The sequence below is a fragment of the Simochromis diagramma genome, unplaced genomic scaffold (assembly GCF_900408965.1).
Source record: "Simochromis diagramma unplaced genomic scaffold, fSimDia1.1 OVJJ01000481.1, whole genome shotgun sequence".
In the NCBI taxonomy this organism is placed as follows: domain Eukaryota; kingdom Metazoa; phylum Chordata; class Actinopteri; order Cichliformes; family Cichlidae; genus Simochromis; species Simochromis diagramma.
In genome coordinates, this window is record NW_024386898.1 from 2315093 (window position 1) to 2387181 (window position 72089).

Below are 72089 nucleotides of genomic sequence, written 5' to 3' on the forward strand. Positions count from 1 at the left end.
GTAGTGGGAGGAAAGAGTCACAGAGAGGGAGAAACGGTGGGGGGTATTTTGTGCCACTTGAAAAATGAGTCAAACTTTCCTTCCTCACCTCTTGCTCCCTCTGTATTTCTAGCCAACCTGTCAGCTCCACTGTTATCTGAAGGTTTTACTGGTTTTCAGGCAGAGGTGGGAGAGGAGAGAGAAACAGACGAGAAACTCTGCATTCACAGGACAAACCTTTTGCTGAAGGAAAAAAAAGCCTTATTAGTGCAAATTGAATGAAAGCGTTTTCCCTCCCTTGTTTAAAAAAAAGGGGCTCCTGCAGTGAAAGCGAGACAAAAATAAAAAGTCTGCAGAGATTAGAGTCTTCCACCCTCGCCTGTGTCTCTTTCAGAGCACTTGAACGCCTGAACCAATGCAGGAGACAGCTTGAATCAGTGGGGGACAACTTTTGTTGGGCCGACCTTCAGTTTCTCTCCGGGTAGCTGCAGACAGAGCTGTTCATTTATAGGAAAGTTATAAACAGAAGTTTTTTTCTAAACTCCGCAGCCTTGCAGAATATCATAAACCTCCCCCTCTCTTAAACTGTGATTCACTTCTTATTGCTTTCATTTATTGTTCTGTTATCACGAGCTATGAAAAAGATCTCTTATTTAAAAATGTGCACAATAGTATGAAACAGTAAAGGTTCAGACGCAGAGAGAATGTTTTCAGTGATATATCAGTATTACTTGGACTGCTATATTAGTGATGTTTTCTTATCCCAACTCTAAAAAAGTTGGGTGGCAGCAACACCACTGTGTAGCATCCCCTCTACTGTCTGTAAACATCTGGGAACCAAAGAAATGAGTTGCTGGACATTTTGAAGGATTTTAAATGGTGCTGTTTCTGGATCATTTTCACATATCTTTCACTATTTGCATCATAGGGCTTTGCACTGCACGGTGAACTGTCGTCACAGACAATTTCTGGCAGTGTTCCTCAGGTCATACAGTGATTTCTATGCCTGTTTTTAATGCCGTGCTGTCTGAGGTACCAGAAATCACAGGCATCAAATATTGTCTTTTGCGCATGCTCTGAATCCTATTATGCCCTGCAGATGATGAGATATTCAAAGTCTTTGCAATTTTATATTGAGGAACGTTGTTCTAAAATTGTTCCACAATTTGTAGACATGGTTTTTGTAGTTTGGTGAACCTCTGCCGATCTTTCATTCTGACTTCAGTTTTCTTGCTCTAAATCACTGTACACTATTTCTACTTTGAGAAACTGATCTGAATATTCTAATACTGAGTCTGCAGGGATGCTTCACTACAGTCTACGTTGTGTCACGTCTTGGCCACTGAGCGGCGTTGCGGTCTGACAGCTCGGCAGAGGAGCAGTGGCTCTCGCATTCCCACTCTGTGTGAACGAGTCGAGCGCGGGGCAGGCAGTCAGGCAGCTCTGCAGTTTGATGGGCGGAGGAAGGCAGGGCCCGAAAGCAGTGCAGGCACAGGCTCGAATTACACTCGGGGTGCTCGGGACAGGAGGAGGGAGGGGGGGTGATGACACGCACTGGAGGGAAGGAGGAGGGCGGTGTGTGTGGAGACGTAAGGAGGAGAAAAAATCTAGTAAACCTGACAAAGCGTCTGAGTAACAGAGTGAAGACTGTCGGCGGAAGAAGTAGACGCGAGAGACGCTCGTTTCACCGAGAGGACGCACATTCACGGATTTTACGAGGTGTTTTTTTCTCCTTGCAGTGGACAACTATTCTCTTCTGCCCTTTAGAACTCGTCCCACGTACGTGGTAGCTGCAAACTTTCTGTTGAGTTGACAAGTGCGCTGTTCGGGGAACACTGGGCAGTGTTTTGCGCTTTGGAAGAAACTTGGTGACGAGAGGTGGAAAGTTTCGAGGGGGGGACAGCGATATGGTTTTACGAAGTGTTTTGGAAGGATAACGCGTGTAAACCCGGATTTCTGTGCATGGCATTGGACTACGCTGTCAGTCGGGTTTGGAATATATCTTCAGATCCGAGCTGATGCCGGCTGATTGTGGAATAGTAAGCTGAAGAAAAAAAAGCCAGCGCCTCGATTTTTTTCCCTTTTTTGCCGCTGCATTGTATTATTGGAGACATTCCTCCCTCTGGATTCAGCTCATGCTCTCTCCTCCCTTATCTGTGCATGCCAAAACAGAGATCTCCACGATTTTAGTCCTCCCTGGTAAGTGTTCTCTGCATGGGATAAAAAAAAATCTAATGCGTCTTCAGAGCCTCATCTGTCAGGGTTCCTGCTGCCATACGCGATAGTAGAAATGCGCTTCCACGGTTTGTGCAGTTATTATTATTTATTTTTTTTTACAGCTGCATGAAAAAACCCCTGAAAATTGTTTGTTTGTAGTTTTCTAACCAAAAGAGTTTCCAGAAGACGACGAAGTGCGTAAAGTTCTTAAATCTTAAAGTTTTTAAATTTTAGTTTCATATTTTCCTGGCATGCATTAAAAAAACCCAATTTGGTTTTTTTTTCTTTTTTTGCACGTAAAAACTTATTTCTGTGAACTTCATCTTTGTTTATTTAAGACGCGAGAGGAGCCACACAACACCTTGCATCATCACTTTAGGGCCCATTAACAAGTGTCCGGGTTATTTATTACTTTGGTAAATTTTCTACATTGCATTTATGGTGCCAATTACCCCGTGACCACTGTTGTTTTTTCACTGCTTGGTGCCGGAGCCCTAAATCACCGAGGAGCTCCAAATGAGCCCCCCTCATTGTGGAAAAAGCCAACTGATTTGAATTTCAATCGGGGATTCAATCAGTGCCAAGAAATTTCATTGAAAGCTCGAGTTTTTAAATGAAGGCTTGGTCATGTATGAGGCCGAGCTCTCAGTGGGTTCCGTTTTAGAGTGGATTATATCACGTATCACTATATACCGTTTACTTCTGAGTTTTGTGCATTAATTTTCTCTTTTTCCAAATCGTTTCTGTTGTAGGTTATTTATTTATTTGACGGCTGTAGAAAAATGTAGTATTTGTATTGCTCTCTTTAAGCAGCGTAGCACAAAAACACCCACACATGGAGGGTTTTTTGGTGGGGGCGTGTTATCTGGGCTCTTTTCGTCCTGCAGAAGTTTTTAGACAGCGGTGATGCCAGTAGTACTTGATTGGTGCACTGATTAGTTTACTTTTCATCAATAATTCATGAGTCTGGGCTGTCACTATGCGGAACTGGGTACTCTAATTGCAAAATTCACACCGGCGCATTTCTCTAATAAAGTTAAGACGTCTGGATGAACTCAAGCATGCACGCCGACATCAGGTGCGCGGTCACAGTCCGTGTCCCGCAGTCCCCCGACCCCGAGCGGTTGAATGAAAGATAACTCGGCATGTGCACGTCTTCTTTTTCGCCCTCTAAAAGTCAAATTACATTTGTCTTTGCGGGTGAAACCAATCGATACTTCCAGCTGGAGGAGAAGGAGCTCAGGGAAGCGTGACTTAACCAAACCTCCAGAGACACTTCGCCGCGGTTGAACCGCAGATGTCTGGCTAAACAGAACGATGTGTGTGTTTGTCCCCATGTTGCAATATCGCTTTTTTCAATTAAAACCGTACGGCTCTCATAATCAAGTCCTGGGCATGCAATAAAAGCTCTTACGAATGCGATTAACACAAACACAACAGCGCGGGCAACAGGTTTGGTGCATCTGTTGCGCATAAGCGGCGTCCAGCGGAGAAACTGGTGCCACACTGGCTGCTGCTGCTTTGCCTTTTCTGCACCAGTGACTTTTGAAAACATATAATGACTGATCTGTTACAAAAGAAAACGTAATATTAGTAATTTAGCGGGGAAAATGAGCAGCGTGGAACAGGTGATGCTCTTTTTTTTCCATTAGATTCATGTGAGATTAAATAAATGCTAGAAGTCTGGGGGACGTGAGTGAAACGGCTCCTTTGACACTAAAATTTAGAAGTGGGATGTTTGAGTTCGTGTTCTGAAATATATGTCAGTGCGTACAGATCAAAACTAAAGGTAGATGCGGGGCGGCTCTGTGTGGGCTGCCTCACCTTTCAGGTATGTCTGTGGTGTGGCTTGTTTGACAGCATTTTGAAGCACTTGGTGACTCTGTTGTTTCAGCTGTCTCTCACTTTTTAAAAAGAAGTAAGAGGGACGTGGCTCAAAGAGCATCTATGAATTAAGATGAACCATTTTGACTAAATCTGTCTTCTTGTTCTCTCCCCTTGCTGCCTTTCACACTTCTGCCTCTTCAACCTGTCTCCCAACTTCTTCCCCTTACCTCCCAGCCCAGGTGATTGGGTGAATTCCGGTGAGTGACAGGCCAACCCTGCAGCAGTTGATGGTTGGGCGGACCCCCTCAGATGGGATCAGTGTCCAGGGGGAGGTGGAGAAGGGGGGTATGGGGAGCGCTGTCCCCCAATAGCGGGATGGCCTCGTGGGCCTGGCTCCTGGCCGCTGTCCTGCTGTCCCTTTTGACTGTCAGCGTGGCCCGGCCGCCCCTTACTGCCACCAAGGGGGAGGCCACTCTGGAACCTGAAGGTAAGCAGTGAGGGGCTGTAACACGGGGTAGGAGAGGGGTGGGGGGGTACCCACATTTGTTTGCCTTGTTTTTCAAGAGCAGGCACCAGTTTGACAATAACTAAATAAATAAATCCACCCTTCATCCTATTGATCGTTTTTGTTTACTTTTGCATCCTTCCCTTCAAATTCTTGTCATTTACTCACATTGAGGTGGATAAGAATCCAGAACTGGCCCGTGACACAGTTTCTATATTTTATACTCTTATTTATTTATTTATTTATTTATTTATTTAGTAACTTTCGGAGTTTCATGCAGAAGCACAAGTTGTTGTTTTTTTTTCATTTAACTTCCAGTAAAAGTTGAAATATTGGAAAAGAGACAACATTTTAGAGGGAGAAATATAAATAAACTAAAGAGAAACAACTAACCTTGGCATGGCCGACCTCTTGTTTTCCTCACTGTGAGTTCTAATTCGCACTCTTTTTGTTTTATTGTTCTTCTCTGTGCGTAGCTTACTGAGCTATACTTGAGCTGTAAAGCCTGGTTTGTGTCTCTGTTTGGAGGGAAAGTTGTGAAGAAGGGTGGCACAATGTTTATCCCGGCATCTCTCTCATGACCTTCTCGCCTGGAAAGAGATTGAGATGGAGATTTAGAGTTCTGGTCTTTGCTTTCTTCCAGTCACGACTGCTGTTATTTCCTGTTCCTGCAAAGTTTGAATAATTGTTTTAAGCTATATAGTTTTGAGAAACATCTTAGTGAAAGACTTTTTTTTTTTTTTTTTTTTTAGTCTTTCTTTTAGGCTTCTCTATTTCTGTGTCTCTGGTCTCGGAGTCTGGTTAGAGACGAGTTAATTAGTTGTTTTGATGGATGGTAAGTCGCATTCCAAAGTCCTTTGTTCCCGGGCTTTAATCAGCATGCTAATTGTGAGTTAGGCCAAACAACAGAGCATCACTTTTAAGCCACCTCCCCCACCGTCCTTCTGTCTTTACACAAACACACACTGTACCTTTTCTCGGCCTTTGCCCTTGAGGTCAGGTATCAAACTTACCTACTTGGATGAGAGGCTGCCCGAGCTCTCCTCTCCTGTTGTTTTTGTTGTTCTGTCTCAGACTGTTTGGCTCCAAGCCGGTGAGTTCAGAGCCCCACATGGCCCGGACGCTACGCTACATGGCCACAGAGAGGACAGGGGGAGTTTTCCAGAGTTACAAAATCCCCCAGAAGAGCTCTAAGAGGATTTGTGCATATTTGACTTCTCCTTTAGATGGAGAGATTACAGAGTGCTGCTGAGCAGCGATGAAGTCATGTGACTGGAGATTAAGTGGCCTGGGTGAGGTCACCTGAAGAAGAACAGAGAGGGCACAAAGAACCTGGTCTGCTTATCTGATTGTGAACCAATTTATCTGTTGCATGTTGCAAACAAATATTTATTTATTTAAATTATCATCAACAGCACCTTTGTGTGATTTTACTCAATGTGTTGTCCTCTTCAGTCTGTTGCTTTCTTCCATTCACTAATACTGACAGGACACTATGGAGTCACCTGTGGGATGCAGATGTTAGAGAGAGATGGACTGACTTGTCTTACCTACCGTAACTGTCTTGAATACCCCCCCGCCTCCGTCCCCACACCCCACCCAGAAAGGTTAAGAATTCTCAAAATTTGAATTCTCGCTCCCCTCCCCTGTGCCCTGCAGCCGTGCTTGTGTCTGTGGGAGCAGTAATTACTTTAGATTCATCAGATTGCATATCAATGTTGTCTCTATACAGCCTGCCCCTGCACCCCTGGTGGCCCTGGTAGTTTGCCTACCTGTGGCTGTTACAATGGAAGAAGCGGACTGAACGTGCTGTTTAATGTCTTCACACAACAGGCTTATTGTTGCCGCTGTAGCCACTTCAATATGGGAACGTTTACCTTGTCCAGGCACGCTCTGTTTGCACATTGATTAAAATACTCTGAATGACAATGGCAGAAAATACACAGGCATTTTTCTGCTCTTTCAAGCCACTCTTCTTGCACATAATGCGGAATAAATGTGGCACCAGGCGCACTGGAACGCAGGCTGACAAAAGTCAGCTCATGGTTTGGCTTGACTTTCATGTCGTCCCCGCCTGACTGTGTTCTTCAAAAATGCTCTGATCAGCATGGAGGCAGCGCTTCAAAATAGTCGAGCGGTTAAATAAATATAGGCTCCATTATGCATCAAGGAAGATTCTTTGATGCCTAGACAGGCACACGAATGGGATGGATGCTTGTTAACAACACACTAGTTGCTTTTCCACAGTAGGAATGTAATTACTCTCTTGGCTTTCTTGCTGCATCGTTCCTGCTTTCACATGTACGCTGCGCCCTTTTAAACCAGTCACACAGTCGGCACATGTTAAACAAAATGGGATTACAGTTTTCTGTCTCAGCGTGTGCATCCGTGTGCGAGGTGTTGCTCATAACCGATCTGTAGCACTGTGCTATCTGCACAGTAGGAGTGCAGCTGTAAAAGTGTAAAACTGTCAGCTGGCCAGTTAATGACATGGATTGTGGGTTTAGATGTGTGGCGATGGCAATGGAACTGAACTCTAAACAAACACAGTGTGTCAGTCGGTGTGTGTGTGTTTGGGGGGGGGGGGGGGGACAGTTGGGTTTAATATACAGCTTTCACACAATGGCTTTTACTAGCCTGCCGTTAGCTGGTGTTAATCTTGTAGGTTGGAGTGCGTTATTTGCTTTGGCTTATGTGCCAGAAAATACCATGTCACTCCACCGCTCACTCTCACAGCTGTCTGATAAGAGGCTGGGAAGAGCCGCTACCTGTGCCAGCCTGTTTCGTCAGACCTCCATGCGCTGTCTGGTGTACTTCAGGTGGTAGACGGCAAAAAACCCCACCTTTCCTATTAAGGACATATATATAAGATCCGTGGCCTCATAAAAGTGTAAAAGGTCTAGATCACATTGTTATTTGTTTTTGTCCTTTCTCTCACAAGCTGAGGTCACATTTGTTGTTATCTGCGCATTATGAAGATTTTTGAAAAGGTTACTTAACCACTTAATTGGTAACCATAACGATATTATTGAGTTAAGGAACAATGCTGCGATACAGGCAAATTTAATGTGATTAGGGTGATGCAATACATTTATATTGTACTCTTTCTGCCATTAGCCCCACCCCTCCTCAGTAGCCCCCCCCGCCCCCCAGAATTACTATCCGCCACCTCAATTAAAAAAAAAAAAAAAATTAAAATCAACAATACAAAGGGATCAAAATTAAAAAGAAAACTAAAATAACTCAAACTTGTCCATGCCACTGCAGCAGCACATTGATTTGTTGTACAGCTTTAAGAATTAAGCACTCAATATGTTTTTCTTAACATAAAATAACTTGCATAAGACGAGTGTTTTTATAGTCTACTGATCTGACAGATTATCATTAGATCGTCGTTACTGTTGGCTTCAGCGTGTCCTTCATCTGACTTGTTATAATCTCAAGATTAATGCAATGTTTCTGAGGGTCACTACTGCTACGTTCAGCCTAAGAAGATTGTTGTACATAGTGTCCAAAGGGCTAAAGGGGTCGTGTGGGGTTCAGGGAAGGCCTTGATGAGGGGGTGAAGGGGTGAGCGAACTGGAGGGGCTGTTGCCATGGATGCTTGCAGGAGCCAGTTCACGGAGCTGCTTCTTTGTCATAAAAAAAAAAAGCAGAGGAGGGATTTGAATCTGAAAGGACACAGACATTAGAAAAGGGGTAGAGACAAAAAAGGGGGAGAAAAGTCCTGGGATTTAAGTACGTGAGGGGGTTACAGAGGAAGAAGAGAGGGGTAAAAAGAAAAGAGGAAGGATAAGAAGGGCAGTGGAGATGATGTGATTTGAGCACGTGTATGTGAGTGTCTGTGTTGGACTCCATGCATGCTTAGTGTGCGCCTTTGAGATGGCAGTCATTACATTTAGTCTTCGATCTCATTTTGCAGAATGAGGCAGGGAGGAGATGGGAAGATAGGCCTGGAGGCAAATGTGCCTCTCTGAAGAAGTCAATTCCTAAGATCAGAGAAAGGGAAAAAAAGGAAAAAAAGGAAAAAACGTTGCTCTTGCCTTTTACCAACATTTCTGTGGGGCTCATGCCAACTTGATAGACGGACAGATGGGCAAGCAGACATTAAAGGGACTTTGGTGAGAATCGCTTGCTGCATTTAGCCACACATACATACACACACACACATATGCACATATATTCGGATTGTGAGACTTAATTATTGCCAGCAAAAGATGGTGCGACTGAGGATGAGAAGAGGGAGCGGGGATAAGAGGGGCTGAATCTGTTCCACCTGATGGACACTTGTAATGGCTGTGCATGAGAGGGAGAGAGATGGAGTTTGAAATGTGCTCCAGGAGAAGAGAGGAAAGTGATAGGACTGTGAGAGGATGGGAAGAGGAGAAAGCTGCTTTAGAAAGAAATTGAGGAAAAACATGTGTGTGTGTGTGTCTATGTGTGAGAGAGAGAGGCTCCCGCCTCCTCCTGTTGTGCAGAAGGGGGATGAAACTTTGCAGAGATGAGAAAATCTGCAGTGAAGTGTTTCAGCTCTTACACACAAGAGGCTACAAGAGTCCATGTACACATGCTGAGAGTAAGTGTTTCACCGGAGCTGTGCATTTAGATAACATGTTTAAGATTCAGTTCTGTATCTTTATTTTCTTAGTTTGTCTACAAGTTAGTTTCTGCATTCTGTGTGTGTGTTTACATGGGGTTAGATGACACAGGTTCCCATGAAAAATCAGGTATGCTGGAGGTGTCAACAGGTTTGGGAAGGGTCGAGGTTAGGTCAGCAGGGTCGTGGTGGGTGTGGATGTGTGTAATCAGAGGAAGAAGAGGGCAAAGCGGAAGGAGAGGTGAAAGAGCAGCAGGAGGAGGAGGAGCTGATGGAGGGGCACAGATGGACACAGCAGAGAAAAGAAAATGATGAAGACAAATTCAATCACTCACACACCAAATGGATAAATTCCTGCCCTTCCCTTTCCTGTTTTTCCTTCCAAACTTGCGTACCCTTCTTCCATCGCTCCTTCATTTCCAGAACTATCCCTGTGATATAGAAAAAACCCCTCCAAGCAGTAATAACATCACACTGAATGCCTCCAGTGTGGAAAACCACATTGTAAAAGGTAGCGGAGACAGCTCCCATCAATCAGCACAGGAGCTCCACCTCTTATCAGACCACACACTCGGCCCTGGGTGCCAAAGGGGGGTTTAATCACTTCCGGTTTGAAGGAGTTAAGAGGGAAAAACAAGACAATGCAGGAACCGTACCTGTGTGCGTACGTGCCTAGGGGCAAGAGGTTTGCGCACATGCCTCAACTCCAGGCTTGTGGCGGAATGACTTTCCCTTCCTGTTGTACGTGTGTGTGTGCAGGTTTACGTTACATTTGACACAAACATAGGAAGCGCAGAGGTGTATAATGAGGGTGGGGTGTCGGTGAAAAGGTGCATTGAGGTACAGGAAAGGCAGGGAGTGCCGCTGCCTCTGTAATTACACATATCGGACTTCAGCTAAACGCTCTGCATATACCACCATCGCTGGCTTTTTTTGTACGCTTTTCCATTGTTGCGACTTTCCTCCCTCGAATCTTTTTAATCCCTCTCATTTTTCACCTTGTTCCCACTGAAGACGTAAACTTGTGAACATCTGCATTATAGAGAACAACACTGACTAAGATCAGTCTGCAATCGAGCTGAGTGAACACATACACGTGTGCATGAATGTGTGTGTGAAGTTTGCAACGTGCCCGGGGTGACTGGAATCGACTTGAGCATATACGGCAGAACACAGCTTAGGTTTTTTCCTAGTTTGCTCAGCGTTCCCAAACTGTCTCAATGTGTGTGGATATGTAATCCATGATGATCCTGATGTAGAAGTGCAGTCTCAGCTATGGAAATTCAGAATTCTCTCTTTTTTTTTTTTTTTTTTTAAACATGTCGGACGTTCATCTTGCTCCGTCAGTGCAGATGTACGAGTCTGAGAACACAGTGTGTGCACACGCACTCGCAGGCAGGCTTGATTTTTCTCCCAGAAATGAAGAGTTTTATGCACTTTGGAGTAGAGCGCTGAGTTTCTTGCTCTCTGCCTTGGCTGGCAGGAGCTGAGGCTGTAGATCTGGCAGAGCTGTAGATCCTCCATGGCCATGTTGTGAAAGAGAACGACGACAAGAGAGATGGAAAACAGAAGAGTCAGGCTGCCGCCAGCTCAAGGTTTTTCGTAGCTTAGGTGCACAGTCAGTACCAGAGAAATGCCAAGACAGGAAAAAAAAACAACCAAACCCCGTCCGATCCCATCCCCGCCTCCCCCCTCCCACTTCCCCTGCCTGTCAACTACTTCCGTCTTAGACTTTTCTGGCTGCTTTCCTTTCTGATGGGCAGACATTCTGGAGTTGTATTACCTTCCCTTTTTTCTTTTTTTCTTTTTTTTTTTAAACACTGCAGAAATGTTTCTGCACTGCTCCTACTCACCTACACACACTGCTTGGCATCTGCACTGAAACAGATGGATGGCTGGGGAGGGGTGTTTCACCACAAAGATGTCCATTTCACAACTGTTCGCAAAGCTTGGATTGTTTTCTTTGGTTTTGTTTTTATTCCTTTCTCCTTTACACACACAGCTATGGCCATAACTGCATGCACTGAATCTATAACAGCCAATCGTCTGCACACTTCAACGGATCTAGGTTTCCAAGGGTCTCATTTTAAATGACTGGGAGTTTGTAAAGATGTGTTGGTGTGGCGGTTTGAAACGTGGGCCTCCTCTTTTCTGTATTGCTCCTCCTGCATAAGTTGATTTAAATGCATCCGTTGGGTTTTTTTGGTGTTTTTTATTTCTTTCTTAAATTGCTTGTTTCTTCCTCTCCCACCTCTCTTTCCTCCTCCTCCTTGTGCACCCTCTTCCTTCCTCATCCTTTACCCCCACCCACCTTCCCCTGATCCCCTTCGACCTTACCCCACTCCTCCCCACATCTGCTCTGCAGAGGCGTCGAACAAATACCAAATTTCTAAGCCCACGGTGTGCTCAGTGCACCCGGGGGAAGTGCTGAAGCTCAGCTGCCCTCTGCCAGGGACGGGGACCATCACCTGGACCAAAGATGGCAGCTCTCTGGGCAACAACAACCGCACGCTGATAGAGCAGGAGGTGCTGCAGATCCGTGACACCACGCCCAAGGATTCGGGCCTGTACGCCTGCACCAGCGTGGGCAAAGACACGGTCTGCTTCATAGTCAATGTCACAGGTGAGTCAGGGATCAGGCAAGGTTAGGACAGGTCAGGATGTGAACTTTAGAGATAGAGGATTGGTCTGTGCTTGGTGTGGATCCAGGAAATGGCCATGGAGTAGATGTGGTCAAGGATGAGCAGCCTGAAGCTCAATATATACAGGGAGTGCAGAATTATTAGGCAAGTTGTATTTTTGAGGGATAATTTTATTATTGAACAACAACCATGTTCTCAATGAACCCAAAAAACTCATTAATATCAAAGCTGAATGTTTTTGGAAGTAGTTTTTAGTTTGTTTTTAGTTTTAGCTATTTTAGGGGGATATCTGTGTGTGCAGGTGACTATTACTGTGCATAATTATTAGGCAACTTAACAAAAAACAAATATATACCCATTTCAATTATTTATTTTTACCAGTGAAACCAATATAACATCTCCACATTCACAAATATACATTTCTGACATTCAAAAACAAAACAAAAACAAATCAGTGACCAATATAGCCACCTTTCTTTGCAAGGACACTCAAAAGCCTGCCATCCATGGATTCTGTCAGTGTTTTGATCTGTTCACCATCAACATTGCGTGCAGCAGCAACCACAGCCTCCCAGACACTGTTCAGAGAGGTGTACTGTTTTCCCTCCTTTTAAATCTCACATTTGATGATGGACCACAGGTTCTCAATGGGGTTCAGATCAGGTGAACAAGGAGGCCATGTCATTAGTTTTTCTTCTTTTATACCCTTTCTTGCCAGCCACGCTGTGGAGTACTTGGACGCGTGTGATGGAGCATTGTCCTGCATGAAAATCATGTTTTTCTTGAAGGATGCAGACTTCTTCCTGTACCACTGCTTGAAGGTGTCTTCCAGAAACTGGCAGTAGGACTGGGAGTTGAGCTTGACTCCATCCTCAACCCGAAAAGGCCCCACAAGCTCATCTTTGATGATACCAGCCCAAACCAGTACTCCACCTCCACCTTGCTGGCGTCTGAGTCGGACTGGAGCTCTCTGCCCTTTACCAATCCAGCCACGGGCCCATCCATCTGGCCCATCAAGACTCACTCTCATTTCATCAGTCCATAAAACCTTAGAAAAACCAGTCTTGAGATATTTCTTGGCCCAGTCGTGACGTTTCAGCTTGTGTGTCTTGTTCAGTGGTGGTCGTCTTTCAGCCTTTCTTACCTTGGCCATGTCTCTGAGTATTGCACACCTTGTGCTTTTGGGCACTCCAGTGATGTTGCAGCTCTGAAATATGGCCAAACTGGTGGCAAGTGGCATCTTGGCAGCTGCACGCTTGACTTTTCTCAGTTCATGGGCAGTTATTTTGCGCCTTGGTTTTTCCACACGCTTCTTGCGACCCTGTTGACTATTTTGAATGAAACGCTTGATTGTTCAATGATCGTGCTTCAGAAGCTTTGCAATTTTGAGACTGCTGCATCCCTCTGCAAGATATCTCACTATTTTTGACTTTTCTGAGCCTGTCAAGTCCTTTTTTTGACCCATTTTGCCAAAGGAAAGGACGTTGCCAAATAATTATGCACACCTGATATAGGGTGTTGATGTCATTAGACCACACCCCTTCTCATTACAGAGCTGCACATCACCTAATATGCTTAATTGGTAGTAGGCTTTCGAGCCTATACAGCTTGGAGTAAGACAACATGCATGAAGAGGATGATGTGGACAAAATACTCATTTGCCTAATAATTCTGCACTCCCTGTAGTGTGTGCGCTTGTATAACAACAGTAACTTACAATCATATTTAATATAAAAAAAAATGCCCTTACGCTATTGATTCCTTTAAAACTGTGTTGCAGTGTTGTAACATGGAAATTGCTACGTGTGTGTCTGTGTGTGGGGTGCAAAAAAGGATGGCAGTAACCGTGGTTACTCTGTGCAGATGCCATCTCGTCGGGGGATGATGAGGACGATACAGAGCGATCGGAGGACACTGGGGCGGATGGAGAGCAGTTAAGTGAGTATGGGAGGAAACCAAAGGGGGTATGAATGAGTTCGAGATGCTCTCCCTTTCCTCACCAGGTCCCGTAGATTAGGCACCCCTGAGCAAGATGCCTTAAAGAGACAGTAGTAACCCGTTTCTTCACCGATCTGACATCTTCCAACTTCTCCGTTCAATAACTTTCTCTGTTTCCTGACATTTGTTCCATCGTTAACTCAAGCTTCATTCTCCTACCAGTTACAGCTATGTCTCCATGACACTTTAAATGCACATTTTGGATGCAGAGAAGGCTAAAGCAATTAACTAATAGCATATTTGCCCATATCAAATAACAAAAAGTTCAGTTTAAGGGCTTTAAAATTAGCACATGCCATGGTTTGAGTGCTCTAGTCTGTTAAATAGCGAAGAGTCCCTAAGAGCATGTCAGAACTTAAGTGTGGGATGCTGATTGTGATAGCCAAATACTTAGAAAGGCTTAATCCCCAAGCGAAATAATCTACTTGGCTTTGTCAGAGTTTGTTAGCAGAAGTGAGATTCTGTGATTATGATTAAAGCAGCACAGACAGTGGATGGTCTTTATTTGTTCTGGGAGTGACACCAAACTCTTGTCAAACTGGACTTTTAGCCATATTGCTGCTATTCTATACATTAGTGTTCCTGAGATTAGAGCGTGTGTGTGTGTGTGTGTGTGTGTGTGTGTGTGTGTGTGTGTGTGTGTGTATTTCAGGCTGGACGCTCCAGGGGAGTACAGGGATTCCTTACATTCTTCTAGCTTGTGTCTCACAGGTAGTCAGGCCTCATGGAGCCATCCTGCCAGCCATTTAGTCAGCTGGGCTCATCCATTATGAAAGATGCCCATCTGGACTCAGTTACCCACCTGATGGGTTTGTGTGTGTGTGCATGTGTGTGAGAAAGAGAAAGTTCTTCACCCAACTTTGTGGCGAGTATCTGGGATGTTTCTGCACATGCGCATGTGCACGCTTGCGATCGCATACGCTCTCACGAAAAGGAGGCTGAAACAAAGTTGAGGGCTTCCACATCTTGTTAAACTTCTCCACAGGCGCTGCGTCTCGTCGTGAGTTCTCCTTCTCCACTTTTGGGCTGACTGTAATTGCCTGAAATCCATTAAATATGTGGTGGTGATGGTTGGGGGGGGGGAGCAGGACTCGAGCAAGAGTAAAAGAAAAAAATGGTGGAGGGGAAAAGATCCAGCCACTCTGGTGGTAATAAGCTGTTTGAAAACAAAGGCGAAGCTGTTCTGGCAGTACAGTTGCGTTTTCTCGCCGTGTGTGTTTCTGAAAATTCAAAACCAAGATTATTATTAAAAGAAAGAGGGGGGGAAAAAGAGGCAGGGGAGTGGGGGTGTGTTGGATCAGTACCAACTCTTTTCTGAGCATGGCGTGGAGCCTTGGCCTCGGGCCGAGAAGGAGGAGGGTGGGCGTGGGAGGGAAGGAGAGTGGAGAGTGTGGGGTGTAGCTTTATATTCGTGGCTTTATTTTCTGGATCGGGCATCGGGCCATTGCAACACAGAGCATTTTGTTTAAACTTTGTACAGAAGACTGACGAACATATGCTAGTGAAGAAAAGATGGAAATTTGTTTGTTTATCAGCGGGGGGTGGTGTAATTGGAGAAGATGCAGAGGAGCCTCTACAGGGATCTGTGAGGGGAGCCATGCTTAGGGTGGTGGATGGAGGGAAGGGGGGCAGGGGGGAGTGATGTCATGATTAAGTTGAAAAGCCACGAGGAGCTTCGCTCTAAGCTCGGGTCTAAATCATCAGATCTGTATCCTGTTTACGGTTGTGTTGTTTAGATGATTGCTCACTTTTATTGCGTGTTCCCTTTGGTAAAAGTTGTGCATCTTTCGAATTTTTATAAGGGAACTCCTCCCCGTCTCAGTTTTTAGTTTGCTTATGACATCATCTTCCTTGTTGGGTGGGACTCAGCTGAAGAAAAGTTGATGTCATAAATCTGAGCGAACCAACCAGGATTAAACAATGTCTGAATCAAAACTTGATGACGATTGATCTGCCACTATCTTTCAGATCGAATTAAACCTTCCTCACATGTGTTAAACATATGTAATAACTCTTTGAAGCTTCCTTCGTTTGTTGCATATTTCTTTTTTGGATTTAGGAAATCCTGCCATCATGAAAGGTTGTCAAAATAAATAAAAGAGTTTCGGCTTGATCAAGAAAAACATTACAAATTGAATGCTTTTATATCAAATTTGTCTTTGTGAAGAACCCATATGAACATGGTAAAAGTTGACATTTTAGAGGTACTTTGATTTGACAGATTTCTATTTTATTTTTCCAGCACTGGTACTAATTTACCATAAAGAAAAAATCACTTGTTCAGCTTGCACAGATGAACGGTAAACAGGAGGATATTGCAGCTTAACAAGAAATCATTTCAACAATGAAATACTTCTCTGGGACACTTGCAGATTTAGCTCTCTAGAGGAGCTTAGAGAGAAAAAAAATCTTGACTCTCAGTGCCTGAGTTAGATAACCTCAGCTCACCCCAGGCCAGCTAAGGATAAACAGCCGTGAGCGGGGAGCCGGATGTGCAGGGCTTTGGGGGCGGCAGGGATTCCTGGAGGCCAAAGCGTTTGGCCCGCAAGAGTTTGGCTTCATCTGAGGGCTTGTTGGGTTTGAAGTGCTATCCCTCCGGACAGAGAGCATGGGAAACTGCACTGCTCACCTTTTATGCCTCAACCTCATCTTCTGACCGGCTGCCAGTTTGAGGTCAGAGGTCGGTTTTGAGAGACGGGCTCACGATGGGTTAGTCTCCACCTAATCTGTCTCTGTCTGAATGGATGGAGTGATAACAGGGCGAGTGTGCGGAAGTGAAGCTGGAGGAAAAAGAAGAGCAGTGATAGTGAGAGTGAGGAGGAAGATGAAAGGGGTAGTGACTAATTATAGTGCGAGTACTTACTGTATGCATCCATTCAGGAAGGAAGAGCGATGTTTACTGACTGTACTTTCCAAATATGCTCGACTTGTCCGGTTGTTTAAGCCAGAGAAATGATTGGTGGCTTCTGCTGATAGTATGGGCGGGAAGGAAAGAGAGTGCAGGGAATAGTCTCCTTCAATTTAAGCTTGTGTTTGAACCAGTAGCAGTCTTATCTTTGGGTATTCCCTCTGTTACTTGCCATATGAGGGGGAAGTGATGGTGTGGAAGACCGTTTGGATTGTTGTTTGACTTGGAGTTTCTCTTCCCCTCCGAGTCCCATCTGCTTAGGCAATCACCCTCCCAGGTGCAGAGAAAAAAAAAAGGAGGGGCGGGGGAATCCAGCTGACTGAGTGACTGAAATTGTGAGGAAAAAAAGGAGCTGACAAATGGACGAAACACAAGCACGGTGACAGATTTCAGTAGGAGAAATAACGGTTGTCAGTTTGGTGTTGATATGAATCTGGACAAAAGTATGCAGCGAAAACTCTGATATCCTTCGTTAAATGTGACATTCATTTTCTCCCCTGACGGCACATAATGATTTTCAAAAGGTGATAAGCGTCCTGGGCCCTGCCGTCCATATCTAGCCAAGTGACAGACAGATAAACAGGGCAGCTATGGTAATTGGAGGAAGTGGAGGGAGGAAAAAAGCTGCTAAGTGGAATGAGATGAAATTGAATGTGATGGTCTAGTTACCCTCTTGGCAACGCCCAGGCACATTCTCCCCTTAGAGCCGATGTTTCCCCCCCCCCCTGCAACACCCCGTCGAGCCTGCAGGAAAAGTGTGTGTTTTTGTTTAGCTCTGTGAATGTTGAGCTCTGGTTTTTGTTCTGTTGGAGGGGGGTTTGGGGTTCCCAAAGCCCCGGGAGTTTTACAAATGCTTCAGGTTTGTCTCTTCTTGCAGTAATGCTTCTAATGTACATGCCTTAGCCAGTCTGCAGTCCCACTGCCAAAATGTTAATGCCGAGGACATTATTAGGAAATCTCAGCCTCACTCAACACCAACTGTTCTCTGGTTGCAGGCGCGCCGTATTGGACCTCATCAGCAAAGATGGAAAAGAAGCTGCATGCGGTGCCAGCTGCCAACACAGTCAAGTTCCGCTGTGCTGCAGGAGGCAACCCCAAGCCCAAGCTGCGCTGGCTTAAAAACAGCAAGCCTTTCCGCCAAGAGGACCGCATGGGAGGGTATAAGGTAGGATAAACACTAATAGATCAGAATTTTTATTACTAACGTCAACTCACTTCCCTCTCTGGGTTTTGGCTGCTTTTCTGGGCTGCGGTTCTCATGGCCATTTTGTGAATTTTATTTGCAAGGAGAGCCTTCTCCTTTCAATACTTCCCTGAATGTCCTTTCACCCCTTTTCCACCCTTCGCTGGAGAGACGGGAGGAGGAAAGACAGAGGAAACGAGGGCAGGGTTTCTGGTGTGAAATTGGAATTGCTCATCCGTGCGCCTCTTCTCACCGGGATACTTTGCAGAGCCTCTCACTGTAACTTGACATGGTTCTATACCCCCAACAATTAGAAATGTAAGCCCAGGACGTAAGGGTTAAATGCTCCTAAACAGTAATGCATAGAGAAAGTCGGTAGCGTCAGGTTTGAAATGAGTTCACAATGTTGAGGTAACTTGATCAGGGAGAACAGGTCCCACTGGCTTTAGGTTGGAGACTCGTAGTGATTCCAGCTTGTTATTCTTTTGACCTGAAATATGATTTACAAATGCTATAGCTGAGCTTGTTTATATTTAAAATTCATGTGCTGTGCATGTTTACACCTTTGATTCCAGGTGTAGATTAAACTGGTGCTAGTCTGATATGCAATTTGGTTACAGTTTGTTTTCTCTCCTTTAAATTCATCTCTTTGTCCCCTTACTGTATACGATGGAGTCGTACTGATGAAGTGCATTAATAATGCAAATGGACAGTTATGAAATTCATTTATGAAAAGACCCAGTGATGCTGAATGAGTCTGGGGCTCCTGGTTAATGACTTGTGGTTTATGAGGAAACACATTTCACTGCCAGGAAAGTTTAGGTGCAGATTAATGTTGATGTAGCCGCTAATGTTGCTTCCCGTTGGCTTTCAGCACACTCATTACAGCACGGACAAAAAACAGCCACGACGTGACGGAAACGACACAGTCAAGCTGTCAAATCTACCGTGGACAGTTCATTTCTCTCTTTTTGTCAACAAAGGCAGGACAAAAGCTGTACCTGAGCCCAGCCCTGTAGTATAATCTCTCCATTGTGTGAAATGTAGGCCTGTACAAGCAGTGGCTACAGTGTCTCTTCAGTGTGCCGATGGAAACTCTATTGTCAACTCACACCTGCTGATGCCACACAGAGGTGAAGCTAATTTTGCAAATAAGTATGAATAACTGTATGTTTTTAAAATGGCTTTGACTACAGGATGGGGGAGACTAAATGAAATAGCAGTGGTTGACAGAAGAGGTAGACGGCTAACGTGGAAACACGCAGGGCAATGTTAGGCGTACTTGCGGTGTAAGTACTTCTTAGAGCACTGGGAACTTAGACGGTGATATAAACTGGGAAGCTTTCGCCATCAGGGTATGTAATCTGCATGAATAAAGAAAAGATTGTGACGTTGGAGAGTCATTTTGTTCAAATCTGACCTGAATATTGTTTGCACACCGGATCGTCTCGTTTCTTTAATGCTTCTTTTCAGATCCCCTCTGTCGTGTGCTCCTTTTTTTTTCTCTTTCCTCCTAGTCTTCACATTTAGCACCGGCTCTCGGTGTCTAATCTCTGCTCAGTGGCTCAGTATTTAATGACATGCACGTGATAATAAGTTGTGTGAGTTTCTGTCTGCGCATAACAAGAGACTGCTCCTTTACCCAGGTGCGTAGCCAACACTGGACCCTGATCATGGAGAGCGTGGTGCCGTCCGACAAAGGCAACTACACCTGTTTGGTGGAGAACGAGTTTGGATCCATCAACCATACCTACACCCTGGATGTAGTGGGTCAGTACTACACACAAAACACACACTTAGGCTCAAAGTACACCTGAGAGGCTAACAAAGGAGGGATGGAGGAGGGGGAGGGCAGTGGGTGTTTCTCACAGTGGGGAATAGAGCGTCTTCTGTGGAATTGCCCAGGTGCGCTCTGGATGCAGGTGGAGGTCAATGAGGAATGTGGAAGCTAAAGATGAATATGTCAACAGTTTTAATATGGCTATCAATAATTTATATAACAATATTTAATTTGTGTTAAGTCAAACATTTGATGATTTTGAAACTACTCGAAGAATTGAGTGGTGTCTCACTAATGTAGAAGATCTTCATTTGGCCTGAAAAACATTTTATTGCTCTATTTTTTTTGCCCTCTGTACAGCTGGTTGTCTCACTATTCAGCAGTGATTGAAGAAAACAATCAGACTTCAGCACTGTAGCCAGACTGACAGTCGGAGCTCTGTTCCTTTTACGTTAACTAGTAATTACTTCATGAATTTCTTTACAGATAATTAAAAAAAATACTCATAACCCTCTCACAGACATATCATTGCATACAGCTGCTTTGATAATTCTTTCTTGATTCTGAAGAATCTTGAAAGAGTAGTTGTAAAACAGCTAATTGATTATCTGCAGAGGAAAGGCTTATTTGAAGTGTTTTAGTCAGGTTTCAGAGCCCATCACAGCACAGAAACAGCTTTAGTGAAGGTTACAAATGATCTTCTTATGGCCTCTGACAGTGGACTCATCTCTGTGCTTGTCTTGCTATACCTCAGTGCAGAGTTTGATACCGTTCACCACAGTATTTTGTACTGCGCTGCAGTGGTTTAAATCATGTCTAATAAAATCCAGTTTGTTCATGTAACTGGAGAGCCCTCTTCAAACACTAAAGTTAATTATGGAGTTCCACAGGGTTCTGTACTAGGACCAGTTCTGTTTACATTATACATGCTTCCCTAAGGCAGCATCGTTTGATAGCATAGCATACATTTTCATTTCTGTGCAGACGATACCCATCTTTGTGTCTAGGTGAAGCCAGATGACACACACCACTTAGTTAAACTGCAGGAATATCTTAAAAATATGAAGTCTAATTTCCTGGTTATAAATTCAGATAAAGTTCAGGTTGTACTTGTGTTGTAATTGGGGTTTCCCCTGTATTGTAGGGAATTTAGTGTCTTGCCACAACTGCTGTTGTGATTTGATGCTGTCCAGATAAGATAAAATAGGTTGTTTTTGTAATTTGTCTTGATATGTCAGTCCCAACGAGCTAAAACAAATGTTTAGTGTCTATTTAAAGGATAGTTTAATGCAAATTGCAAGAAAAAAATGTTGAACCTACTCATGTTTCTTACAAATTGGCCCCTGATGATGTCATGAAATGTCAAATTCTTGTCATTTAGTACAACTTACAAGTCAGTAAAAAGATTTGTGAATGATTTTATCATCTAGACTCTGAGACAACAGAATGCTGGCTGAGCAGTATCACAGGGTTCAGATCCACCTCAGTCAACCCCCTTTTCTGACCTTTGGAGTAAGACAGCAAAGACTGTTTTTCTGCTCGTTTTGCAAAATCGATTGTGCGGACAACAAGGGGAGTGGGATAAAGATAGTAGATAATGTAAGCCTGTGTGCTTGTGCAAGCGCGCACACCAACTTTGCTCTTAAATTGGATTTGAACCAGTTCTCCTTTGGCCTTTGCTGCGCATCATAATTTATCTGACATAGTAATTCTTCTACAGCCTAGTCAGTAAACCACAAATAATCAGAATGGACATGAAGCTGCAGCTGCTTGTTTCACTGAAGAAAATTTAGGGTGCTACACTCATGCATTTGTAGTTTATGGTTCTAGCTCTGTCACTAATCTTTAGCAGTCATGCTGTAATTGCACGCTCTTTTTATTAGTGCCTCCATGGTAATGATGAGTATTATTTTCACTGTATCAGATTTAGATCAAATACCTGAGGGTTTTAGCACAAAAGTGAACATACAGGCACACAAACATGTGGAGGTCGACACACGGGCGCAAATGCTCCCCAACTAAGGCCCCCTGCTCTGCTTCGCTCTGCACTTAGCTCAAGCTCTCCTTCAGACTGCATATTTCTGTTTTTGTTCTGTTTTATTGCAGAGCAGTAAACCCCCTCCATGTCTGGCTCCACAGCCACTGCCCCCTGCAACCTCTTGCTTCATTTTACTCCATTATAGCTGGTTGGACAGAATGGAGAGAGGGGGAGAAAGAGAGAAAAGGAAGGGAAGGGAAGCAGGGACAGAAAATGCTGCTCTTATCTGTCCTTTTTTTTTTTTTTTTTTGTCCAAATGACCTGCATGATCAGCTATTAAAACCAAAAGCAGCCAGTTTGCTCTGGTTCAAGCTGGGCTTTGGAGAAAGGGTTGCAAAGTGACAGCCATGGCAAGTGGAGAAATGAGGAGTTAAGAGATCGGGGTGGCTATGTGACATTTTGTGGGTAGCCCTGTGTCCTCCTGTGCTGTGCTGTGTTTTTCCTAAGCCCCTCCCTGACCTTCAGGTCACTGTGTGCCAAGCCACCCAGCACCCAAAGTTCATCAGACTTGAACGGGACACGATGGAATGCCATCTCCTTGCTGTGACCCTGGTAACAACAACACATTAAAAATTAATACGGGGTTTGCTTCTTCGTTTGTTTTGATACAGAGAAACCTTAACTTTGGCCTATTTTTCTGTTGCTTACTGGAGTTTTTTCCAAGTATGTCTTCTGCTTCCTTCCTTTAAGTTCTTGTACAAGTTCAATGGGGAAACTTCTAGACCCATAACCACGCGTTACACACTTTCCCATCCCTTGTGTTCATTTACTGGAGACTTGACCATAACTACTACCTCCCTAACTCTCACCCTAACCTTATTCTAAACTTAAACTGACCTTTCATGCTAAATCTTTGATTTATGCTATGGGAACTTCCCAAAACCAAATCTCCTCCATGTGACAGCATGAACAGACTTGTGTCCTCACAACATCAGATCTAAGAGTTTGCACGCGCGCGCGCGCACACGCACACGCACACACACACACACACACGTGATATTCCTTTTTCTAATTTAAGAAAGAAAAGCTCCACAGCCTTTTATTGTTTGCGGGTTTCTCCCAAATCATTACGTGGCCTATTTTTCTCACACCACCACATATTCTGTCATTTAGTCTAAGTAGTCAGCTATGCAGCTCTAAATGCTCCAGCCAGAATTGGCACAGCTATAATAAAGTTTCAAGTTCATTTAAAGAAAAAAAGAAAAGGAAAAAGTCCTTTGACTTGCCAACATGTTCCTCTGCGTGTGATTGTTTCACATTTTGAAATGGTTTTAAAGTTCTTTAAAAAGAAAATTGCCTCATAAAATGCTGTTCGGTATGTTTTACAAAGAGAGCACGAAATTCAAGTCGATCACCTCTCCCTGTTTTGTAAAGATCGAGAGGGTGCGGAGGCTCGTGAAGTATGGGAGAGGAGAGAAAATGGGGGCAAATAAAGAGAGACAATAAACAAGACGTGCTCTAGGAATGTGTAGAGGGGAGGAGGGAGGAATAAGGGGTGGGATTGATCTGATCTGACAGATGTCAAAAAGGTGGAGCGTGGAGACAAATGCAGACATATGGAAGAAGTCTCTACCTCTTAGGTTCTGCACTATCCATCTGTCGATCCCTCGTCTTTCCTTCCTTTCACCCTGCTAATTATTCCCCCCCCCTTTTCCCCCCTCTTTCTCTCTAATTCCCAGCCTCCACGCTCTGACCATCCCCCGTGACGAACCCCGACACGTATACATACACGGGCACAAACGTATTCACTACAGTTACCTTCAGGCTTTGTTTTGGAAAGGCGCTGCGGCGCCCCGGGCTCGGTGATGTCACTTTGTGCGTGTGTGAGAGTTTAGTGGCAGCGGGTGGTTGCTGTCAGTGTGGGGGTTGGTGGGCTCCTCATAGCGGTGGTGTTTGAAAGGGGGCATTGTTCCACAGGTCTCGCTCTGGGCAAATGTTTGCTTGTAAAAGAATGCAGATAAGTCGAGCTGTGAGGGCGCTATGAAGATATTCCGCTTTCCGAGACGGGCACATAGTTTAGGTTAACCCCCAATGTGCGCCTCGATTTATAAAAGTCCTCCTCTACCTGATTTCTGTTTACTGGAGCTAGATACTCCTCTTTGTTTTGTTTGTGGCTTTCAAGAGCTTCTTAGATTTACACATCGGGATCACCATGATTATACCTGCCTGGGCTGCTCGGAAAAACCATTCACACTCACAGTGCATAAAGCACAAATCAACGTTCACATTCTTAAACATCAGATTTAACTACGAGACTCTTAAAGAGAAGTGGCAGGCATTTAGACACGTTCTAATTGTCTTCTCTCTCAACAGAGCGGTCTCCTCATCGGCCTATTCTTCAGGCCGGCCTCCCGGCCAACACCACTGTCCACGTAGGAGAGGATGCCCGTTTCGTTTGCAAGGTCTACAGTGATGCGCAACCTCACATCCAGTGGCTAAAACATATCACTCAAAACGGCAGCCGCTACGGCATAGATGGACACCCCTATGTCAGAGTGTTAAAGGTACGTCGCCTCACTTCCCCTTTTAGATTTTATTTCTGCGTAAAGAAAAATCCTTCCCTCCGTTGTGGCGTTCTGCCAGTGACTCCAGGTGAATGTCAGCAGTCATATAAGGAACTAACTCTGTTTTTCCCCTGATGAAGTGCCAGGCTTTATCCGTGGGGATTCCTGCTTTCTCCTCTCTCCTGCAGATCCATATGCAGTAGCTGTAGTCGTGATGTTTGACTAATTCTGCTCATTCATTTGATGTGCGTGTCTAAGAATGTGTGTGTATGTGGATTGCAGCGTTCAGGCATTAACAGCTCAGACGTGGAAGTGCTCACACTCACCAACGTGACAGAAGAAGATGCTGGAGAATATATCTGTAAAGCCTCCAATTATATAGGCGAGGTCAGCCAGTCGGGCTGGCTGACTGTCATCACAGGTAACCTATGAGACCTGACTCACCTACACTCCCTCCCTACCTTCCGGTGTGGTTTCATAGGCTTCGATCCTGACTTGCTGTGCTGTGGTGGTCCTGCTGGTGGTCCCTTGGTTGTCCTGGTATCACAGTCCGTTTTCCCCCTTTATGTTGCGCCCTTGTGTAATAGCTGTTCCCCCACCTCCCGTCATTACCTGGGAATGGTGAGACCATGGAAGCACTGGACGAGCCCGCACACCTAGACATCAAAATTGACACAGCTAGCATCTTTTCTCTGTGCGAGCTGTGTCAAGGTGATGCATGGTGTTGCAGTGTTCTCCATGCTCGCTCTGTGTTGTGCATGTGTCTAATGTGTGGTTTAGACTTGCCTTTTCTTAGCAGGTTCTGTGGGTGATGGGAACCTTTTGGGTATTTGTTTCTGGTGCACTTGTTCTGTTTTCCTCATGTATTTGGTGGCATATTGGGTTCCATCTGTGTCCCCTTGTCCTCTCCAGCCCCGAGTGTTCCCAACATCCTTTCCTCTAGATGGAACTGCAACGATGGATACTATCCAGCTCCTCTGATTTCTCTTTTGGTGCTGTGGGGTCTCATTTTTTTCTCTTTCTCTCTCCGTCCTTATTTCTCTCTTTGACTCTTCTACTTTCACCTTCCCTCTTTTCCTCCTCCTCTTCCAGACTGCAGGTGTTAACACCACAGATAAGGAGATAGAAGTTCTCTACTTGCCCAATGTAACATTTGAAGATGCTGGGGAGTATACGTGCTTGGCGGGTAATTCTATTGGGATCTCCTATCACACTGCTTGGTTGACGGTGCTTCCAGGTATATACACCCATGTACTATCTTCTGTTTCTCTTTTCCGCTCTCATTCTTCTCCAAAATGATTGGATTGTGTCATTTCAATTATCTCTCTGGAAGGCAAATCCTCCCTCTGGAGTCTTAATTCACACAACTCAAATAGCAGATTATGGCTAGGAGCCAGCGCGGCCATCATCCAAGACAATGCACTGCAAAAAGCAGGGAGAGCTTGTATTCTATAATATGATATGGACTGGTGAGCTGCTGAATGCTCACAGCAGATGACAGGGTGGTTTGGTGTGCTCCAGCAACAGTTCAAGTATCTGTAGACTCCAAAACGTGGGGAAGGTTTGCCTTTCTTCTGTCGCTCTTGTTTGTCTCCTGCTTCTCGGGGAAAGTCTTTGAGTGCCACAAAAATAGCATTTTTCCCCCTTATGCCTCAAGCTGTACTTTACCCCCTTCTGGCTCTGATAATTGGAATCTTTTAAAAACCCTTATTTCTCCCTGAAATAAAGGTTGAAAGTTAAAGCTCAACACTCGCTTCACGTTGGCTTGACTTTCTCAATTATCAGAGCCAAAGCTTTCAACTTCTGCACAGTGAATGTCTTATGTTTGTGTGCGTCGTCATTTATCAACATCCTTTTTTTTTAATCCTCTATTTTTGTCCATTGCTGAATGTCCGGGCTGTAATTACACATGCCAAAGGATGAGAAACGTAAAACTCATCGACGAGTTCGTTCCAGGCTAAACGGGTGATTTATTGATGCTCAAGTTCCTTTCAAAAAGTACAGTGGGCATTAAATGTGACTGAGAGTAGCTGGCTGTCGGCAGCCCTCAACAGACAGCCAGTATTAAACCATCATTAAGGCTGTAACAAGATAATAGTTTGGGTTTTGTCTGTAAACAATACCGCATAATGATCACAAGCAGGCTATTTCCTCTGGGAGTAATATGCAATATTTATTACACTCAATGTGCTCTATCTGCACGGCTGGCGCCTTTAAGGCTGTAACTCCTCTGTGTGTGAGTGTGTGTGTGTGTGCGCTGTGGTTTTTGGACCAGCAGATACAAAGTAGGCTGAAGAAAGGTTCCTACATGTACAGTAGCTTCACCTCCAGCTGGCTGAAAGGCAGTTTGGTTGGCTGTACTGTACAAAAGCCTTGTTTGTGGTCTGGAGGCTATGCATTATGGAACAGTCTGTTTCTATAGTGTACACACACACACTCAAATATAAACTAAGACCATTTCTGACAGGAAGTTCAGGCGATACGCAACCACATAGGACAGCGCTTTCCCTTTTGCAATCTGAAGTGAAGCGTGCATTGTTCCACCGTTTGTGGGTGTGGGTTTGTGCTCGCGTGTCTCCAACATTAGCACAGAATGCAGACAGATGCAGGCCCGGTTGGACTGGCTGAGTCAAGATTTAATTGTCTGTTTAGACTGTTAAGCCCTGTACGGAGTTTCTAGACTTTTTTTGTTTGTTTTTTTTAACTAGGAATGCTGGGAAAAATAGAGAGGAGAGGATATGCAACAAAATAATTTTTGTTTAGATAGTTCGTTGATGGTGATTACATTTATACATGAGTCACCTCCAGAGCATCTGTCTCTGTGTTTGTCTGTCTGATACCAGTGTTTGTCTGTGCAAATGGAGAGCACGTATGTGAGCAATCCTAGAGAGTGTTCCTTTAACCTTCTTCGCCTGACCTCACCCTCGCTGCCATTTCTCTGTTTTCCTCAGCCCTTGAGAAAACTCCTGAGTCCATTTCCCCAGACTACGTGGAGATCGCAATATACTGCGCGGGCGTCTTCCTCATTGCCTGCATGGTGGGCATTGTGGTGGTGTGCCGCATGAGGAACACTGCAAAGAAGCCCGACTTTGGTGGCCAGCCAGCGGTTCACAAACTGACCAAGCAGATCCCCCTGCGCCGCCAGGTAACAGAAAGTAGATAAAGAGTTCTAAAGGCATCTTACACCTCTAGAGGAGAATAACACACATTGCATACATGCTGAAAACACAAAACATAATAATAGACAGTCTAGATGATATAGTTGTTTTAACTGGGGGTATCAAACTTATCTTACAGGGCAGTTTAATCTCCAGTGGGTTGGATATGCACAGCCAATGCATAATAATCTATTAAATAAACTTTTAATTACTGGTTCTTTTACAAATCGAACTATAATAATGCACTTTTTTTTTCCACATTCAGTCACTTTACTGCATTACAAAGAAACACTCATGCTGCAAGTCAAGTAAATGTGTCAGCATGGCTCATTGCGTTGACCACCTTTCTTTGGTGTGGTCCAGCAGGCCAGGGGTTATTTCTTTGTCAGTAAGAACGTCATAAAACTAATGAGGACTCCAACCTCTGGCTTGCATAAACTTAACCTTGCAACACACAATGCTTCTCCACTAAAATAAATAAATAAGCAGTAAAAAGTCCCCAAATTTGGGACCCTTTCTTTGCAGTTTTCACGCTTCTAGTCCAAGGGGCCAAATGGGATCGTTTTTGTCAGCTGTACCTTTGACAACCCCTGATATAGAGTAATGCTGAAAAAATAAAAGCTGCATAGCAAATAATGAGAGGTGAGGGGAAAAAACATTGGGGCACAATCTGAGCTACATAGTTTTCTCTCCTAATGAAGGTGTTGCCACAATTTAAACAAACAAACAAAAAAACATGCTATTTTTGTCTTTTTATGATAACCATTTCTTTTAAAAGACCAAAGTAAGGCCATGTCGTATAAAGAGCAACAGAGCTCGCAAAGACTTGAGATAAAAAATGCAGTAATCAGTTTTGTTTCTTTCTCACATGCCTCTCAGGGCTTTCATACATGGTTGATACACTTGTAAATAACACAAAGATTACAACTGATGTGGTATCTTAAAGAATCTACTTCCAGATCTCATTTAGGTGGCGTGCATTTTTGTACAAGTTAGCACTGCTGCCTGAAACTGCAGCCACAGTTTTTCTTTTTTTCCCCTTTTCTTTTTTTACCCTGTGTATGAGCCACAGTTTTCCCTCAAAGGAAAACCAAAAGGTACAAAAAGTGTTGGATTACATTCTGCAGAGAGACTGATTCCTGTGTCAAGGTAAGGTTAGGCTGGAGGGAGGAGAGATGAGCCCTGGAGATGGTGGTGAAGCTGAGCATTTAACACATATTTATCAAAATTATTGTTGCTGCTCAATTAATCATCGTTGAAATGTAATCTCCGGCTCTGGGAACGACTTTATCGTAATACCAAAGCCTTAAATGTGGAATTCCCAAATATACTACTTGTGCTTACGCGCCAGAGTTCCCAGCAATGTTGTTATTTTGTAAATAAAGTAGTCAGTCGTACATGCCTCAATTACTCCTCTAGTGATGCCTCGGAGCTCTAACTGATCTGTGAATCCAGACCGCGGTGATCAGCCAATCCCCTTTCATCCTGCAGGTCTCAGCAGACTCGAGTTCTTCCATGAACTCTAGCACGCCTCTGGTGCGCATCACGACACGGCGGAGCTCTGCACACGATGAGCCAATCCCAGAGTACGACCTTCCTGAGGATCCGCGGTGGGAGTTTTCTAGAGACAGGTGAGAAATATTCTTCCTTTTCCTGTCACAGACATTATCCTTCCTACTTACTGGTGTTTTTGTACCCCGAAGAAAGGAAAACCATAACTGATTATTTTTTCCCTCAGAAAAGAATTTGAGATTAGGCTCGTGTCACGCAAATAAGAACTCCCTGTTCTTATTTGCATGTCTCACCACTTTACAAAATGCCAAATAGACAATTATGTAAATCAAATTCAGCTCCTGCATAAACCAAAAAACACCTGAAAATGCTGATCTGCTACCCAGTCCTGCTTTCTTTTGAAAGGGGGTATTCAGAAAAACACTAAGGATTCAGAGCCTGTGTGCATTAACTGTTTGATGGTATGCATAATAATTTTTTGGGGCCGTCTTTGAGCCTCTATCTGATTTGATCTCACCTGCTAAATGATCAGATTAATCATTTTTATAGGTGAAGAGTGCAGACTTTAATGACTAACTGTTAAAGCACAGTTGTGGTAACTGAGATAAAGGGCTGCTGGCTCATCTGTTGGTGCTTTAGTAAAATGACCTGAACTTGGCACGCTGCACACCGCCTCATCATTACAACGACTGCTACGTCACACTCTCGCTCACCCGTAGTGACACACACACATGCTTCTGTTGGGAAGGAGCGAAGCTGTGCTAATTAGTGGTTAGCATTCACAGCTTTCATCTGCATGTTTGGGCTAGGAGTGTTTGCTCGGTTTCATACCAGAGGAATTAGCACCGCTGAGGTTTCGGTTAGTCACAGTAACTACAGCCAGTGATAAGCTTTAGGGTGGATTTAAAAGGACAGCAAAGGTTAGAGCAGTTTAAAGCTGTCTTGAGGCCTTGCGTTTTGAAACGAAAAATGAAAATCCAAAGCTGTTAGTCTGACAGGAGGCCCGTCTTTTGTTAAAATGAGTTGTTAAAAAAACAGAACTTGGATCATAAATAAAAAATTTTAGCACCAGTCATCAGTGGGGGAAAAACATTTCTGATGTCATATTAGACTTTGTGAGTGTGTGCTGCTGAATGGCATTCTGCTGAGGTTTGCTTTTTTTAATAGATGAAGCAACCATAGTTGTTTTGTCTGGGTTGAATAAATGCATGCCTCTGTTTGAGTCTTTATTCCTTGCTTGCCATCCTACCGCCCGAGGGATCACGTTGGGCTTGCAGAAGGCTTGGGAATGCTAACGTTTGCAGTTTGTGTGCAGGAAAAATAACATTGATTATGTGTGGCTGGAAAGACAGACTGGTTGTCATTGAGTGTGGACAGACAGAGGATTGTGTTACTACATAAGGGCCACAGGCTTTTTTCATGTCCCAGTTTGAATATTTACATAGCCTGTACACTGAGCCTTAAGGTAAGGGCCTCTACTGTCAATCAAATAACAGACAGGAGGCTACACTACCAGCTCAGTGGTCTGATTGGTGCTGCAGCTCTGATGCAAAGTTATGAAAGAGCCTGTGTAAGAATTTCTCCCCCTGATTGATAAATCAGTGTAATAGAGTTTGGACGTTAAATTTAACACCAGATTTTGAAACATGCACCTGTAAGGCAAACTAAAGGAAGAATTCCATCCTTCTGAGGCCAATGTTTTAAGGCTAAAGTAGGCTCTGTGTAATGACTTGAGAAGAGTGTATATTGAAACATGCCAAGAGAGGGTAAACAGTTTGGAAATTAGTGCTCTCCCTGACTTTATCAGACGATTATCGTAGCCACGTCTGCCTTCCTACCTACTGCTCTGGCAGAGGCTGCGGTCGCTGTGCCAATAAAACACTCACACAGACACAATCTGATTTAAACGTAGCAGTCTAGAGAAAAAAACCCAAAACCGATAGGGTGAGGTTGACAAGCTGGTTCTGTGCCAGGTTTCATTAACCCTCTCTCCCACACTCTAACCTGTTTACTGCAGCACTGTGGGTGAGTCAGTGCACACAAATCAGCCTCATGCATTTGTCTCCCTTTCTGCAGCTAATCAGCTTCCTGTCTATTTTTCCTTCTTGCTTCTCCTTCTGTGGCTGCAGGTTGACCCTGGGCAAACCCCTTGGTGAGGGTTGTTTTGGCCAAGTCGTAATGGCAGAGGCCCTGGGCATCGATAAGGACAAACCCAAGGAGGCTGTAACTGTTGCAGTCAAGATGCTGAAAGGTAAGTGAGTCTCAGTAGCGTTGTGTGTCAGACCGCGGGGATAAGATGTACACTTACTTCATTGTGTCTTCTGAGCAAGGTGAGAACATTTTATAGGTGATTTATGCTCCAGTGAGGGTTCACTAAAGGTGCGTGGTGGAGCCTGGGGCTGTCGTTATTATTCGTTATTGGTGGTTGCTGAGTGACAGCTAGAGGGATGCAGGTTGGGAAGGTAAGGGTTAGGGTGCGGTTACATACCTGACCCCAGAGCAGCAGCTGGCTGGAGCTCAGTCAGCACCCACACAAAGAAGTAAGTCACACTAGCAGCACTGCTGAGATTAATGAAAACAGGAGGAGGGGGCACTGGGTTGGTTTGAGGTTGCGGGGTACGGTGAGATCAGACATGGCAGCAGGCTATTGGGCCGACCTCGACAGTATACGTCTGCTTTTTTAAAACGACTCCAGATACGGTAATGGTGCAGTGGAATGCAGGCAATGCCAGTCTGGCTATTGGGATATCTCCACTTGCTCAATCAGTTCCATGACAAAAGGAGCCTGTGCAGCAGATAATGAATCCAGATTGAACGTCTTTAATTCCTTCTCCTCCCTTGCCCTGGTGCTGAAAGGATGCCTCTGTAGTCATTGTGGGGAGCTTCCCTCGCTGCTGTAACTCGAGCCGACATTGTCTGTCATCCGCACTTAATCAGACGCACCTAAAAAACAGGGTGCTGTCTAAAGGGACAGCTCCTTAGTCCTGAGCCAAAGGGTTAAAGGGGCGTTTGGAATATGGGGTGTGTGTTTTTCAGACCTTCTCTTGGCAACCTTTAATATGATGACTTCGTTTGCCTGTTAGATGACGCCACCGAGAAAGACCTGTCTGACCTGGTGTCAGAGATGGAGATGATGAAGATGATCGGCAAACATAAGAACATCATTAACCTTTTGGGGGCCTGTACACAAGATGGTGAGTGCATTGATTGTGAGAATCAGTGTGCATGCATATGCAGATGAGTTTGCTGATTTTCTGTACAATGCCATAAAGGTTTGCCACAGGACCCTTTAGTGCCCTTAAGCACACTTGTTGAGTCCCCATGAAAACAATACTAAAAACCCACTGGCTTACTCTGCTTAGTTAGTCTCAGGGGACAATGTTAAAGTCTTTGAGGTTTCCAGTATAACTGTCACTAAAAAAGATGATAAAAAGCTACATTGTCATCACATGATAGTCAGTGGTTTGCTCTTCAGTGAGCGTAGTCCCTTTCTGTGCACACGGGCTGTTCAGCTGCATGCAAAGCAACAGGAATCGTCTATTCATATGCAAATTTGTGTTTGGAGCAATTACTGTGAAAAGGAAAAGAAGAAAAAGAATTGGCTATTCTGAGTTTTGGAAATGCACATAACTGTTGAAATGCAGCTCTGCACAGACTGGCTGCTTTAATGCCGTTTCTCACACAGCCCTTCTCAACTGTTTTTGAGCAGAAATTTCCATGAAGCAAGCGGTGGTTTTATGATCTGAATGTTCTGTTTTTCATTAAAATTCACTCTGAATTTTGTCACTTTGTTTCAAAGGGAATAATTCAAGTTCAAACACTTGTTTGGCTCCGTCTCTTGTGCAGGCCCCCTCTATGTCATAGTCGAGTACGCCTCCAAAGGTAACCTCAGGGAGTACCTCCGAGCCCGCCGGCCACCCGGCATGGAATACTCCTACGACATCGCCCGTGTCTCAGACGAACAGCTCACGTTCAAAGATCTGGTCTCCTGCACTTATCAGGTGGCGCGGGGCATGGAGTACCTAGCATCGCAGAAGGTAAGGAGAGGACACGCACAGACACAGACAATGCCCTGTTCTCATATCGATCGCACGCTTGCTGGTTGCCAAAACAGATCTCGGTGCCAGCACACAGAGGGTTTGATGTGCTGTATCCACAAAGGTTTTACGTAGAAGCTTGTATGTGCTTCACTGTGGGAATACTGTCTCCTAAAAACACAACTCTTACCCCGCCTCTCTGCCCAAATCCCTACATTGTCTCTCATTCCACTACAAAAGCCCCTCTGTGTAGAAGAATTGTTAAGTTTTCACAATAGGGGTGCAGCCATGTTGGCCGAAAGCAGCATTACGCTCCCTCTAACTGTTGGAATGTGACAGAGCACGCTGCCTCACACGCACGCACACGCTAAAGTGCATATGTACAACCATACATGTGTCAAGGTATGCGAGGAATCTTTACTGATCCAGGCTTGTTGAAGACTGTGTAGTCGATGTGGCGTCGTGTTATTCAGTCCAGCACTCCCTTTGTGCAGGAGATTTCTGGATGATTTCATGCACCGCAGACACTTTAACACCATCCCAAATAAAGTATGCACCTGTTTCCAAGTTGATTTATTTACAGAATGAGGTAATTGTCTTATTCTCGTCTTCTCCCTCCCCCCTCTTTTCTCAATCCACATCTCAGTGTATACACAGAGACCTGGCAGCGAGGAACGTCCTGGTCACAGAGAGCAACATCATGAAGATCGCCGACTTCGGCCTGGCCAGGGATGTCCACAACATCGACTACTATAAAAAGACGACCAATGTAAGTACTCTGCGTGTCAGCGGATGCTTTTTGGAGAGCTTCAGCGGGGGATGAGTTCACCCTCCTCTCCTTTTGCTCCAGTTCCTTCCCTTCCCTCATCTTTCTGTTTCACTCCGTTTCCTCCGCTGGTGTCTTGGCAAAAGCTGCAGGTTCCCAGGCGGCCTGTGAATCTAGTGCTTCTGGAGACTCTGCCTGTTTACCCCTCAGTCTCTTGTTCTTTTGGTTTCATCGACACTTATACAATTAGCCCAGAAAAGAGACCGAGCGAGAGGGGAGGGAGCAGCAGCTTAGCCGTAATTGACATCTCCATAGCGGCCCAGTGGTGTCTTTCTTTCCCACCGCAGAACGTTGTTGCCTGCGCATCCTCATTTCATATGCATGATTGCCTTTTCATCGCATGCACAATCACGCTGAGAACTAGCTGACAACAACAACAATATTCGATGATGTTGATGGTGACGAAGATTAGGGCAAGCAAATGCGACAATGATTGAAACGGGACCAATAAAGACAGAGGCATCATTGTAGTGCTGCATTTTTTTAATATTTCTGTTAATCTTCATTGGTCTGACAGGAATGGGACACTTTACATCAGCCTTTTATTGAATTGCTTCATAATTCTTTATGGAATGAATGAAAACTACAGCAAATTCAGATTTTGTGTATTTAACTTGCTGCCCACCACAGCATCTGTAACTAAAGAATACCTATTTAGTGTCTGAATGATAATATATACTCACCAAGGTCGCCTTGTCAGCTACGCTTAGCTTCCCGGCAAGTGTTTCAATGCTACAGTGATAAACTCTTCTTTATCCGTGACCCTGTTTATCAGCTCTATTGCCCTAACAATGTAAACGTTCCTCAGGGAAATCCATTCCCCCCTAGACAGTCGCTCCTCTAGTGCCTTATTCCCTTGACTACTTCCACATATCAGCTTTTCCAGGAGTAATGAGATCTCCTGGTCATGAGGGATTTGAATTTCTTGCTGATGAAGCAAGAAATTTAGAGCTCGGCAGTCTTTTAAGGGGTACATTTTATTTGACCTCTCACCTGAGTGTGTGTGTGTGTGTGTGTGTATGTGTGTCCGTCCTCAGGGTCGTCTCCCGGTGAAGTGGATGGCTCCAGAGGCACTCTTCGACCGGGTCTACACACACCAGAGTGATGTGTAAGTATATAACAAAGTGTTTCTGTGTCCCACCACTGTAAATAATCCAGAATCCATTTACTCACATCAGTGGTACATTAAGCTTTATCATAAAGTAAAAGATGCTGTCACAGCTATTTTCTATAGCCTGCAGTCAGAGTGATTGTTTTTCATGGGGTACAGGAACAGAGGGTAGGTGATGGCTTTTTTTTTTTTTTTTTTTTTTGGTTTTGGTGCAGTGTTGGTGAGTGTTAGGTTGAGGGGGATGACTGGCTGTAGGGGGCCAGTAGTGGCCAGTCTGTGGCAAAAGTGAGGATTTCACGCTAGACTTGGAGCCAATGCCGTGTTACTAATCTGGCTGGCTTCAAAGGGCCTAGAAGGAACCCGGAGCCCACCAGCACCTCCTCTTTTCCCCCTCTGATTCACCCCTGCTCCTCCGGCCCTGCTCGGAAGTTTCCCGTCTTGTTTGGGCCCCCCATGCACCTCTAAACGCAACAATGCTGCAGCCTCCCCGTGCAGGCCTCATCCTCCCTGCATCCAGCCTCTTTTAACCCCCTGCCATCCCCTCTTCACTCTCCTCTCCTTATTAAGCAACACTTTGAACATGTGGATCATCATTTTTGAGCAGTTCCACGATCAAAATACCCCCCCCCCCCCTTCCCCCTACTCTTCTTATTTTCATTCATCTGGTATGTGAATTGCTGACCCGTCTCTGTCTCTCTCTCTCTTTTTAAGATCAAGAGTACTCATTCTAAAAACAGAACAAAGGAAGCGCGTCCCTCTCTTTTTGGTGTTTGAGTCTTATGTGTTCTGACAGCATTGTTTGAAGCTTCTGCTCCAGACACTGGCGGCAGAAAGTGTATGTGGCAATTAGATAAATGCCTTGCATGCTGACCCCTGGGAAGGGAGGCTTTATGTGTGTGTGTGTGTTTCAGTCATACAGCAGTAGCACACTAAATATAGCACTTATCCGTCTAAGCCCTTTGATAGAGAATTTCTTTCCTGTCCGTGCCTCTGTGTATTGTTTGTGCACATAAGGATGTGTAAGTACACATGATGCCCTTCGTGTTCCACAGCAGCAATCAATAACCCTAGGAAGTACAAGGGGGAGGAGCTGAATGGGGGGTGGGGTGCAGTCATGAAGTGGCCACTGTAGTTCTGCTTATTAGCTCACCGCTAATTACGATTCATCACTCACTTTTAGTAATTGGCTTTTTCTCAGAGGTGCAGTTGGAGCGGCGCTTACGCTGGTCGCCAGAATGACAAGCGATCCATACGTGACATCAGATTAAATGAATACATGAATTCCAATTGAACTCGTGTGCTGTTGTTTTGACAAATGGGGACTTTACAGTCCAGCTTTCAGGGCCTCGAGTATTCCTATTTGCATACGAATCGCATATTCATTTATTCTCTGGTTTTTGTGCTGCATTCTGTCATCAGAAATTTCAACAATAGAGAACAAAAAAACCCAACTGAATGTTTATTGACTGGTTGTTTTTTTTAAGTATAGATTCTGCATCTAGTTGGCTGGAGTACATACAGATCCACCTGGCCGCATTCCAGGTCAGGTAAATTGACCCCAAGCGTGTTGCTTTGTTTGGTACGTCATGGCTGACTGCAAGTAGACACAAACTTGTTCTCCCCAACAAGCGCTGAGCGATGGTTACAATCTCAGAAAGGAGAAATGAGTGTGTCAACAAGTGCAGTGATAGAGCAGAGAAGAAACCTGGCTGGCTGGTTGTGTAAACAGATGGAAGATCCTGATAAATGCCCAACCTGCCTCTCTGTGCATACTTGCCTAGTTAGACCACTAACACAGATTGTGGTTGCCTGAATGCATGTGCACACACTGCGTTTTGTCAAATGTGTCTGCACGTTACAATAGCTGCAGCCATTGGGTGAACATGAATCAAGCGTGCTGTCATTGCTCGAATGATTCATTTGAAACGCTCGGTACGCGATGATGACATCAGCAGCATGAAAGCCGATGATGTTTAACAACCGGATGCTGCAATGAGGAAGTAGTTAAAAATTAATAGTCACCAGCCATCTCTGGAGTTCTTTTGTCTTTTCTGGCTCTTTTGTCAATAGTGGGTGGTCCAGTGTTTGTTTTGGTGTGGTGCGATCGGACAATGCGAGTCTGTGCAACTGGCCAGCCGGGAACAAAAGCCATCATTGAGATCGGGGCCAGAGTAGCACTGGCAGTGCGTTTGAACCACGAGTCATTGGACAACAGAAAGAGGGCATTGACACCACGGCTGTCACACTGTCGTAATTTTCTAACCCATAGCCAAGTAAATGTTATGTATGTAAATGATAAGAAGCTTAAGGACATTTGTACTGGTTTGCAAATTCTGGAGCACTATTTACACAGATATATATTTCCTGCTCTAGTCATTCTTAAACACCCTGGTTAATATGTTAATGTGTATATATGTTCATTCTTGTGTTGCCAGCTGGTCATTTGGGGTGCTGATGTGGGAGATCTTCACCCTAGGGGGCTCACCCTACCCTGGCATCCCCGTTGAGGAGCTCTTCAAGTTGCTTAAAGAGGGCCATCGCATGGACAAGCCCGGAAACTGCACCAACGAGCTGTAAGTTTCGCTTCTTTTTTTTTTTTTTTTTTTTTCTGCGAAAAGCACATATTCTCTAACTGAGCTGCTACCAAAATACACATCACGTCGTGCATCGAGACTGAATGCCAACCCAGTCTCCCATCAGATCCATGACTACGCGGCTCTGTGTCCACTCAGTCGGGCTTCTGCACAGCTGTGCCTGTCTGCTATCAGTGTCCTCATTCACAATGAGACCTCTGCAGTCAGCAGACAATGGCACAGTTTCTGCGGCGGTGCCACAGCGAGAGGGCTGATGGTGGAATAGCAGAGGCGGATAAACAGAGAGTACACATTATAGTATTAAAATAAATCCAAAACACTGAGAGACATGTTTCTAATCAACAGCAGGGCTTCACAATGTGGGAAAAAAAAAAATAATGTCAGAGTCTGCAGTTTTTGTTTTTTTTCTTTGATAATGGAGAAATCTGAGTGAGCAGCTTACTGTATACTTCCCTAAACAATTTGCTGTCCTTCCCTTCATCCCCAGAGTTTTTCTTTTAATAAATTGACCATAATTATCTCTTTTTCAGGTACATGATGATGAAAGATTGCTGGCATGCCATCTCATCCCAGAGACCCACCTTCAAGCAGCTAGTAGAGGATCTGGATCGCATCCTAACCCTGAGCACCAATGAGGTGAGCGCAGCCCTGTCTTCTTGATTTCTGGGTGGTCAGAATTCACACTACATAAACCTTGCTGGCAAATGGGAGTTGAGCATTCCATAGCAATAAAATAATAATATGATACACAAGCTTCTCCATCCAAACCAAATTACGCTCTTGCCAATGCATGCATGTGTCAGAAAAATGTTGCATAAGGATTTTTGTGCATTAGCCGCGACATTATTGAAATAAGGCCTAAATAGTGACCGAAAAAAAGGGGCCAGATGATTTGATCCAGGCCTAACATAGTTGCTACGGCCAAGTAAAGTTGCCCAATCATCAAATCCATACTTTGCTCCTTATGACGGCCCACTATTTTTTCCATTCCCCTTCCTGTCTCGTGTGATATCCGAGTGCCGACCTGAAAAGAGGCCGTCGATGGAAAGCTGTCAGGACTCGTCTTCTCTGGAGCTCGAGCTTCAGGAATTTATGCCAGCAAAGCCCCACTTTGAGTTTGAACTTTTGAAATGTAATAAAGCGTCTTTTTCTTGCTTTTTTTCCCCCTCTCCATCCTTTCCCTTTTACCCCAAACCGCTGGCAGATGTGGAGATCTTTAGTAATATGAGCCTTTTCGTGTTGAGCTGGGAAAATGGAAGCCAGTGCTCATTTTCTACAAAACCCCAAGAACTCTTCCTCCTCACAACTTGTCCCAATAACAGCCATGAAAGACTGGGAGGAAAAAAAAGGGGGGGAAGAAGGCTGCCTCGGCCGACAGAAAAGACCAAAACGACTTCCCAATGCTGGCTAAAGTCAAAAATTAATAACAGCTTTCCATCTTATTTCGTTTTCATTTAGCTGTGCTCTGCCAGTTTCTTTATTTTTTTTCCCAACAATCTTGTAGTACTTATGTCTGGCGCTTCAGTGTCAGATATCAGATCTGTTTGGAGTGAAGTGAGATTGAGGTTTATGCCACATCCCTACCCAAGTTTTCTTCTCTAAATGTATCCTCTTGTCCCCAAATCCTATCCATCTCAAACCACTCTGTGGTGGACGGAAAATGCGTCCAGGTCGGCCCTGCTAGCTTCAAGCTCAGTCAGCAGTCCAACGTTCACTTTATTACCTATTATTCCTGCAAATATTTTCATACAGTATCCAGTTTAAGATTGCATTTTTTTCTGTTTCATTTCATAAGTCCTCCCAGGATTTGGATAAATACCATAATAAAGGTGATACTCTTCTACTCCACTGCTCTCCCAATGCTCTGGAAAGTCCCTAATCCCGTCGACTGGATTTCAGCACGAAATTTGCGTTCTTGTGTTTGTTCTAGATCTTCTTCCTCTTACGTCTTCGAAACGTTCCTTCCCTTTGTTCTGCGTGTAAGCGATCTCACCCAACCCTCCCTTTCCTCTCTCTGTGTCTGCAGGAGTATCTGGACCTGTGCGCCCCAACAGAGCAGTATTCCCCCAGCTTCCCCGACACTCGGAGCTCCTGCTCCTCCGGCGACGACTCCGTGTTTTCCCACGACCCATTACCGGACGAGCCCTGCCTCCCCAAGTACCAGCACATCAACGGGAATGTCAAAACATGAGCCCTCATCCACCCTCGTCCACCTAGTTTGATACCCTCGACCTACCCTAATCCTACCTGTTGGAGTCTTACAACACGCTCCAAATTTCCTCCACCCGCCCTCCCCATCACCTCCTGTGGCTCCCGGTGGACTAATGGGCCCAGACAGGACTGGGTGGTGGCAGCGCTGCTGTCACACTCTCATACTGCCATACGCTCACACTTTATATATAAATATAGGACATGCTCACATGAGGTCTTAAAGGAGAGGATAGGGACCTTAAAGAAGCCTTTTTGTACTGACTGAATGAAGTGATGTTCCCAAGGGACTCTTCTCCTCTTCCTCTCTTGATATAAACAGAGATTTTTCATTTTGGTTCTCATGTTTATACCCAGAGTGTTTTTTTTCTCCTTTTTTGCAATCAACAATGTTTGGTGGTCCAATTCCAGTGGCTGGCATCCCAAGACTGTTGTGTACTCCTGGAAGAATGTATGGGTTCATGTGAACTTGTGGAAAAAACAAGGGACCAGAAGAGGACGGCAAATAGGAAATGGACTAAGAGACAGAGCTGCGACTAACAAAACAGAAGAATAGGTGGAGAGCAAATATTAAAAAAAGCAAAACTTCTGTTTATTTTGTAATATTAATGCATTTCTTTTTCAGTTTTATTGATAAACCTTCCCAACTATCCTGGAGGAAAAAAAATACACAGTATAATGTATAGTGCTGGGTATATTTGTAAATATATTCAAATATGTATAAAAATATATTATATATTTACAATGAATTATTTTTTGTATGGACTTGGATATAACCCCCACCCTCACCCCGACCACCCCCTATATGAGTTGAAAGCAGGTGTGCTAACAGGTTATGTGTTCTATGTTTCTCGCCACACACACGCACACACGGATACACACTTTAATACACACAAACACCTGTCTCACACTCACCCAGTAACACAGTCGAGTATTGGCTTTCAGGGACCGAGGTAGCATGTTAATTTATTGACTTTTTTTTTTTTTTTTTTTTTTTAATGAATCAAAAAATATAAAAAATAATATGGAAGAAATTATGACATTAATGATGCTGATAATACATAAATAATCCATTAAAAATGTATGGTAATTTAAAATGATCTTTCAACAGTAACAGGAAAAAAACTATTTTTAGTGGGTTTGAAAGATCCAGGTTTTGTAAGTTTTATATATGAATGTGAATATTAAGTTAAATTTTTCGAAAAACTGTACATTTTATAGTCAGCTAATCCCTTTCTTATGTAGATCTTAATGGCATTTCTATCCAGTCGTTCTTAGCAATGCTTTAGGAAATAAGATTACTGGATATTTATATATGATTGAAATACATAAGAATTTGGAAATGCATACCAGCAGTCTGCTCCCTCAGTTTGACTAGATATAGGTTTTAAATTTCCGTGACAGAATTGAAAGCTGAAAAACAAAGTGTTAAATCATAAAAGTGGTTTATTTTATTTTATTTTTGTTGTTGGTTTTTTTTTTTTTTTTTTACTGGACCAACTTTAAGATGTTGTTTTGCAAGTGTTTATGCCACATTTGCGAAATAAATGATGGAAAAAAAGATATCACGACCCAATGTTTGGCTTTTTGAAATTTTTTCAGTGTGAAGTTGATTAGTTTTGCAGCAAGTGGCACTTTGTTTGGTTTTCCTAACACTGCACATTGTGTTGTACAGCTGCACTCTCCTCTGACCTAAATATCTTTTCGCTTTGTATCTGATAAGGGTAGAGTTGATTTAGCTGTTACTACTGGTATGCTTGGATTCTTTGCTTACTATGTAAAGAGAGGAATTTGTTACTCTGTCAGCCATTAAATCACACAAACTGCACACATGTACAGGGGCTCTATGAACAGGCAGATGACGTTTTTCTGTTTCATTTCTGATAGAAGCTGTCCAGATGCAAAACCTCTGAGCTCATCACAAACTCGGAGTAAACCTGATCAAATTAGATATTGGATTTGTGCCAGTGGTTATACCGGCAGTTTTGTTAATGAATTGGGGACTCCTCATTCTCTTGATAGCTTTCCTCTGCGTCTCTATCCGTCTGACTCTGATCAGCCGAAGAGTCTGTTAGCCTTCTAATGTTCTGATTAGCTAATTGATTTCCATTTTATTCTTATCAGTATAGATTTAAATCAACGGATTCAGTTGTCTGACCTTATTTGATGTAAGATAATCAAAGCTGATCTATTAGCAAGTGTGATTGTTAGTGGCAGATGTGGATTTGGTTGCATTTGGCTAATAGTGGTTAGCTTGCACGCACACACACAGCCGATGGGTTATAGAAAAACCCAGTGAGGCAACAACAGTCAACTATGCTAACAGCTGTTGTGCTAGCTAAAAAGAATATTGTTAGCATGCTGTGTTAACTTTTTCTTATTAACAATAACCATAAAGTAGCTTACGATAATGATTCAGAGAATTATTTAGTGAAAAATTAACTGCTAAATATGAACTTGTTAGCTATATGAAACATTACTGACCAAAGTTACTTGCAGGACTGTGTACCTAACTTTTACTTTTTAGTCTACTGACTGAATTATGTCGGTTCTACTAAACACCTATTTAAACCTACTAAGTTTTTGGGTACAGAGTAGACCTGGGTCAGAGGAAGAAAAAGAGGAAGCCCATGTAATAGCACGCATGCTGAAACTGAATTTAGTTCAATTGAGTTTTATTCACAACACCAGTCACCTTACAGCTTTGAAAGGTAAAGACAATGTTTGCAAGAAACCAGACAAACTCAAAGAGCAATGGTGGCATCCTGAAAGTCTAAGTGTGGTTTAACTTTTTACAATTCAACACATTTATCTTACACAACGCAAAGCCGACCATGGCAACACATTCAATCTGAAGAAATACTGGTCAAATACAAAATATACAATGTGAAGAGTCTACCATGTTGGATACAGACCTACAGCTAACGTTAGCACATGTGTGTCATCGTAGAGGAAGCTTAACCCATGGTTAATGATGATAAAGATGAAACTGTAAGTGCGGCCACCCTATCCACATCTGGCCGTTAGGTAGTTGGATAAGTTGTTGTCTGAGAAATAGGTTGATATCTTTTGACTAGCGGCACAGAAATTTCTTATAACAATGCTATTTATCGTAAACAGGCAGTATATTAGCAAACTTTCAAAGGCAAAGACTCTAACATTTCTATTTAATATTGCAGTATGCGAACAGGGACTGATGTCAACATTAGACACACTGTCAAACAGTGACCAAGGTAGCTGGTGTTATGTGTAAAATGTATTATTTTAGAGAATATGAATGTACTAAATTGTAGGTACTGGTAACAGTTCAAATGTGAAAGATACCCAACTCTAGTTGCTACAGTTCATTTTGTGGATGGATGAACATTTAAAAAAGAAGAAGAAGAAGAAGAAGAAGATTGACTAAAACCTCCATCATACACACTAAAGCATTTTTTTTTTTTTTACATAAACCAGGAATCCACCCCCTCTGTTACCAAGCTTCAACTTGTTGTGAATAAAAATACAAACTTTAGTTCCAAGCCTTCCTCTAACAGACGTGTCCCCTCATGTCTCCGGAACCTGAAAAGGGCTTGGAGGAAAAAGTCAGATAGTCAGTCAGAAAACATTCCTCTTTTTCCATAGAATAACGGGGATGAAAGCAGCTACAGAGGACTAGAGGGGGTTTGGAAAGAAAGAGTGGCAGGATAAACCTTAGCAACATACACCCTCATTAAAGGGGTAGAGAGAAGAGAAAGGCAGCCGGATATCCACACTGGCTTTTGCAGACTTTTATCAGAATGACTGCCTATTGTGCTGCAGAGGCAGGGAGGCGGGGGGGACTCCATGGAGACCAAATAGAGGATTAGATTGTTCCAACTTGACAAAATGCCCTCTGAGATGTCACAGCATTAATGTGAAACAAATACACGTCATCTGATTTTCTATAGGGCATGTTCTATCAAGAAATACATTATCAGGTCTGCTTATGCATTGTCAGTGACGTAGGTAGAAATAAGTATTTTGGTTACCAATAACTCGGTGATGCGAGAGCCTGGGAACCAAATGAATCTTAGAGCTCGTGTTTAATTTGCACTTATCAAATATCAGGTATGTTTAAATAAAATTCTTTGCCCTGATTGATTTTGAATTTATTTAGCTGTATTCAGAGGCATTTTGAGTAATCAGAAATGAACTATGCATTTGTCTGGCAATCCTAGATTAATTATATGACAACCAACAAGATTATCTGTATTTAGAGTCGTACTGATATTTCATTGTCTGTGGATGTTTATGGTTTATAAACTCCACACTGCCCTCATCCAGTGAAAATGTACCAAGGACTCAACTAGCATTGGTATTTTCTTGCCCTCCATCAATAAAAACAAGCCATCACCCCTGGCCAAAGCCCTGAAGGAGTTTGGGTGCCTAATGTCTTGAAGCTTAACCCACTGACCCTCAAATATTAGCTTTGACCAATTTTAGGGAGATGGGGCCGCTGCCAGTGGACACAAGCTGACCCCTTTATGTTCAAAAGTGAAAGTGGGTGTTTTTTTGCAGGACAGGACACTTCATTTGCTACAAGGTTGAAATTGAGGCCATCTGGCAGTGTGACAGGCGGATGATTTACTAGTGTTGCCTAACATTTTGGTGGTAAAAGTGGTTTTCACTTTGATTCTGCCTTTCCACCTTGTACTTGATTCTCTGCGTCCTTCATCTTGCTCTGCTCTCCCTGGCCTAGCCATCTGGCGAGGCCCGTTGTGTTTGCACAAGGCTCGGTCCTCTGGAATGTCAACATAAGGCTTTGTGTGAAGCCAGAGGAGCCCACATCCACAAGAGATAAGACCCCAACGACCCGGATTGAGGAGAAAGGGTCAGCTACCAGGATGGCGGTGGCTGACTTAAAGTTAACAAAGTGGGCGGGTGACCTCCATATCCGCGACTTAATCCTGAGAGACACTCTCACCACTCATCAAAATCCAGCTTTGCCTCATCAGTGGCAAAATCCTATTTTTGAGTAGAAGGCATCCATCCGCTCTCCACCGCCAACTTAATCTTATTATTTTATACCCAACCTTTGAAGCAGATATTTTAGTAAAGTTCTTCCCATTGACCAGTTAGCTGACAAGGCTGAAGTTCTCAACCTACCATTTGCGCTGTGTAGCAGATGAATGGTTCATTGCTAGGTCAGTGCTCACGAGAGGGAGGGGTCTACTTGTGTTTGATTAAGGGCTTGCAAGGCACCGTGTCTAGTTCTGCATGGAAGGATAAACAAGTCGAGTATGTGCCTGCATGTACGTGTGGATGTGGGATGTGTGTGTTTTGTTGCCCCGTGGGATCTTCTAAACATTCGCTAACGGCACGGTTGTGTCAGAGCATCTGTAATTCACAAATTCCACTTCCAGTTAGTTTATATGCTGACTCTGCTACGTCTGAAGGTCTGAGGTAACGGCTCTTGGAGTGTAATCATAGCAAAAAGAAGAGTTGAAACTAAATTGTTTAGAGGAAGATAATGGGATAGAACTCCAAAACTAACATCTTGCAGAAGAGTTTAGATTACTTGTGTTTGTTGACTAAGCAGGAGTCAGGAGAGTAACAATGTGTGTTGTAAGAGAGTTAATTATTGCCCACTACAGAAAATAGAGCTAGTTTTGTTTCACACGCACTTGCAAAATTATATTGGAGTCCAAAACAGTGAAGTTTGTTACACTGGGATAATACGGCATATTTTACAGCTCTGGGTGTGTTCTATAAATGGGCTTAGTCATAATGTTCCCTGCCTAGTGATGCCAATCACACTCACCCCATCAGTCAGACAAATCCCCCTGTGTCTTGTCTTACAGTCATGAAGTCAGCAGTGACATCAAAAGCCTTAAACCCTGACGTACTCTGATGATTACCTGCCAAGGTGTCAAACGTGGGTTTTCCAGTGGCAGGATTTTTCATTCTGTGCACTGTGACTAAGGCAAAGATGTTTTTGTTTTTTTTTTGGGGGGGGGATTATAACTACAATTGCACTTTCGATTTGCAACAATTTAAAATACCCAGTTCCTGAGTATTAGTGTGTACAGTGTAACTCTTACTTACAGTTGTTCTATACTTCTCCCATAAAGAAATATCCAAAAGATCAGAGGTCTGGGCAGACTGCAAACTTGTTAGTGGAGAAATTACAAATGAGGATTTAAAATGGCTTATAATGCTGTGCAATCCTATAAAATTTGATAGTTGAGTCGATACCAAGAAACTACAGGGCCATACAGATACTTCTACCCTATAAAGGCAGCTTATAAAGGTAGATCAGTGTGTCATAACTAAATAAATCATCATCAATCTGCAAATTCTGAACACATTTTTATGATTATTTTTACTTACTCCACAATAGTTAGTTAACACAACAAAACACCTTTCAAAAGCTTTTCATGTATTTTGAATCTGGGTTTTTTGGAGACTTGTGCTGGTCTCTAAAGCAGTCTGGGTCAACCTTTGTGGTTTAAATGTGTTATAGGCTATAAATCAAATAGACGTGACAGTCAACAGAAAAAGGTTCAAATGTTTGTCATGGTGCATGAAATACCTTTATTCAACACAATTCAGTCGGCTACGTACTGAAATGACAGGATAGAGAGTAAAAACAAATCTATCTACTGGCAATATTTGGACTGATCCACCCACCTCTACTGGCCTGTTACTGTTATTTTAATGGCTTATTATTATTTGTTATTTATTATTTATTATTATTTGTCCCCTAAAACTGTGGTTCATTCTGTAGAGCTGTTATATGTTACTGTATATTCATCATTTTATTCTGTTTTCTTTCTGCATCGCTGACTTCTGGGTATGTAGGGACACGAGGTCAATCTAGAGTCACAGTGGAGAAGTGTCTTGTTCTTTTGAGTTACTGTAATGTGGAAAAGTTTAAAAAAAAAAGAAGAAACAGCAAAATTCAAAGAAATATGCATGAGCAGGTTTAGAGTTAAACTCCTGTTCTTTCCTTGTATAATGTCAGCTGAACAGAAAATGCAGTATATTACTGACAGGAAGACATACTAAAAAAAAAAAAAAGGCTGTACATTGTAAAGAGTGTTTTGCCTCCTCTGGTCTCCGTGACAGGAGACAGACTGGATGGAGATAAATGGAAGTGTATAAGCAGGGTTGTTAACCACTCCAGAGCTGCTGCTGTCATGAGTAAACACAGACCCATGCCAATAAAAAAAAAAGTGCCCATAAACGATGTTTAATTGAAAACTGTTCAGGAGGGCAGTTCGTCAGAGCGATGACTCCCAAGAGTCCAGACACACACTTTGACGCATGAGGAGGAAGACGACGAGGGGGAGACGGGGAGGAAAAGCAGGAAGTGAGTGAAGGGAGGACAGGATTGATAGAACTGGGAGGTTCGAATCGTTTTACTCTCCAAAAAGGTAAGAGTGAAAGAGAGAATTGTCACATGCATGATTAAGAGCCAAAAGTACTTCCTAAGGAGGAATTAAGATTTCAACATTCAACTTTTTGTCATTCAGAACAAAATGGATATATTTCTTCTTGCAAAGCATTTATATACAATAAGCTCTAAGCAACACTGTGTAGTGCATAAAATTTCCAACCAAGTTTGCACATAGTCAGCTGCAAAAGTTGGCGCCTACCTTTGTCAGGTGGACTGTTTTTGCAATCTAAATAACAAATGATCACCATGACAATGCCATGGTGACGGACGGGGTATAAATCACAAGGGAAATAAATCACCCGAAGACCCTCCTCCCCCTTTTCACCTGCATCGCTCTTTCCTAGCTAACAACAAGTCGACTGTTTCTCTGAATGCCAGCACAGTTCATTTCCTTTCACCCCCCTCTACTCAATTTGTCAATTTCAGATATGCTTTCAATGGTTTGTTGGTTCTTTTTGCTGCCTGTGTTTGTGTCTCCCTCCTTATTTCCCTTCCTTTGCTCTTTCTTTCCCGGCGAATTACCCCCACGCCCCCTCCCTCCCTGTCTCTCTGACTTATATGGCTTGCGTGATTGCATACTGCTGAAAGTTTGGGGGCAGGTACAGGGAAACTTCTCCCTCTCTTGTTCTCATTCTTTACAGTAAGGAGGTCATTAAATAAAAGTGTACAGTGAGTGATATGCCTTTCTACCTGCCTGTCTGCTTAGAAACAACAAGAGCCCACTCTGTCCTGCCCAGGCAAGACGAGATAATTATAGCTACTGACTTAATCACTTACCTCAAAGGCTTTTGGGTCTGCAGCTTCTTGCTTCTTTCTTTTTGCGTTTGCTGCCACCTGCCAATTGTGCAGTGTTGCAACATTATGAATCGCTGTTTTTTTAATTTTATACAGAAACAATGATGGGTGTAGGCGCAGCTTTGCCATTGACATTGGTTTGCAAACGCGCACAGAAGGGCAAATGGTTCAAGGTGTGTCTTTGGCTTAAACTTAGACACAATGCGTGTTGTGAGTTCATTTGCAGGTCAGAATCCATCTCCTCTAGGCATGACACATTCATCCATTTCTCAAATTTTCAGAGAAAGAACTTGGGTTTCTTAGAGAGTCAGATCTGCTACAGCAAGTCTTTCTCTACACTACAGATCAATGAAGCGCTGATCAATAATACACTAGTGCTCTGCTTCTACCTCTTCTACATGCTAAACCTGTGTGTGCGTCAGTGATATTACTGTCCAGCCTTGTCCTTTTGCTACAGTTGGGAACATATGAATCTGAAGATTGAACTTCAGCCTGTTTTTACAGTGAATACATTCCCTCCCAGGCTCCATGAGGTAGCCGGCCCCTGGCTGAGCATTGAGAAGGGGGAGAAAAAGGAGAGAGGGCCCCTGAAAAGGTGCTTTGTGCTGGTTTAGAAGGGCCCGAGGCTTTCGCCTGTCAGAGGTTGTGGTTGTAGGCCAGCAGCCAGGCCTTCAGACCCTCTTGCTGGCAGACAATGAGCTACCATCTGGTGTGACGAGCCCTTCCTGAACTGCTCCGTGAGCTGCACGGAGCCAGGCTGGGTTGAGCTGGTTAGGCGCTAGGCTGAGACACACCAGAGAGGGCTGCGAAAATAAACCATTGGTACTTTGCTAAAAATTCTTTGGCTCCAGAGTCAGAGGATCATTCCCATGGGAGAACAGGAGAAAGGCCTCACACTGAGCTACACAAACAGAGCACTGAACAAAATAACTTTAGTCTCCTAAAACAAATCCACGAATGTGATCTGGCTTGTTGATGATTGTATTGGCGTATTAAGAAGAGGATAATGATGTTTGAACTGCACTCAGAAACCTGCTCAGGTTGCATTTGGCCTATGTAAAATGTCTTGACAAAATAATGAAAAGAAAAGAGGGGGGCGGGGGGAGTCAATTGTGTGAGATGAGACACTATCATCAAAAGCGATTTATCATGTTTATGGAAGTCTGTGCCCTGGCTGTCATCAGCAGAGGCAAGTGGGAATGATCAGTGCACTACGTGTTGCTGCAAACACATTTAAGGAGCATGTCAGAGACAGGAGGCTTCTTGACTCACCCATTCATTGGCTTTGTTTACCTTTTCTGATCCAGAACAATATATTCTAAGACTACGGAGTCTGGTGAAGGAGGGAGATCCACAAAGCCCGTGTGCTTGGCAGTCAAGACTCATATAGGCTCCGATTAGGTCTGTGCAGTGCATATGCTCCTCCACGCACTGCTGTGTTTCAGCCACACTGCTACACATGAAAAGGACTCAGTTTTCCCCTTCATCTGAAAAAGCAAGATAATTCATGGTACATTAAGTACGAGGGAGAAAAATGTGAACCACATTGTGCCGGGTGTTTTCAGTGGGGCAAGTTTCTGTGTTTCCCCATCCCCTAACTCCTGCAACAGAATAAAATTCCTTAGCCCTTCTGGAGATGGCCCAAGCCAAGCAAATTATGGGCCGAAATCTTTTTATATGAACCTCTGTCACGCAAAAAAATATCACTAAGCCCCATCTCAAGCTCTTCCATCCCCTGGAAAGAGCCTTGCTTCGTCCAATTCCTCTGAGCAATGCCATTATGTTGAATCCTCAAGGCCTCTCTAATCGAAAGGGAGAGAAAACAAACACAAGGAGGAAAAGCCTGGGCCCAGCAGAGACCACTTCAGAGAACTGGATGCAAAACAAAAAAACAAGCAAGTTTCTTAGACTTAATCTAACACAATTAAAGATCAATTCATCAAAACTCATCATCGCTTCCTTAAGGCTTTACAGTCGCAACCCACCCAGCAGTAATTCAGCTCGGGCGATATTGTTATGGTTTGGACCATTTTCCTACAAATACAACATCAGCAATGGTAATAATGATATGAGCAAGTGTATGAGTGTTTCATCTAATTTTGTCATGTCACTGTTATGTTGTTGATTACAGTATTTGAGAGAAAACAAAAAAGGCCAAAAACAGAAGAACTAAATAAGACCTGAGTTGGAATAAACTGCAGGAAACCTTTAAAGCAAAACTAAGTTACTTCCTCACTATCTCTGGTCCAAGTGTCTTCATAGGAGCCCGCAAATCTCTGTATGGACTCAGATCCTGTCCTCTATCTAAAGTTCAACTTGGTTGTGAACCACTCAAATGGCTCTGTTGTTTACAGTAGTGTTAAGTGCATACCCCTCCAGGATCAGTCAGAGCCATAATCCCCTCTTCATTCCCACTGAGGCCCAGAGTGTGTGTAAGTGGACATGGGTGATGGCAGACAGGGACCGGCCCACCAGCCCACCCATTCAAGCCAGCCACGCAGCTTCAAACAGACACGGAAAAACATATTCCTTCTTAGACACACACACATAACACTATGTGTGTGCATATATATTTATATGAGCACTAGCACAAACGACAGAGAATGAAGCCGAGTAAATGAGAAAACTTTTCATGTTTTTGTCCCGTCACTATCCAGTTCTTTTTCTGCTCTCCCTGCATTTTTTATGTCATGTCACCTTGTAAAGAGACTTTAGAACCCTTCCAGGACCTGCACTTAGTGCGAGTGACAAGAGAGCATCTCCAGAGAGCTTTAGCAAGCACACTGGGAAAGTTTTACTCTTATTTTTTTTCCATTTGTCTCTTTGGTTAAGTACAGATTTACAGCAAAGCAAAGAAAAAGAAATAGGTTACCGGAATTACAAAGTAGAGCCAGTGGAGTAAAAAGAGAAAGATGCAATATTCACATTAAATTTTATATGTATGAGATCATAAATTTGGGAAGAAGTACATGTTAAAAGTGACCCTGCCTGTTAGTGATTCCAAGTAAATCCAGGCTAAGCATTCAATATGTCTTTGATCCAATTCAACTAATATCCTAATGATGTGTGAGCTGTTCTGGTTTCAGGATATATATATATATATATTTTCTTTTTAAAACAACTAATTTATAAGTGTATGGTCTCAGTTACTTGTCCTTTTCAACACAGCACTGTTTTAATTTTGGAAATTGTGGCCCCTTTAGGGTGAAATAAGACACTGAACACATGATTTCGAAACTAGTCAAAAACAAAGAGATGATCTCAGTTTGCCTACCTATTGTAACGTATGTTATATTTATCCATGTCTTTGCAAAGCGCTTCATAACCACAATGACAAAGCTCAGGTTCAGATGAAGGATCGGCTTCTCCAGCCCACGTGTCAAAGTGCCCCTCAACCCCAAACTGTCCCAGATTCTCCCATTGTTATGTGATTGTGGATGAGGGGAAGAAGCTGCATAAAGTTCCCAGAATAAAGCACCATGTAAATTGGTGAAAGCAGTTACTTTCAAGAGTAGAAAAGTGCTATTTAAATACCAACCCATTAATGCACATGCAGGCAAATGAGGGAGCATTAAAGGGAAGAGGCTGATATATTCTCTGTTGACCTCAGACATTAACAGTCTCTATCAGGCATGCCTTACTCCCATAAAACTGACACATCACCTAACAAAACTACCTTAAAGTGTTTGTCACACAAGCTTGCCAGGTCAGACTATGGGAAAAGCGCAAGTCTTATTACTTTTATTATTTATTGAATTCACCTGTGGCCCTAAAATTGTTTCCACTCACACCCCAGGTCACACGACGCAGGACACCATGTGCTACTGCAGTCATATATAAAATGTGCAATATAATATAACTGTCAAAAGAGGGACTAAATGGGAATTCCACACGACAGAAAGGAGGAAAAGGGACTGGAGTGGTTCTGGATGCATGTTAATCTAATCAGGTATATGTTACCCATTAACACTGAGGTCTCATATCAGTCACATCTTTTATACCACCACCTTCACTTACACCTCTTTCCTTCATTCCTCAACATTTTCTGTCTTCCAGTCTCTGTGCAGGTCTGCCTGTATAATGTACACTCAGAGCCAGTGTGGGACCTCAACGCTTCGCTTTAAATCATGCAATTAATGCTCAGCTCGGGGATTTATACTTCGTGGCAACAGCATTTCCTCAGTTTATATATGGCCGTGGGGAGACATTCTTATGAAAGGAATGCAAAAGTAAAAAGATCCAGGGAATCACATTTTATTTCAGAATGCATACATTGTTCAAACAGTTCATTCTTTCTATTTTTGCATGAATGCTTTTATAACTTCTTATATGCATGGATGGATATGAGGAGTTATAAAAGTGGGCAATAGTTGGTACATGGAAACGTTTTGCATTCATTTTTGCATCTAGCAAATTTTATATGAGGGTGTTCTTTGTGTAACTTGTATATGTTTTAGAGATTTTAATGCAGGTGCAGAGAATACGCAGATGTTTCATTGTGTTTTGGGTATTTTGGATTTTCTTTTGCCTACCCCTATTCTTAACCTCCTGCCTCAGGCACCAGTCTGACTAGTTTTATAATTTATCCCAGACAAATAAGCTGGCTAAAATGGACATAATGAACAGAGAGCAATGAGTCCACAGCTAAAACCTCCCTTCCCGACATGGATGTCGTCACAAAAGCAAATACTCTTTAACTCGACTTTGGAAAGAAATGCTGTTTTTTCTCTCTCCCCCACAACTCTCACATTTTAATCACGGATGTCCATATTGACACTCAAAACAGAAACCAAGTAAACACTGAATAATACAAACCCTGGTTCCTCACCAGTTTCTTGGTGTGAGAAAGCTCCAGAAACATGCATTTGCAACAAAAAGAGCCAACTGCAAATTCCTGAGGCTGTCCAGTCGTCTGCCACTGCCTCAAGTCCAAAACCAAAACCACAAACTATTCAAGACCACAGAAAATTCTTCAAGACAACGGGACCCAAGAAACTGATACTACACGCACACACACTACCTGCCTACAAACGAACACTAATAAATCCCTGTTATGTCTTCACTCCCACTCACAGACATGTCAATTAATTCACAGCGCAAGAGCCACAGGGAGAGAACGAGGGAGACAGAGACCCTTTGTGAAGACAAAGACAGCTGTCAGACGAGCACATTTAGAGCAAATTGAATAATCATAACGATCTTCATCAATCACCGCTGAGGTAAATATGAATTTGTGCAGGAGGGATAAATCACCCCTGATGAATTGAATCCATTTAATTGGGCAGGCGTCCCGAAGATGAGCAATGAGTTTAAGACGTTTCGCAAAATTTGATTTCCCATTAGCTCGGTGAAGCGGTCACAAACACAGCGCCATCCATGGAGATTGATAAGATGATGATTTGTATGATGAGGGGGTGATAAAATAAATTCCTTATATGTTTTGGCAAGAAATAATTAAATAATTAAATAAAAAAAAACCACACAACACTGTGACTGTGGCTTTTATTGGAGAAGGTGTTAAAATGGAAATATTCATTTGCGCTTGAGATATATGACTCTGTCTCGCTCTTCCTTTTTCATCCCGCCCTGTGCGTGTCGGTGTTTGTGCGTGCCATTCTGTGTGTGTGTGTGTGTCTGCGTATGGTTTCCTGTGTGGCAAACTCTCCAGGTTGTGCTGTGGAAGAAAATTTACGATGGAGGATGTTTGGTCTTCCTATAGCTCCAAGGCAGGAAAAGTTGTGAAATATGTGTAAGCAATAAAAGAAACCAGCGTGTTGTGTGTAAGCAGCACAAATAGCAACATGTGCATGGGCTGCACTGACACACAAGCGCACATCTGCAAGTTGTAGATAAAGATGGATTGACTCAAATTTGTGGTGAAAGCGAGAGTATTCATGCTACTCTGTAGTAGAGGTAAAGGAGAGAAAGTGGCATTAGGAGATTGTGTGTGTATTTCTTGGCCTTGTATTTGGACCCTGTTACATTCCTTCCATGAAAGAATGCATAGTATAAAAACCCATTAACTACAGAGGTTGTCCAGAAACAGCCTAGCCCATTTACTGTACTATAATTTACTGCCTTGTTAATTATCTGGCTGCATTAAAATGCACCAATTTAACCAAAAATTTGGTCTGGAGCATCTGACTGTGGTTTTAACCACGTATAAAAGAATTATAGTGCAAAACAGCTATTAAGGAGCAGCTTTTTCCCCCACTGGTCACCAACGCATTCCTTTTTTAGGTGTGAGGTTTGGGTTTTCTTTAGAAGAGCTGGAGAAATAAATTAGTGAGTAACACTCACATGACATGACAAATGTCAGGTCTGGCAGTGTGTCCACAAACCCACACGCGTAGTTGTGTATTTTCAGCCGTGAGTGTGATCTGACAATTTGACAATGTTGCCTGACGTGTGCAAGTGTGAAAGTAGTGCATATATGTATGCTCGAAAATGTATCTCCCCGCTGCCCGAAAGTTCACGAGGTAATGTTTACACACATTTTTTCGATAATAAGCCAACTGGATGGACTCCAGTGAAAACACAACGACGGACGAGATGGTAATCTATTTACCCATTTTCACATTCTTAAAGCGGTAGGGCTCACCTTTGTGCGCTAATCTTGGGGAAACCGTTTAAATGCCATTTTCCAGGTTGATGTTAAAACCATATTTTCACTTAAGAACTTCAGTTGTTGGTTTTGTGAAGGTTATTAATCTAAAACCTCTGATCACATTGAAGAGTGCTGACATAGATTTAAGGCACCACATTTGTGGGTGAATGAATGAAAAGGTGAACCCTGGAAAGCTGCTGAAATCCTTTAATGGGACTTTTGGAACCACTGCTGATCCCATGTTCACCCCCACCTCTCTCTTCCCACATGGTGGATGTCTCCAGATTGTGGCATACAGTAAAATTATGGCCCAATTAAGTCAGGGGTGAACGCGGAGGGGGGAGGGTGCCAGTGGTTTCATTTCAGGGTCTAACTGCTGCTGCTGCTGCTTTTGGCATGATGCTATCTGCTGCAGCTCAGAGGAGCACAGGGGACCAAGATATAGCCTTCACCCCCTTCCCCTTTTTAGCAGACAGTTTGGTGCCACGAAGTCCGGAACCAGTAATGGACCGAGCCACGTGTAATGAGCTTCCTAACACACAAATAAGAGCAAGTGGTGTGTGACTCCTCCCCTCCCCCTGCCACTGCTGCAGTGCTTACTGAGGTATACTTATATACATAAGGGGCTACGATAGTCTCTTAAGATCAGAGTGTGATGTAAGACTTGGTACTCAAACTTGCCAAAATCCTTAAATAGCTTGCTACAATGTAACTTCCGCAGTATTTTCTCGGGTCTTCCTTTGATGTTTACGTGTATTTTTGCTGTTGCAGAAACAAGGAAACACACGATTTATTTCCTGCTTACCAGATTAGGCAGGCAAACTGGACGATGTCAGATGAGGAGGGTACAGCTAAAACCACAGCTGTGTTGCATAAATTGGTCACTGAACTGGATATTTATTTAGTTGAAAATGTTGCAAATCATTGAGAATCCCTTTCCTTGCCAAATGCAAAAAAAGAAAAAAAAAAGCTCTCCCACTTTCTGGCACCCTACAGGCATGTGGCTGTTAGTGCTGCGACAAACTGAGTTACAAAGGAATATGGACGCCATCTAAGCGTATGCTATCCATTTGTTGTATCACTGACACCCACAACAAACCAGTTCCCCCCCTCCCTCCATCCCCCTTCAGTGGATGTTTTCCACAAAGCCAAACACATCAGTTCACTTCTGACACACTTGTGACAAATTACAAACCGTTCTAATGTAAGGGGTTTTGCCGGGCCGCGTCGGCGGGAGAGCCAAATCCAGTGTATTTGGAAATGAAGAGCTGATGATTGCCAAGCTGTTGTCATAAACATGCGGTACACACAGCTAACAATGGAGCTCTGAGAACCACCATTGACCATATGGTGGCACTTAGCTGAACCCTTTGTCAGAATTACATTGTTTAATCTCATATATGCCTTCTTAAGAAAGAAATATGTTTATGTTTACTTCTTTAATGGAATCTGGATTTGTGCAACGGATAAATATTTGCAGTCCAGATGAAGAGCGATTTATCAAGTTTATGATGGCTTCTTGGGGTGAGGACGGTTGCATCAGAATGGCTAGTGGGATTTCTCAAAGCAGGCCTGTATAGTTTATCTAGATGAAATTGTTATTCTATTAACTGTTTATTTTTGCTTGAAGTCGCTGCGTCTTTTTTGCTTGGAAGACCCAAAGTACTGAAACAGCACATGCTGGCGCACTTGTGAACTCAGGACACGCATCAGTGCAAGTTAAATAAGATGCAGCATCCCATTTTGTTTGCAGCTGAACCTGGTCCACCTCCACGTGCTGCCTAAAACAGGAGCAAGCTAACATGTGAAGGTCTAGTGACGCTAAAGTAGCAATATATTAGCTTAGTTTTAGGTTACCAAGTAGATGATTCTCTGCTCAGCTAACAGAGAGCTGATTCACTGCAGGGGTAAAAGGTGATCAATGGTCCATTGCATCAGATAAGCACCTGACTGGGTGGCTGGTTGGGTCCCCTCTCGAAGCTGAGGGCAAACAATGCAGTCCTGGGGTCACCTGGAGGCACTTGAAAATTAAAGGACAATTGCAGCTTTTCAGAGTGGGCAGTGAGGTGAGTGGACAGGTTGGTCCTGGGTTTGGAGGGAAGCAGAGGCAATAAAGGCTATGCTATTAACATGAAAATAACTCAGTTGATGGATTTGGCGACAGTGATCGAATCAATGTGCGTCTTTCGGTGTGCGTGCATGAGAACGCAAGAGGAGTAGTATTGCTTGGCTTGCATTACGAAGGAAGAGACAGTCACGGTTTGGCATTACTCTTGATGTAAGGGAAGTAGTAAGGGATAGAAGATGTGTTACAGACAGAAGTCCAGATGAACAAAGCAAGGAATGAAGCATGAAGAGAAAGAGTGCAAAAAAGACACTATCTTAGCTACACAGCAGTGTAATGTCTCTTTCACAAGCCATGATCTCATACTCCTGAGCAGGAACACCTGTTCAGAGCTGGCTGTCTCTGTTTCACATTGATATGTAGCTGCAGAAAGAGAAGATGAGGATAGTTGTGCTAAACATCTGCTAAGCTGGCTGCTATTAAACAATAAAACTCTGTCAGGTATACTCTCATTAAAATGGCATCGATTACAGATATGAATGTGACTGAGCTGACATGACAAATGAAGAGGCTGTGCTACAATTGATTGGATCTTTTTTTTAGTCCATATAATAAAGTGAAAGAGAAACGTGAGAAGCTTTTATCCATCACAGAACGTTGCTCGTTTATATCAAACATTTTATATTTGATGATACACTTTCCTGTGGGAATGGAAGTTGACTCTGATAAACACGCGATTAAAGAATCACTCTGGCCTTATTTCAGATTGATGTGATTCAATTGGGGCACTGACTTACGAAACCAAGACACTCGTTCAGATTACAAACTTCTCAGCAGTGCCTGAAATTCAAATTTTCATATGAACAAATGTTGCAGTATGAGTGTAGCTTCTAGGTCCTAAACATTAGGCCAGTGCTTTAAATCTGCAGTCTTTGTAATAAACAGCAGGAGGTGATTCCTCTGGTTTAAAAAGGACTCCCAGTTACATACAAGTCTTTTGGAAAATGAAGCTTGGCTCCCTCGTAAACAAATTTCTGATGACTATGGATAAATGGACTGGTTCTTAAATAGTGCTTTTTTTTAAAAATTTTATCTCATTCGCAACAAGCACTTTTTTTCTATATCTAAGTGGTTTCTATCTAACAATCACACTCCAATAAAATGTACCAGGAGCAATTTGGGGTCATTTTCCTGCCCAAAGATGCTTTAGCATGCAGACTGGAATAGCCAGGGATTAAACTACCAACCTTCTGATTAGTAGATGAACTGCTCTACCTCCTGAGTCATGGTAAGGTACAAGATGTGCTTACCTTTGTAAATTATGGTCATTAATGGATCAGAAAAGGTGGATATTCAGGATATGCTCATTGGCTAATGACTTGTCAAGTTGTGATGATGACCATGCGTTGGTTCACAGTCAGCTCGCACTCTAACTCATCACGTCCTGTTAAAAATGCCATGATGGCGACAGTGAAAACATTAGCTCTGGGCTTACCACAGGACTGATGCCACAATGACTGTGTACATATTTTATGGTACATACTAACGTCTGCATGCTATGCTAACATTGCATGCTGCTATGCGATATGTTTTCTAGTTTGTTCACATTAGCATGCTAAAAACAGTACAAAACACAGCAAAGATGCAGCAAGATGGACCTCAGTAAGCAGCATGAATGAGGCTGTTGTATTTCTGTTTTTGTATATGCAGATTTGGTAAATAGATGTATGCAGCCCATCTTTCTGCCGGTGCCCATTTTTGTGTGTGAAAATCCTACCACATGCACACAAGCTACATATCAACATATCCTCTTCATTTTTTTTACGTGTATAATCAGGATAAACCCTTGATTAAAAAAAACAACAACAACCAAACCAAATGATACTTAGGTCCACTGGTTTTATAAGAAAACAGTAACGTGTGTCATGGCAAGGCCTCACTTCCTTTGCATTCCTTCTTATTATGTCCTTTCAGGTGCAATGCAAACATCTCCATGGTCACTGACACACAAAAGAACAACAACGGATTTCAGAGTGTTCCAGGTAGTTGCCAAGTAATGTTCACACAGGCTGCCCTCTTCTGAGTGTCAGTTCACCATAACTTTGTAGGAGGGGTTTGCATACTGAGACATTCTTAGTTACATAAAACAAAGGGGTCAAGCTGCCAATGAACATGGAAATTTGGTCTTCAATCTTGATAGAAAAGTGACTGTTAGACTTATTTGAGTTAAAACAACAGCTGCCCGATTGGTAAGATGCTTAAAAGACTTTTAAGATATCCTGCTTCAGTTAACACACTTTCACTCTTTGGACACGTTGTTGTTTTGTCTCCCAGAAAGCAGCCTCTTCATGCTTCTTTACCAGAACCCTGATGTTTCTAGTTAACCCACATTGGAAGTCTTTCATTTGCAAGCAGCAGATCTGCCGCAGGAGCTTTGGTATACCAAGAGGAGGGCCTATCCACATGAAGACCAAAGCTGGTAAATGAAACTTTTACTGATCCCGCAAAATACATGCAGACTTTGTTATATGGGACATGATTTATGTCTGCCTGCGATGTGAGGATGCTCCAAACAAGCTGCGATAATTGAGAACAGCGTTGTGTGTGAATTTAAATCATCACTCGCACTCCTGAAAGTAGTCTAGATTCTCTCCGCTGGGTTATTGACTTGAACACAGAGGCCCAGGGGTTTCGCAATGTTTATTATTTAGCTTTAGGATAAGTCAGAAATCTCCAATAAAAAAACACAGAAACCTGTGGCAGTCTAGGCTGTGCTGCAGTGGACATGGATGAGGTGGTGATTACCCGTGCTTATTTAACATGATGGAAAATAGCAGAACTAGAAGACTGATTTTTGGCAGGGCTGTGCCAAACTGCACTTACAGCTTGGCCATGTCCACATCCGCACACACTGCTGATGTCAGGCACCCAGACATGTCGCACGTACACTTATGCCAGGTGATCTAAATGATATGTATGCCACTCGATGTCAGTTAAAGGTAAGTGGATGATGTTAATAACAGACGAGGGAAGGAAAGGCATGGATACAGAAAAAGCAGACCACTGTCACCTGGGGATGAAGCCAGGAAAAGTTGGGTTACTTCACTGTGTAGCTGTGTGAGGAAGAAAGGGAAGGAAGGTCATATGGGCCACTTAAACCAGCAAAGACTCCTGCCTCTGTGGCCTTACATGAAAAAGTGTCACTTCATCAAAACAAACCTTTAAAAGTTGAATTTAAGATGCAGTGTTTAATATTTTTCCAGCTACCGGGGCAGAAATGATAATGTCAGAGCATGGTGATCTTTCCAGTTTTCCTTTATTAGTTAGCTCGGGGGTTACAGGGCTTTTTTAAAACCACCAATTACTCTCCAATTAGAAATCTAAAAAAAAAAATGCTGCAAAACCAAAAATGTAGTGTTGGAGTATATGTTCTCTATTTTAAATTCTGGAAAACTAATAAAAGATAACTTCTGGCCTAGCATTAGCATGAGTCATGACATTATAACACCTTCTTAAACGGTTGGATTTATTTGTCACTATAAAAGCGCTTCTTCAGCCCCTGGGTAGAGTAGAAGATTAGCCAAATAGTCAGTGTAAAGTATTCAGCTTCACACCTGCTCATTGCCACAGCTTAGGAGAAACTCACTTACTCAACTTCTCTGAATAACCACGGTTAGCACCCAAAAGACACACACACACTCATCACACTGAGGTGTTCCAACTTGTTGGAGGACAAACAGAAAAGCTTAACACTGAACAGTTGCTGCACACATCTACTACAGGGTGGGATAATAAGTCTGACAGGCTGGGACACTGCTAAAAAAAGAACAACTTGACTGAAGCTCCTCCAAGTGGTTTATTTGTTATCTATAATTCTGCCCGCAGCTAGTGTGTCTTCCTGAGAGCGCCTCTCTTTTTCTCTCTTGGCAGTTTGAGATCTGCCAGCAAGTTTAAAAGCAGAGACAATCTGAAAAAGCCCACGAGGCTTGCCAGCGCCCAGGCTTAATGAAAACACCCAGCGATGGCATGAAGTCATCCTGCAAGACTATACATGCAGTCGGCAGCAAACACTCACCTAGAACAGCAGCGCTGGCTCTTTCCCACTGATTAAAAGTGTTTAAGGGGGTGAGACACATTTAGAGGAATTGAAGGCAGAATCCATTTAATTGTCACTGAAATGTTGTGTGGGTAACATATAGGGTCCTGTTACCAAAGTCATGAGTACATACAGTCTATCCACTTGCTTGCTTTCCTGACTGCAGGCTTTAGCAAAATAGCTCTTTAACTCTCACGTCTGTAAGTGAGCTATGAAGCTTACCCAAGCAGCTGGTTATATTAGCTTAGCATAAACACCCCTTTTTTGTTCTGTGTGTCTATGTGTGGGGTTTTTGAGTGTTTTGGATAAGATAAATTGGCATTTTTAATCCTCTGTATACCACCCAGATTCCAACAGGTAGATTAGTTTTTAAATAGGTGGAGCCATCCAGATCGTTTGTCCGATCCTTTAATCACCCATCTGTTGATTACAGCTTGTATACGGTTGCACGGTGCATGTGAGAGCACAAATGAAGCTGACAAGGAATTTTTAAATTGTAAAAAAAAAAAGGTCTGTGTGATGCCCATTTGTGAGAATAGTACAGATTATAGCCAACTGAAGCAATAACAAAAAAAAAAAAAAAAAAAACCAGCCCAAAAATACTGACTTTAGCTGATTTATTTGCGAATTTCCGTTACATAAATACAATGTAAAAAGTTAAAGTGAATGAAATCTTACTTGATTGATACATATTCAGCTTATACTGAGGACATGTTGCTTAAAGATTAAGTGTTTGAACACATAAACATTTGATTTTATATATTTTGTGTCATGTTATTGTTCATGTTATCATCTTGCTTCAGACAGAACAACATCCCAGCCTCATCCTCCTAACACTGTGTAAAAAACAGCTTAGGTGTAAAAGTTAAAAACAGATTTCATTTTTAAAAAGCACAAAAATCAACCAGTGCGATTATACATGGCATAATATTAATGATGCACTGTACTTGACCTCTGGCTTGGTTAAGTGTCAGCTTATTTCAATTGCAGATAATAATCACGGGGATGCTGTTCTCACAAGCAAACTTGACACTGTATCAGACAAGAAAACCACAGAATACACAGCGATGCCACATCAAAAAATGCACTCTGTCAGAACCTGCATGCTGCAAAGCTATTATCACTTCAAAGAGAGATTTTTTTCAATCTTTTTCACACACTCCCAATTGTGTTATGAAAGGAATCAAAAATTATTAGCAGTTATTCACTATGAGGGGAGGTAAATAGCTGCAGATGTAACCTACAGTACACACTACAGCCGACATTATCGGATTATGATCGTCTTTGTCAAACATAATTGTAACAAACTGATGAAAATCTGGGCGTAACGCGCGAGTCTTGTCCGATATGAAGGCTAAATCCGTGTGTGTCACTCTGCGGTAACAGGAGTGGCCTTTATGGTCAAGTGACGAAACTCAAGGGGAAAATCGCGCACGGCACAAGATTCACATTTCACACCAATCTAGCACCCTGAGATTGTGAGAGACTGTGACGAGGTGTTTCAGACAGCCTAAAGAGGACAGAGAGCGAGTGTGAGAGAAAAGGCGGCACTCAATTTGAACATTAATGCCCATAAATTAAAGAATTCTGTTCAAACAAACACAAATGCAGCACATCCTTGCATTTATGTCACTATTACACAAAAGGTAAGCAAAATAGAAGAGCAAAGAAACCCAGTGGGGCGAGTCTGTAAATAAAACATAAGCACTATATGAAGACATAAATAGACAGTATAACTGATCCACCTGTGAACGTCTGACACAGTTTAAGGCCGGCATAATTAGTTAAATAGTAAAATGACTGTTTATTTAAACTGCCATAGACCATGATCGTGCTCTCAGCCATTTTCACACATGCCCTGCAGACCTAAATACGAAGCGTGACTGTGGCTGAAGAGGTTGTCAGTTACTGCGTCCTCCAGTCACCATGTGGAGATGTTCTTGGGCAAGTCGCTGAGCCCCAAAAGCTTGCATTAGTGTGCAAACTGATGAACGTTGCTTTAAGTGTAATATAATTTTAGTGACCCTTCTAGCTCTGATAAAACTGTCCAGAGAACACAGGTGGACATCATGTGTCTTATACCTACTTCCAGCAGGGACAACACGCCTCACACGGAGAAACTTCTCTTGTTCTGTAACTTTGAGAAATGGCTGGACCTGATTTTATCTTCAACATTTTCTAGAGTTCAGCTTTGGGTGAAGCACTTGAAATTGTCTTGTGATTACCAGAAGAATTCTTAAGTTATAGCCAAAAATGTCTTGTGTCAGGTGACCTTGACATTTGACCAAATCCTGGTCAATTTCTGCTGTAACTGTACGTTTGTGCCAAGTGTAACGAAATACTTGCCTGAGAATAAGAGGCTTTATGTGACCATGACCTTGAGCTTTGACCTCCCAAATCAAATCAGTTCATCCTTCAAGTTCAAGTAAACGGTTGTTTTATACAAAAAAAAAAAGCATGATGTCTCATGCTGTCAGCGCAGCAGAGGAATAAACATGTCCGTTGCCCTGTGCTGATCTTTTGGGTGGAGGCTGTTTTAGAAAAGGAAAGGAAAGGAGATGGACAAATGGCTTGTCTGGCATGTATAGTGTTTCTGTAGTCTGCTCCAACTAAATCAGTCAGCTGCTGATGAGAAATCTTCTCTTCCCTCAGCCACAAAGGGAGCTAAAGTTTCCCTGTGACTAATGCTCTGTCCTTTTTATTCCCTACACCTTTTCCAGCCTCCTTCACTTCCTCCTGTTTCATTTATTTTCTGTCTAATGCGCTCTTCCCTTTGCTTGAATCTTTGCCTCTACTAGTGGTCTATCACCTCGCAGAGCTCTATCTTATCTCCGTCCACCTTCTGGCTAGGTTCAAGCAGACACCAAAGTTGCATTTGGCCTCAGCTGCACATTTAAATACGAGGTGAGGGGGGGGTTTGCACCTGGTTGGCAACGATAGGCTGCAAGGCTGTCAGGAGTCACTCTAGGGGGGCTGGAGGGGTTCTCTGGAGTTCAAAGGTAAATGGGCTCTGTGCCCTGTGGGATGGAGTGATGAGGTGAATTGGAGTGCTCAAGCAGACTCCAGACAGAATCAGGTATCAGTCCAAATCCCTGCTTGTTCAAATACATCAGCTCAGGAGTGTTTGGAGACATCCAAAACATTTAGGAACTGTAAATCTCGCTGATGTGCTGTAATCTCTTCTTTCCCCTGTCTCATCAGTTTTGTCTGTCTCACCGACAAACAACACACACACACTCACGTATCTGAGGACCACTCACTGTTACACACTTACTAAAACTCTGACTTCATCCAACTACGTTGTTACCTGGATGTAATGGTTATTTGTGCCTGCATCCACCCTGGTCTGTTACTGGGAAATACAAAGGGTTGGAAAATAATTTGATGAGATAGCTCACACATCTGTATGAGTCTAAAAAAACCCAAACCTGTCAGCCTCTGTGGATGTTTCTGTCAGCAGAGGAGACACACACTTGGCAGAGGCAGACGTTTCATCAGAGCTGTTCAGTGAAATATTAATTAAAAACAAACATAGACAGACATAGGTAGGGGCATTCAGGCTTTGTTGCCAGTTTTCTGCTGAAAACACAAAGTTTTTAGGGATTAATAGCAACTTTTTACAGCTTCTTTTATTTTTAAATAGATATAAATATTTTCTTTTATACTCAAACTGAGCTTAAGATTTAACAGTACAATAAATTGACTGCACTTTACAGAAACAACCTTATTCTGCTTTTCACTAATACTATGACATTTGCACATACACATATTGCCCATTCACTTATGTTGAGTCACATCAAGCAACACATACAGTGTGATTGATCGCATTGTCTTTGAGGTTTTTATGCCAGTTCAGGCTGCTAATAAATCGGCTGTGCTGGATGATGTGATGTGTGACTTTGAAGGAAATACCTCCTCTTTTCTCTAAACTAGTCCACATGGTGGGGTATCTGAACTTTAATCCTCTTTCTTTCCATTGGTATACCAGTTGTTTTCACTTTAAAATACTCAGCCCTTTTTTCAGCGATATAGTGTAATAAATATTATAATACTGAATATACAATTTGGACAAATGTTCATAGATGTTGATTAGAATCACAGACTGTGAAAGTGTTAAGCAGTAAAGTGACTCTGTAAACATTTATTTTATAAATGATTTTGACTGAGTCACCAGTGTTTTAAACTAAGGTGCAGATATGCTAGTAGGATGCTTTTATTGGGGAATGAAATGGAAGTAACCCTGCACTGAAGTTCCTGCCAGACCTCAGTGCAGCATTCAATACCGCTGACCACAATACAGAGATTAGAACACACGGTAGGTATTAGAGGTGGTTTAAATCTTATCTGTCTAATAAACATCAGTTTGTTTATGTAAATGAGGAGTTCCTGAACCCTCCTTTAGTTATGCTACAGTAGGCCTAGGCTGTAGGGAGCTTCCCATGATGCACTCAGTGTTTCTTCTTCACTTACCTCTTTTCACTCTTTGTGTTTATACACCGCTCTGCATTTAACCATTAGTTATTATTAATCCCAGGCTCTCCTCCACAGTGTGTCTTTTATTCTGTCTTCGCCTCACCTCTAACCAGTCATGGAATATGGCAGCCTGATTCTGCTGGAGTTGTTTTCCCATTAGAAGGGAATTTTTTCCTTCCCACTGTCATAGGGGATCATGTGATTATTGGGGTTTTTCTGTGTTATTGCTGGGTTTTTCCTTACAATATAAAGCTCCTCGAGGTGGCTGTGCTTCCAGAGGCCGAGAGTTTGGTGCTGTATCTCAGAGCTGCTAGCATATGTGCAAGAACTGAGAATGAAATAGGAGCATTGATCCCACTGTTATAGATCACACTCTGTTGAATATATTGGTAGAGCAAACAGGCTAGTTGCTTAACAGAAAGACATGAAGCGGGGTTGAACTCTCGATGTAATTCTGTTCAGTGGCTTAAAAAATTAGCTAGAAAGTCTTTTTTAGTTTTGTTTTTCAGAGACCCACCATATTTTTTGTTCCTTTTATTTCTATCTCTATCTTTTATCAGTGCCAGTGAGCTTTAAATCCCAGCTGGCAGAGCCTCTGACACTTCAGCTCGTACAGATCTGCAGATAATTATCTTTGTCTGTCGATGGGGAATACATCTGTGAGCTTTGAAGAAGTGACATGAATCAGTCCAAACTAGACACACTAGGCCAATAAAATCCTCTAAAAATGACGTTTATTATAGGATACAAGTCCATGTGCTTGGCTGGACCTGATGTTAAACCAATAAAGGTAAGGCAGAGGCTAAGCGCTTAAATAGGCATGGTCTGTCAGAATCAAGCATAATTATTCCAAACATTTTCTAGGTTGATGTGATGAAAAAAGCAGCGCTTGTATCGAATGCATTTGTCTGCCACCGGGTCAAAAGGCCGCATTCCGACCTAATTGTCAAGAGCATGCGCGTGTGAGACTGTCCCATTTAGGCGTTTGTTTGTGCAACTGTTTGCAGAAACCAGAGGAGTAACCTGATAAGGAGTGTATGTAAGAGCTATGTGTGGTGTTAGATTGCCGTTGTCTTGGGAAAGCATCATGTTTCAATCTTCTGTAGGAATTCGAGATTTCAGCTCAGCAGTCATTCAGTGAGCTGGCCGGGAGGGAAAGCCCACAATTGGATGGTGGAGCGCAAAACACCTCTTGGGTGACAGTGTACAGTTTTCCTTTGGATGCTCAGCTTCCATGGATAAGGGTGGATTTGTGTTTCCTAATTGCTAGCATGTAGATGCACGTATTCCAGATTGGGGTTTTCCAGTCTTTATATCAACTTAAACACCAATTTACAAGTAGTGCAGCGTCACTCAGACGTGTTTTCAAAATGGGCTTTTGTTTTTTTTGAAGACTAGTATCTCAGTGCGACTGGAGCAGGTTAAATCTGCTAGCTGAGTCCTCAGCTGAGTGACTGGCTGTATGGGTAAGGTGATCCACCTGAGAAATGCCCAGGGAATTGTTGGCCATTGTGCTGAGGAGAAAGCCAGGGCCCTCCAGCGTGTGTCTGCTGAAAGAGAGCCACTTGTGCCATTTTACACAACATACAATAACACCACCACAGGATGAACCAATCGAATCAACAGCCTATTCTTTCACCCCTGTGGTGTGACCTTGTGTACAAACGCCTGCAACTGTCACTACCCAACCTATCGTTACCTCACTGCTAATAGAAACCTAGAAAGTAAATGAGCACCGTGCCTCCCTGTTCCTCTCAGCAAAAACGTGCAGTCTTTAAAAATCTACATTCAACCTCTGCACTGTAATAGCGACAAAACAGATTCTTGTGCCCTTCCTTGAATACAGAAGCTACCGAGATTATGCTTAGCAAACACAGCAGAGACACAATTAAGTTGTTTTCTTCAATTTAGTGTTTTAACAGTAGAGACTACATTTAATTTGTCTCACTTGGAGCTTTGGAAACTTAAAGACCTCCTGCTTGGGTGGCCCACTTCAGGCCCCATGGCTTTAAGTAAACTGATGTTTAGTTTGAAACACAGACAAAAGACAGAAGTGTGAGAAAACTAGAATGAGAGACATTTTGCTTAAGCGAGAGACTTTCTGTGTAAGTACAGGTGGATCTTCTCATGAACAGAGCCTCTTATTCAACTGAGAAGCCAGGAGCCTGTACAGCCACAGGCGTGCACGTTCTTTGCTCTTGAATTTCATATGTATTCATTTCACTCTTATGCATACTCTACAGACATGCCACAGTTGCATGTTTAGTCCACCCTGTCAACGGGTTTCAGGCATTGGGGGAAAACGCTCGCTATGTTGATTTACAATCAGCTTACGAGTGAGAGGCTCTACGAGGGGTTTGAGGCAGAAAAAAGGTGTATGTGATGGGGGTGTCTAGTACAAGAACAAGACTAGACAGATACCACTGGATGTGGAAAATGACTGGTGGAAAAATACATCTTTGTATAGGTGCCAAACACCCCAGTGATGCTGCTGTCATGTAGCTTATAATGGTCTTAAGATCAACTCAACTCTCTCTCTATACTACTGGCTTCCCATACAAACATGGTAGGGTGAGTCGAGGGGTGGGGGGCTGCACACACCTTATATATACACTGTGACCTTTGTTTCATAGTCCTATGTATGCAAGTGCCCGTCACTCACATAAAACACAAGATGGAAGGAGACGTAGGGAGTGCTGTTAATAGCTGCTGTCAATCTCCCCTCTGACCTCTCCTGCACATTCCTCCCCTCCTTTGCTTATTAGTCGTACATTAGCTTTTCCATTTGTCTCTGCTTACCCCCGACAGACTGTGCAGTAATATGGGCATTGCAGGCGGCCACATGAAACCATTTGAAACGTGGGTACAAAGGTAGCTCTGTTTTTCCAGACGCAAGGCAGCCGTGCAAATTGAAGCGTCAGTATAGACCCTGACAGCAAAAATGAGCTGAGAGCAGAATATGTGAGTGCGAGTGCACGTATGTGCATGTCTAAGTGAGCATGTGTGTGCGTGAAATAGTCACCCACTCAACTCCCCGCAAGCACCTCAACCCCCCTCAACCCCCTCCTGCCATCCTCAACCCAAATCCAAGGCAGCCAACACCTGAAGGTTATTAAATATAAATCTACACTGCACCATAGAAGTAACTTGAAACCCACACTGACATTTAGGGAGCGCTTCATAAATCTTTTTTTTCTCTCCTTCCTCAAATCAACATTTCTCATATATGTTGCACAACTTTGAAAACATTTGCCAATCGGCTTTTAGCAATTTTTTTTTTTTAACTTTTCAGTTACTAAACAAACGGGGCACACTTGGAGAGACTTGGATGAAAGGTGTAAATATTGATTTTTGTGGTGGTGAAATTGAATCTGCTTTCATTAAAACTGAGTGGTATTATGACTAGGCATGTGGGGAAAATGCGAAGCTGTTTAGTTTAAAGTTTAAAGAATGTGTATTTTTTTATCGTAAAGGAAAAGGGATCTTAAAACTGAAACTACTTTAAAGTGTGATGACAACTGCTGTAGAAATAAAGACATTTTTACGGTATTGTATCATTCTGTATGATTAATGTTCATTAACAGTAATTTACTGTATATTTTTTACAGCATTTATATATTTTTTCCTTTTTTGAAGCAGTACGATTCAGAGGAATATAATTTTTAACATTCAAATCACTAATTTAGACATGTTGATGTTGATGCTTATTTGGGTTTCTGTGTTTATACTTTGATTGTTGTGAATGTGTAATGTAGTTTCCAGTGTTTGCGTGACTGAGAACAGTCAGGGTGAACAATAAACCACCATGATGTGGAGTCCTGGGGCAATTAATCAGGTCGGGTCCGCAATCATTAAGGACGTCTGTTAAAGATGTTGCACACATTCTCATAACCTTAGATGCAAGGAGGTGGAGGCTTGAGCCCCAAAATATATTAATTAATGATACATGAACAAAGATATGGAACTGTGTCGTTTTAAACTAATAAAAAGTTTATGTGGAGTACATAGAGTTCAGTGTACACCATCCATATTGCATGTAATTAAAAATAAACAGCTAATAGTGTTTTACTGTGAAGCCTGGATTCTGTACATCACAGTACCATGAACATTTTTCCATCAAAAAACTGTTGATGGAGCATCCATCAGGTAGAGCATAAAATGACAATCAATTAGCTGTCAGTACTTTACTTTTATCCATGAATGGATAGATGGATGAAGTTATCCAGTTCAGGGTTGCAAGGATGCTGGAGATTATCCCTGCTGACACAGAACAAGAGGCAGGATACATCCTGGACAGATCATCAGTCTATCAAAGTACTTTACTGTTATTTATAATGGAAATGTCTTACTGTGCACATGTGTGTTGTTACTTAAAAACATAGTTGTTTCCGGGTGTATTATCAAAGTTTGCAAAAAAAAGAAAAGAAGGTGTTTAAATTGTAAAAAAAAAAAAAAAAAAAAATCTAAAAAGGAACAGGAAGGAATTACAAAGAAAGTAAATGCAATCATTAAAAAAATAAAGGGAAAAAGTAAGGAAACCCAGTTGGAGTACTGTATTATCAGCTGGATATAAATATAACCTCCACCAGCCTTTAGCCCTGTGTTTGTTATATTTAATGTAACCACAAGCAATTCCGAGCAGGAAATGAAACATTTTGTGTGTGGTGACATAAAATATGGGCGTAAAAAGGACGTTTGAACCAGTGTGCATTTTTGTGACATTGGTGAAAACCAAAAAATGGTAATTGCAACAGGGTTGCATGTTGTTGCTGCTGTAACTCTCCTCCAACAGCCTCCAAAAGCAAAAAGAGGCTACTTTTATCTGATGCTTCTTCTACAGAAAAAAAAAAAGGATAAACCAGAGCAGAAGCAAGATGTAAACAGGAATACTGTATGTATTTGGAGATCGACTAAACATAAACACTAATCAAGACAAACCACGGATGTATTAAAAGATGGTGGTACCACAAACAGCTACCACATTCCTACCTATGGAGGTTGCTCACTGGCCGCAGGCTGTTGGCCTCTTAGAGCATTTACACTGAAGTCCTTCTCCAGCCAAGCACGCTGAAAGCATATTAGTTCCAAATAGCCTCCTCCTGGATCTTTTGACTGCCAGCTGAATGCTATAAAAATAGACTCCATGAATCTTATTGCACTGAGTGGATCAAAACGTGATGACAAAAGGAATGATTTCACAATTAGAAAAGAAAATTCTAGTTGAGCCAGCGAGTGCCACAAGATCCTTTAGTGGATATAATTTATCTGAATTTCAGGAGTGGGACCACACCTCATACACTCCTTGTCTATATATGCCTTCTGCACTACAGACACTCAACGACATTAAACAAGTCTGTGTTTCCTAAAAGAGCAAAGTTACTACTTACCTGTCTAGCTGGCTCATCATGGGCCATTTGTCCATCAGGCCATCAGACCAAGATCTCAGCCTATCTTCATTGGCTCACTTACAGGCAGTCCAAGAATCCCAACATCCAGACAGACCGAATGCCGCTGGCCCCCCTGGGGAACCTTCCAGCAGCCATTCTCGCTGCTTGACAATCTGGTCTACCCTACCCATTCCTCTGAATTCCTCTCTGTGCTCCAACAATTTCCAAGACCTTCATCATACTCAATCATCACTTCTTCTAGGAGATGCCTTCTTTGGGGATCGGCACAGCCTGGGAGCCACTACCAGTCCCCTCTGAGGCCTTCCCCAAACTGTAGTACCAGTTCACAATCCCTCATCTACCATCATAAACTCTAACTTAAGATGCGGTCCAAGCTAGTGAAATGCTATTTATGCCCATTATACACTAAAATAGATTGTTGAATCAAACCGTGTTAAGCTGCTTGGAAAAAAGAAAAAAGAAACACATTATCTCAGTGCAGCAGATAATATTTCTTTGGTTTCTTTGCCAACATCATTCAGATAAATGAAGCATCTGTCAGGAAACGGGCATGTGGAAGACAGAGAGTGGACCCAATGCAGGACTCGCTGGACAGAATCCAAAACTGAACATGCAACACATGATGCATTAGACTAACAAAATAAAACAGGAAACACACACAGAGAGACAGACTGAGTTTGTGGGCTTGACACAGGGGCTGGGATAACCAGACTGAGGTTCAAAAGAAAGTACAAAACTCAAGACAACAAAAACAGAAATGAAATACGAACATCTCCCAAATCCAGACTGAAGCACAAAAAAATCAAAAAACTGGGTCAAAGACCCAGGACTATGACATCTTCGCAATGAAGTGAAAAAACAGAAACAGAAGTATGAAAGTAGAACCAGAAAACACAGGAAGAGATACCTAATGGAGGCCTAAAGGTACATTTAATTTACCTTAGACTTTAATACATCAGTGGGCAAAGGGAGAAAATCGATACCACGACTCGCAAGAACACCAAAGCATTAAAATACATCCGAACATCTGTGCACTATTCCCACATATGCAAGAGACACAGCAGCAAGATGTTCCAGACCTGGGGGACCCGGTTTGAATTTGTGACTCCATCACAGACAGCCCCTGCCAGAGCCCTGGGCTTAGAGCCGCAGAGTTCACGACATGTTTCTCCTCCCTGGAAAAAATGAGTGATCCCTGCCTACAATAAAAAAAAGGGGGGCAACAGTTAGATGTGTGTTTATATATATGTGTGTGTGTGTACATGAAAGTGTCAGTGGGCAGGATTGGCAGCAGCTGCAAAGAAAGGGAATGGCGTAAAGAGAGAAGAGTGGAGGTGTTACAAACTTGGGGATGTGCACAAAGGGCCCTCTGTGCAGGACTGTGGGTCGTGCGCATATGCCTTCTTCGACCTGCCGCAATGAACCCCCCCCCCCCCCCCCCCCCGGTAAGGGGAACCTTCCATTCTGAAGCTGCCCAGCGTGACCAGGGTGAGCTCACCTAAATAACACGACAAATAAGGAAAAAGTGAGTGCAGAAATAACACAGGGAGAGCCGGGCGAAGAAAGGAAAAATGCGGCAGCACCAGCAGCAGGCTGTTGAA

At 43.0% G+C, this 72089-nt stretch overlaps 1 protein-coding gene across 7 annotated transcripts; it reads left to right on the forward strand.

The window, feature by feature from the left end:
• The first annotated feature begins 1588 nt into the window (after nucleotides 1-1588).
• fgfr2 (fibroblast growth factor receptor 2) lies at nucleotides 1589-40248 on the forward strand. Of its 7 annotated transcripts, none has more exons than XM_040034462.1 (18): nucleotides 1589-2178; nucleotides 4258-4510; nucleotides 11491-11748; nucleotides 13631-13705; nucleotides 17669-17838; nucleotides 19503-19626; nucleotides 23988-24178; nucleotides 24461-24599; nucleotides 27130-27329; nucleotides 28828-28967; nucleotides 30978-31099; nucleotides 31932-32042; nucleotides 32695-32885; nucleotides 33532-33654; nucleotides 34749-34819; nucleotides 37258-37395; nucleotides 37947-38052; nucleotides 39443-40248. In XM_040034462.1, exons 2-18 carry the CDS (start codon nucleotides 4333-4335, stop codon nucleotides 39605-39607), a joined length of 2502 nt encoding a protein of 833 aa, XP_039890396.1. In that variant the 5' UTR covers nucleotides 1589-2178; nucleotides 4258-4332; the 3' UTR covers nucleotides 39608-40248. The 7 variants fall into 7 exon arrangements, with proteins under 7 accessions (XP_039890396.1, XP_039890399.1, XP_039890394.1 ...); XM_040034465.1 differs by having other exon boundaries at nucleotides 27130-27323; XM_040034460.1 differs by lacking the exon at nucleotides 24461-24599 and adding an exon at nucleotides 25271-25415.
• Nucleotides 40249-72089: the final 31841 nt, after the last annotated feature.

Bases quoted from the DNA above. Each gene is read 5' to 3' on its own strand.
- fgfr2 (XM_040034460.1), top strand. From the start codon at position 4,333: ATGGGATCAGTGTCCAGGGGGAGGTGGAGAAGGGGGGTATGGGGAGCG. The intron at 4,511-11,490 runs GTAAGCAGTGAG...TCTGCTCTGCAG, and splicing joins GGCCACTCTGGAACCTGAAG to AGGCGTCGAACAAATACCAA. The intron at 34,820-37,257 runs GTAAGTATATAA...TTGTGTTGCCAG, and splicing joins TACACACACCAGAGTGATGT to CTGGTCATTTGGGGTGCTGA.